Source organism: Dermacentor silvarum, chromosome 10 (assembly GCF_013339745.2).
Source record: "Dermacentor silvarum isolate Dsil-2018 chromosome 10, BIME_Dsil_1.4, whole genome shotgun sequence".
Classification (NCBI taxonomy): Eukaryota; Metazoa; Arthropoda; class Arachnida; order Ixodida; family Ixodidae; genus Dermacentor; species Dermacentor silvarum.
The window spans coordinates 127,230,468-127,302,556 of record NC_051163.1 but is presented as its reverse complement, the minus strand read 5'-3'; the positions used below and the strand labels follow the sequence as shown (position 1 = coordinate 127,302,556).

General features: G+C 49.1%; 1 protein-coding gene across 1 annotated transcript; it reads left to right on the top strand.

Annotated features, from left to right (window-relative positions):
* Positions 1–40,474: 40,474 nt before the first annotated feature.
* On the top strand, positions 40,475–41,515 carry LOC125940877 (uncharacterized). Its single transcript, XM_049657527.1, has 2 exons — positions 40,475–40,745; positions 40,971–41,515. The coding sequence occupies exons 1-2, from the start codon at positions 40,581–40,583 to the stop codon at positions 41,337–41,339; spliced, it is 534 nt and encodes a 177-aa protein (XP_049513484.1). The 5' UTR covers positions 40,475–40,580; the 3' UTR covers positions 41,340–41,515.
* Positions 41,516–72,089: the final 30,574 nt, after the last annotated feature.

The following is a 72,089-nucleotide window of genomic DNA, read 5'->3' as shown; positions in this document are numbered from 1 at the left end:
ATTTCAGCCTTAACTGGTGATACTGTGTCACCTGCCTCTGTTGGTTCGGGTCCTACAACCCGAGTCTTACAACCTTTCACGATAATGACCACTCCTGACCTTACGGCCCACCATAAGGACGCACTTCAATGCCTTCTGGCCTCGTGCCGGGACATTTTCGATCTCGATGACCGACCACTGGGTCAAACGTCAGTTGTGAAACATCGGATACTCTCTGGCGACGCTAGTCCAATTCATCGACGGCCCTACCGCGTCCCCCTACTGAGCGCCAAGTTATGCAGAAGGAAGTCGACAAGATGCTTGCTCAAAATGTCATTGAGCCTTCTTGCAGCCCGTGGCCTTTCCCGGTCGTGCTCGTCAGAAAGAAGGATGACAGCTGGCACTGTCAAGTGCCAGTTGTTCAAGTGCCAAGTGCTGTGTTTCGAGTGCCAGAGGTTCCGACATGCATCCCAATCATGCAGAAGTAAATCGACATGCGCAAAGTGTAGTGCCAATCACCTGTCAGACGACTGCAATGCTCCTGTTCACTGTACAAAGTGCAAAGGAGATCATCCAGCGTATTCACATCTTGCCCTTGCGGGAAGAAAAAAAATGAGATAATTGCACTCACGGTGAAAGAGAAGATACCTTTTTATGAAGCAAGAAAAAAGTTCTCACACTTCCCTCAAAGAACTTATGCAAGGGTGGCGGGAGAGGGGGAGCGGTACAATAGTCTCAGGGGTCTAAAGGGGTCTCAGTCAGTGGCCCAGTAGCAACTCCAACCCCCCCCCCCCTTAGTGGTAGCAGCCTGTGCTGTCCATCATCATCAACGACGGGCTTGCAGACGCCGGTTTCGCAGGGCCCTAAGGTAAATCAAATTACAAGGCCTGAGACGCGCGTCTCAGCGCCTGGTTCTCGTTCATCCAGTGCCTCGGAGAAGGCTGTGGATCTCGACGCAACAACTCTGACGTCATTGATGAAAAAAGATCAGCGCTCTCTGGAGAGCCCCAAGGACAAGCTGTTTGTAAGTGGGCCGCAAAAAAGACCGGTAACCTCAACGATTGTCGCCGTTGCAAATAATACGCCTTTAACGCATGTCACCTACAACCTTTGAGCTAATACACATAAAATAACATTCTCAATTCCATCACTACGGCTTTTAGCATACACTGGAATTTTACAGGCCTGATTCAAAATTTAGGTGACATTAAATACATTATAAATGAGTTCTTGCCAGTCGCATTTTGCCTACAGGAAACGAATTTAGGCCATTAAAACAGTAAACTGCTTAAAGGTTTTACCGTTGTGTGAACGGACAATGAACATTCCAGTCGTTTATAAGGAGGGGTTGCTGTAGTCGCGCAAGGTGGTATCCTACCAGCAACGTATAAATGAATAACACTTTTGAGGCTGTAGCCATCACTGTTCTGTCATATAAAACTGTTACTATCTGTTCACTTTAGCTTCCACCTCCTGCCCACGTTACAATGAGGGAACTCGAAAGTTTAATAGAACAGCGGTCTGAGCCTTTTCTTTTAGACGGATATTTTAATGCTTATTCTACTTTTTGGGGTAGTGATAAAACTTATCAAAGAGCGCTATTTATCGAAGATCTCATTTTAACTAATCACATTTGTATTTTGAATTCAGGTGCGCCAACATATTTTTCACCGAGCTCCGGTAATTTTAGTTGCCTACATTTCGCCTTTTGCTCACCGTCTCCCTTTACCGTTTTTAAATGGGATGCACTGGACACCTCTTATGGCAGTGATTATTTACCGGCTATCATCAAACTCGCATCATCACTGCCCATTATATATACATTAAGCCACATCACTGGAAAATACATTTTGCTGACTAGTGCTGACTAGCCGCCTATCATGAAACATAAAAACTCGAACTAGTATTTTCAAGTAAAGGTAAGCATAAGTAAGTGTAAACGAAATTATTGAAACATTTACTGCGACTTTAATTTCAGCGGCAGAAAAGGCAATACCCCAAACGTCTAGCCTTGTGCGCAGAAAACATAATGCTTGGTGGACTGCTCAGTGCACAAAAGCTAGAAAACATCAAAATATGGCCTGGGTATCTTAGGAAGATACCTGACCTATACTAACCGCCTACGCTTTAAACAGCCAAAGCCAAAGGGCGTATCATTCGAGGGCAGGCGGAAAAAACATCGCGGAAGAAATACATATCGCCAATAAACAGTTGAGTAACATCTAAACAAATGTGGGAAAAGGTGAGGAAGTTTCGGGGAGATTTCTTATCTTACCCAATCTCGTTACACACAAGATCAGGCACACAAGCAACACTTCAAGAACAGGCTGCCATATTTGGCTAACACTTCTGTAATCTCTCCAGCTCAGTGAATTATTCAAAAGGATTTTTAAGTTGAAATATTCTGTTGAAAAACGGAAGCACTATTAGCGCGTCAAATGAACTGTGGAATGCCCCCCTTACACAGCAGGAATTAAACAGAGCCCTTCCTGCAGGTAAAAAACAGCGGTAGGTCACGACCGTGTCCATTACTCCATGCTGACACATCTATCCCAAACATACGTAGAGACTCTACTTGAATTTTCCATCATAATCTGGGATAATGCCGGAAGAGTGGAAAAAAGGAATAGTACTCCCATTTCTAAAAGCTGGTAAATCCCCAACGTCCGCAAAGAGTTACAGACCCATTGCCATGACAAGCTGTTAGGCAAAAACACATGAAAGCATTTTTAATATAAGACTGTCATTTATTTTAGAATCACGAAACCTAATAGACCCTCACCAGCGTGTATTTAAAGAGGGTTGTGCAACCACTGGCCATCTAGTCCGACTAGAACATGAAATTCGATATGGATTTTTACAGAAGCAAAAGTGTCTTGCAGTTTTCTTTGATTTAGAAAAAGCCTAATGACACCACGTGGAGATAGGGAATGTTAAGAGACCTGGCTGATCTCGGCATTCGTTGTAAAATGCTAAAATGCGTAGCTGATTTTATGTCTAATTGAACATTTCAGGTACACCTCGTCCCCGTACTTTCTCATACATTTACACAGGAAAGTAGTGTTCCACAAGGCTTTGTTCTCATCACGACACTTTTCATAGTAAAAGGAACACAGTTATTAAACATTATACCGTCCTTTCTTATGCACTCTGGATACCTCGAAATTCAAGCTTTCCACGCTTGAATTTTCTCAACCTGTGAGAGGCAGCTTCTAATCACAATAAATAAACTTACAGAATAGGCTCACAAAAATGGCTTCCGCTTCTCCACCCAGAACACAGTGATTGTTTTGTTTTATCAAAAAAAAAAAACACCGCATATCCACGGGGTGAATGATGATGAGTGGGCGAAGCTCCGGAGGGAATCATCGGTAAACCGTGAATCTTCCGTGTAATTCGCCCAGTCTCGCCGCACTAAATCGAACGATTGACTTCCACCAATGACACGCGCCATATATGACGTCATTCCTATTTTATAACAGCGCCCTTCATTATAATTTCACCATCTCCCGCTTAAGGGGACGCTAGCACAAACGCGTCAGAAACGTGCAGTACTCTCTAGTAAGGGGGAGAGGCCACAGCGTCTTACGCAGCCGTTTACACATGCCGGAACGTGCACCGCGTTTGCCGACGCCATCACATGACTGCTGAGAGAGTATAACCCCCGTATTCATAAACGCTCCTCGACTTGAACTTGACTTGCCACCGCCTTCAACGCGTTTCGAACGCGCTGCCCAAGGCGGTGGCAAGTCAAGTTCAAGTCGAGGAGCGTTTATGAATACGGGGGTAAGGCGGAGAGGCCACAGCGTCTTACACCAGCTTCTTACACGGGCCGTAAGGCGCTAGCACAAACACGTTAGAAACGCGCAGTCTTTCGTTAATGTTGGGTATTGTCGTCGTGGTGCGTGTGTCCTTGTGCGCTTCGTGGCGTAGTGGTTAGCGCCGCGCGTTCGGAAGCGAGGGGTCCCTGGTTCGATTACGCGCTACGGACACAACTTTCGTTTTTTTTTTCATAAAAGTAGACGTGGATACCTACTACTACGACGACGACGACGACTACTACTACTACATACTACAGAGGAGGGACAGACCCACACCCTAAGGAGCTTCGCCCCTAAAAACGAGGGCTACACTGTGACCCAGTCCTGAAATTTAATGACGCCACACTGCCAGTAAAACAAGATTATAAAGATTTAGAAGTAACCTTTGACACCAAACTAAACTTCCTGGCCTACATGAACAGAATAACCTATAAGGCAAATAAAGCGTTGAATATCCTAAAAGTGTTGCCTCATAAGCTCTGGGGTTCCGACGAAATGTGTCTTACGTATTTACTGGTCTGTTTTGCGTGCCCTTCTAGACTCCGGTTGCGTAGTTTACGACTTCACCAGTCATACATTCGACGACTTCATCCAGTACATAATCTCGGACTGCGAGTGGCAAGTGGTGCTTACAGGATGTCACCTGTCCAATGTTTATACGTTGACTGTAATGAACCTTCCTTACAGAAACGCAGACAGTTAATTACTTTTATTGCGATAGCAATTATATGGACACTCCAGGTGCTTTTCTGTCGCGCATGTAATTCTTGTCACACGTGTAATCTGATTATACAAGGTTCGGCAAAAACAACCAACCAGATGGAATGAACGATCACAATCGAGTAAGTTCCAAATCTGCAGGCACGTCCTGCATGCGCTGAACGATAACGACAAGTCGTTAGCGGGGGAATGCAGTCCCCGAGAAAAAAAAAAGATAAATAAGTACACGTGTCAATATAGGTGACGGTGACTTGTAACTGAGGTCTATAGTCGGATTCTCTAAAATAAGTGCAAAAGTTTTCGTTTTTCGGCAGTTTTCCTGGACAGTAGATTCCCCTAACGAGAGAGGATGTGGAGCGAGAGAGGTAGTGAATGCTCCCTTAGTAAATGTCTAGCCCTAAAAAAGCACTTATCCTTGAAAGCAGCAGAAAATAACAAATTTTCAGCCTACAATGAAAGCGTTACAAAGGCCACAAGTACGAACGATATTACCGAAACTACAGCGTTTGAAGTGTGCTACTATAAATGCCACCCTTGTTGAAACATTAAAGAAAAAAATTATAGAGAATAGGCGCACTTTCTCCTCACTGGAATCAGTTGAGCCGTGTTCTTCACGGTATAGCCGGGTAAAAAAACTAACGTTATATTGTGAGAGCTGCAAGAACGATAGATTTGTTACTTCACTGCGCGCTTTTTCACATGCATAAACGTTGCCGTGGGTTTAGATGGCCGAGATGTCCTGGTAGGTTATTACTGCGATATATATTATACGGACAATTCAGGCAAATTTTTGCTGTCGATAGAATGCCGTTTAGCCGATAGAATGCTATTGCTCCCCGCACACCGTATGTTAGCTGTACGAGGGCGTGCCGAGGAGGATGAGGCCTTGATGCGAGGGGGCGATGTGAGGATGCGAGGGGGCCATTCGCGCCCGTCTCCTCTTCGTTAAGCCCCAACCACAGGCACGCTTTGCCACGCGTCGGCGCGCGCCGACAAGCGAACGCGTCGCTTCGTGTCGGCTGGAGGAAAAGGGCGCGCAGCCACAGGATACAAACTCTGACGCGCGCCGACGCTCGCTCCTCGGCTGCGGTGCACTGTTGCTTGACCATTCTGTCTTCAACCGACCAAGTGCGGCCTAAAACAGCCTGCTGTAAACTGAGCTTGAAACAATAAGTTAATGATATAGATGCTATTTTAGATATAAAAAACACGTTTGATTACTGAATGTACGCCTGCCGCAACGGTTTCCTTGAGGTAACGCAACTGCACAAGCTATTGACATCAGCGAATGCGTTCGCGTTGTCGTCTGCAAGATCGCTTTGCACGACCTGCACGAGCATGGCATGTCACATCAATAGCCCTCGTACGATCTCTTTTTTTTTGTAGTTCGTTGCACAGCCATCTACGTAAGAATTAGGTTTGCAAAGTATCACTGAAAAATATGTATTATAAATATAATTATTCTTGTTGGTGCATGAAAGAAACGCGTAAGTGGGTACTGAGAAAATCAGCAAAAACAAAAAAGAAGGAATTGAAACACTTGTGGCACTCACAAAGAGGCATTTGGAACAGCTAAAATTTACCAATTTCGTAGCTTGTCTCCTGATTCTTGTTTCTGTCTAATCCTTCCCATGGAACATTTAATTTTTCTAGGTTGTTTTGAAGCATCAACACCGCATCGGGAGGCCTTCACATTGAGTGTATTGCTAAAAATGTTTGCTGCAACTGGTTTGAACATGTGAAGTCTGTCTTTCTCGACATTCATGAAATAACATTCCCTCAAATACTAAAAATGGAGAATCGGAGGGTTCTAATACGCGTCTTTCATTGCCCTTTGGCAAGTTGTACTAGTGAAGCACTTATTCAAATGTATGGGGCAGCTCATTTGCAGAATATAAAAAAATATGTAAACAGGTTATTTTTAAAATTTATGCACTTCAAGTCACTACACAAAAAAGAAATACCAGTTTGTTTACTGTTTTCAGCCTACAATGATGTTTTGAGAAAGACATTCAATTTGTTCTGTGAGGCATGTAACAATTGCTGTGCCGTATTATTTTATTGCACAACACTGGACATGGTAGCCAACCGTTATTAAACCTCAGAAGAAATTAATGGCACAATGCATATCATCAAGCAAACAGCAATTCATTACACAGAATTGATGCTTTAAACAACTGTCACACTATAACAATATTGCACAAAAGCTACTGAACTAAACTAATATACTAGTACATATTTAAAAATCAATTTCATACTACAATAACAATAACCAATCAGTGAAGTGTTTATTATAGGGCCCAGGAACAGCTAGAGGGCCTTCATACTTGTGCACCTAAAAAGCAATATGTGAGACAAATTGTAAAGAGAACACAAATGTGGAAGACAAAACAATGTGAAATAGAGAAACACATAGGGAAAAAGAAAACGAGGAAGCGTAAACTGCACTTAATCATACAACATGACTATCTACATATATAGAATACATTGGAAATGAACTCTGACATATGTCAATGCAGGCACAATTCTTATTATGTTTTTTGGAGGCGAGCCATATATAGGACAGTCTTTAATGGAACAAGGCCAAGCAGAGAATGCGGAATGTCACCTGGTATACTGTTGCAGCACAAAAAATTGCGCAGCTTTGGGAATGTATAATGCCATGGACCACCTTATACAGGAACGAAAAGGCCTGATTTAATAAGTCTTGAATGAGTGAGTAACAACATTATTAATCGAAGGGGTGAGGTTTAGGAGAGTCTAAAGGTGTAAGTTGAGGTACATTTTAGAGAGCTGGACTATGGTCGCCAGAATGGCAAAATTGGTGCTTGAAGACAGATATCAATTTATTCTCGACGCGTTCGGTGAGGTCAGAATTAGATTTGCACGTTGCATAATCTACAGAGACATACGCTAGTAGTGCAAGGCACAGAGCAGCATACGATTTCAGAAACAGAACAGGTGAGTGGTCATCATGCAATATACGACATACAATTCCAAGAGCGTGAAGGGCATGTAGTGCATGTTTAATTTGTGAACAGAAGCTTAGTGTTTTGTCGAAGTACACACCAAGAACTTTGATTTCATCGACCCGGGGCAGTGGAGCATCCCGAAGGGCATATGAAAATTGTACATGGTGTGTTTTGCGCGTGTAACTTAACATCATAGTTTTCGAAGCATTTAAGAGCAGCATTAATGTTTCTGCACCAACTTGAGAGTGAGAAAATGTTTTTTGGAGGTCAATGCAGTCGTGAACACTGTTGACAGACTTAAGTATACTTAAGTCGTCCGCATACAAAGCCATGCTGTCCATGTATTAAAATGTTCTTAGCACTAACAGAAATCAAGGAGTGCAATACCGATTCAAACACTTTTGACTCAATGCAGCAGATAGATATAGGCCGGTAGGTAGTAACTGCACTCCTAGCGCCCGATTTGTGCATGGGCAATATCCATACTACCTTCCAAGTGCTAGAAAATATGCTAGACTTTATGGAACTATGGAAGACGCTTGAGACAACAGGGACGTTTCCATACGTCTTAAGCAGTGAGGGAGGAATACCATTAACACCACAAGAAAGGGAAGGTTTGAGGCACTTCATACACTTGAAAACAAGGTCTTCATTGACTGATAGCATAAACACTGTGCCAGGCTCTGGAGGAAAGTTACTTGAAGCATCCTTTACACCACGTATACAACAGAAATGTTCTGCAAAGGCATCAACAGTGTTCCAGACATCGCCATTTTCATCAAGAAGACACCTCTTTGGTGCTCTATTTAGAAGAATGACAGCGCACGAAGCTCCAGAAATATCTTGAATTATGTGTCATGTTGGCTTCAATACCATCATTGTGGTTGTAGGGATCATTATAATTATAATAATAATAATCTTAGCAGTAATATGGCACTCTAGACAGCTCGCCAGGCTAAAAAATAAGGCTCATGCCTGTACGCTACAGCGTCTGATATTCATCCATCTAGAGCAGGAATTTCCTCTAGATGACACGCTCGCTCACACACACACACACACAAACAAACACACAAGCACGCTTGCTCACTTCCAGATCACGTCACACGCACATACAGGGCAACAACTGGGAAGTCGACGTTGCACAATGCACAGGAGTGCCGGTTCAGTACGGTCGTAAGGAAGGGGAGTCCTAATGGCCAAGGGGGTGGAGAGAAAGCTCTCTATAAGCATAGAGTTGTGGTGTTGGACCATACAGATGTGATGGGGATCAGGCTGTCCTGATGTTCAGACGGACAGAAGAAGAAATATAAGTGTTTCCAGAGAGCCGCACAGCACCCTGCAGAGTAGACGGACAAGTGCAATGTTGCGCTGGTATTGCAGGGTGCGCCACTTAAGGGCTTTGAGGGGATCCTTGTAGGCAGGCATGAGCTTGCGATGACCGAAAAGATGGGAGCAGAGGGTGGGCGTTGCCCGGCGCTGAACAAGCTCAAGTTTGTCAGCAAGGTGAGTTTGGTACGGGGACTATACTGATGAGCAGTACTCACGCTGTGGCGGCATAAGAGAAGTATAGAGTATGAAAACCTCAGGTCCCCAGGGAACAAAGAGACAGGTCACAAATCGCAGAATACGACGAGCCTAGTGACTTGTGCAGAAAAGTTGAGAGAAGGGCTAAATATTACACCCAGGTTGGGAAGGGCCCGAACGGTCGTCATGGGGGTGCCACCGAGGAAGTAGATTGGGTGCATAGTGGTTTTGGTGTGGCTGATATGCATGGCAGCACTTTTTTCGGTGCTAACACAAAGTTTGTTACTGTAGGCCCAGTCGTCCACCTTTACAAAATGTATTTATTTCAAGCGCATATGCTGCACTGCGTATTGGCATAATGTTGCAGTGCAAGTGTCAACTAGTTAATTAAACACATTCTGCAAAGATGCACTAGGAACTTGGCTTTGAGTTAATCTTTTTTCTGACTACAGTTTATAGTATCACATCGAGATGCATTTTAGTGCAAGCTGAAGTGATTTGGGCAGCTTAAGCATACCGACTGCGCAAAGCACTGATGACACCTTTACCCCTTCCCTGCAGGGCACTCACACCATCTGCTCTTTTCATAAACTTAACAAAAAAATATCAAAAGCCAATTACAGTTTCACTGACTCAGTACATGCTACTTGTCGAGCAGGCATCGAAGCAATCCTGGCAGCAGCATGCATTAATCTTGTATGATGCAGGTCCTCCTATGCATTGCACACGGTGCACATATTGCAAACAGATGATTCTTTTTTGAAGTGCTGAAGTACAAGAACAGAAAGACTCAAACATGACAGTGCTTTGTCACGTTTCCTTCAGTCTGTCAGCGTTCTTGAGCGCTGCACGAGCGATTTAACCCCAATAGCCCATACGACACCTGCACTTGAAAGAAGTGAGTGAAGGAGTACTGTGAACTTGTACTGGGGTGCTATGCAGGATGCGCTGAGTTTGGCGAAACTCGGGATCTTCACGAGCTCTGGCGACACCCCAAGATGAAAGAACTAATGGTAACAAGACAAAGTTTGTCCGTCGGCACGCCTTCAGTTTCATTGGTTTATCTAGATTCCCTCTGGGTGGCTATCATCCCTTGGGTGTTGCCATATGGGCGGTCGACAAACTGGGGCTCACGTGATGATACGGACGGTGCATGGTCGTGCCTTCTTTCACTTGTTTGTCGTTCCACCGAGTGCATTACAGGCACAAGCAAGTTATGAAATAAATGCATTCAGTACAATAATATTAGTCACAATAACGTGGGTTATAAGCATTTTAAAGATTACAAGGTGTACACTGAATGTGTATTAGACTAATTCGTAGTGTAATACGTTTCGTGTTATACCACGAGGGGACGCTCGCCCTCTTTTTTCCCCCTCTGGAATGGATTGGCGCGGCTCGCTACGTGCTTGCGCTAGCATTTCCGAGCACAGATTGGTGTGCGCCTGGTTTTCACACTAGGCTTTAAACAGATCGCTCGTCGCTCGCGCCAAAGTAAGGCTGCGAGACGAAGTGAGTGTCGGTTAGTGCAGAAGTGGTTTGCCGCGCGCTTACCGTGTAAACACTCAGGAATGCCGGAAAGCACTCATACAAGGGTCAGAAAGATACCATTATTTTCTTTTACTTTATGATGCACCTTCATACTAGATAGCGCCGAGCGATGGCTTCTAACAACCGCAGGAAAGAAAGAATTTTTATACTGGGTAGCGCGAGCGATCCGTGGCTTCTAACAAACGCAAGAAAGGGTCTCTGCAGCGCACCTGGCCGTTGAGTGCCACCACATCCATCTCAGGTGGGACTCCAGCATCGGTGCAGTTGCCGTGTACCCACAGCTGACGAGGTGGCGCTTCCCTTTTAAAGACGATAGTCTTTCTTGGGGAACTTAAACGCTGAGTATTTGGTCTGTCTGTCTGTCTGTCTGTCTGTCTGTCTGTCTGTCTGTCTGTCTGTCTGTCTGTCACCCGATTCAGCCACCCGGCCAAAATTTGACCACTTGCTTACCGCCCACACTACTTAAACTGGTACGGCTGTTCATACTTGTGAACGTAATCGATCACAAAGTAAATATTACGCATATCTGAGGCGCCACATCACTAGGTAAGTATTAGGAGGTGTGTTCCTTTAATAGAAAATACATAGATACGTAACTCTAAAGACCCTAGTTTCTTAAGCTGCGCTGAAAATTCCATCCTATGCGCGTTTTATTTGCAGCCCGTCGCTGCAGCCTCACGTGCAAGCTCGCGCGAGCAAACGCCGCTCGCGCGCAGCGAAGCATAGACCGCTGCATAGACGGAACGCGCGGAGTAATACATTTTAATGGCCGTACTTCTTGCGCAGCTTTTACAGCGTTGCACCTGGCTGATGTATGAAACGGAGTATAGGATGGCTAATTTAGCAGTACAGAGTTTTGAGGCACATAACCGTAATCCGTAGCGTTCATTTAATTAGGAATACATATTGTACTGGTTTTTGCGTTAGTAAATGAAAAATCAATGCGTTAGAAATGGCGTCGAATGCGTTAGAAATGGTGTAGGAAACGCTACGCGTTAAAAGAAGCCGACTGAAGCCGCGGCTCTGCAGCCGGCTTTAAGTCAACGGTAATAAAAGGTCCCAACAGATGGCGCGAGAGCAGGGCGAACGCGGTAAATTTGATTTGAATTCAGCAAAATCTCCATTGCATCCATCATGGGAGGAGTGAGAGGGGAGGGGAAGACCGTGAGGGGAGGGAGGGTGGACAAGAGAGGGTGTTACTTATCAGGGGTGGCAGAAGACTATCGTCTTTCGATGTCATTTGCAGCGAAGCAAGCAGATATGCGGCCAACTTTTTTTTTACAATAACTTTCTATTCTTTGCGTGTGAACGCCCGTGATGGAGTCCACAAAGTTCACGCTGTGGTTGACTGTCTCCTAATGTAGATTGGTGCATAGCCCCATTAGCATCCACTAAATTTGGGATACAGTTGTATGTGGCCAATTCGTCTATAATAATGGTCCCCGGTTGAACATTGGCTGCAATAATGGCACCTAATGTCGCCGCCTTTCGTAGGTCGACCTTGAAAAGTCGCAGCACCCCTTTGGTCGGGCACAACATGCCGAAGAATTATGGGCCACCATCTTTAACACCACCGTAATTTTGGTGGTTTGGCGGAACGTTGTCGCCCGTCATTAGGCGGCCCCCATTGTACTTTTGCTCGCCGCGAAGAAGGCACTCGTAAATTTGCGCTATCTTCCCGAGGCCACTGAGTGGAGGTCGCGCCAACAGCTCGTCCCTCGGCACCTCCCGGGTGTAGTTCCCCCAGTCGGCGATGGCGTGTTCCTATAGAGGAAACAAGTCGCCGGTCATCTCCTTCAACAGCCATATGTCTATGCTTTTGCTCACGTAGTACGTGAGCCAAATAATTTGCTGCCTGGAGAGGTGGTCGTTCAGACGGCCGAGGCGGTCCATTTTGGCGAAGTAACTTCCTTAACCTCTCTGCCCGTGCCGTGCAGCGGTACCGTGTAACTGCAAAAACTGCTTTCGGCACCTGTTTCACCGGAAAGCAGGCCGGCGTGGATTCTGAGTCTTCCTATATAATGTGACCACTTCGCCTTCGCAGGTTGGTTGGTCCGGGTTGAACCCCAGGGGCTCGCAGGTGCCCCAATACTCCGATGACCCCGCCGGACCTGGCCTGGGGCTGGGGCGCGGTGGACGAACAGCACTTGAAGCCGGAGAGAGCCGAAGCGATCGCACGAACTTTTCCTCCGCAGCCTAGTCACAGCAGTCTGTGCTCAGAAAGCATAGGCGAAGACGAGGGCCTTCGCCTAACTCGTAACACAGCCGGCGCACTGACCGTTTTGGAAAGGCAGACAGACAAAGAACTTTATTTGTGGTCCTGAGGAACCGCTTTAGGGTACCTCCCTTTTCAGGGAGTTCCCGTAGCCGTCGCGGGCCGCACCCACGTCGGGGTCGGAAGATCGTGGTCCTCCGCCCTGTCGCAGGCCCTCTGGACAGCCCGTAGTTGCTCTGAGAGGTCGCCGCTCTTAAGGGCTGCCTCCCAGTCCGTTAGAGTGGTAAGCGATGAGCTGCGTAACGCAGGGCATTGCCAGAGCATATGAGATAAAGAGCAGTACGCCTCCCCACAGTCTGGACAGTGGGGATCTACATTAGGCGCGAAGTGACTGAATCGGCCCCTGGAGGGGAACGACCCCGTTTGGAGCATGCGAAAGGCCGATGATTGTGGTCTAGTGAGTTTAGGATGTGGTAGCGGAAAGGCCCGCCGAGCAAGTTGATAATGTGCCAAGATTTCATGGAAGGTGAGGAGCGAATCCCTGTACAGTCCTAAGTCGCCGCCCGTGAGTCTACCGGAACCACCGCGGTGTGTTATACCTCGCGCGCAGTCATGGGCTAACTCATTGGCGTTAACAACCTCAGAGTGCACATTGATTCCCATATGGGCCGGGAACCATTTTATGATATGAAAACCAGCAGCCCCCTCGGTGCCGAGGATGGCCGCCGCCTCCTTTGATATCGAGCCGGAGGCGAACGCTCGGGCTGCAGACCTAGAGTCTGTGAAGATATGGGTACGTAGAGGGTCCTTCAGTGCTATAGCTACAGCAACCTGCTCGGCTACTGTTGCAGAAACCTTCCGCACGGATGCTGAGTTAATGAGAGAGCCATTGGAATCAACCGAAACTGCGACATAGTGATCAGAACGCCCGTACTGGGCGGCGTCAACGAAACATGCAAGATTCGGAGTGGCCGCAGCCACTTTTAATAGGGAACGAGCCCGGGCTACCCGGCGCCCTACATTGTATTGAGGGTGGACGTTACGTGGCAGGGGATCTACCTTGAACGTATCTCTGACCATTGGTGATAGGGTCGCGTTGCGCTCCATGATTTCCTGGTGACCGCATCCAACGGATTCTAGGATACGTCTCCCCGCTCGCGATGATGAGAGTCGTATTATTTGGGCCACTCGTTGGGCCTCGATCACCTCTGACAGGGTGTTGTGCATGCCTAGTTGCATGAGACGCTCGGTGCTGGTAGTGAGTGGTAAACCCAGCACGCGCTTGATGCTTTTGCGCATGAGGGCGTCGATTTTGGCCTCTTCCCGTTTAGACCAGCGCAAAGCGGAAGCTACATAGTTAACGTGGCTCATAAGAAACGCGTGGTAGAGCCTGAGGAGATTGCTTTCACTTAAACCCCCCCGGCGGTTCGAGACCCTGAGGATAAGCCTAAGCATATTCTCCGTCTTGGTGGTGATGCGGGCTATAGTCTGTGAGTTGCCCCCGAGTGATTCCAGCAAGAGTCCGAGGACCCGGATGGTATCCACTCTGGGGATTTGTTCTCCGTTCCTCGTATAGACGGCTATGGGAACTTGATCTAAGGGTGTGGAGCACCTAACCCCCGTCTGGTGGGCCTATACAATAGAAGTTCGGACTTGGTTGGTGACAGACTCAGGCCCGTGTCTAGTAGGAAGTGTTCTGTGATGTCGAGCGCCTCTTGGAGCGCACTCTCAACTGCAGCGTCAGACCCTCCCATGCACCACACGGTAATATCATCCGCGTAGAGGGCGTGACCAGTTCCTGTTACTGTGGCCAGTCTTTCCGAGAGGCCCTTCATGGCGATGTTAAACAGTAGGGGAGAGATGACCGCCCCTTGCGGAGTGCCTCTCGCTCCCAATGTAAATTCCTTGGATTTGACCTGCCCTATTTTGACAGTGGCCTTGCGATCCCTGAGGAAGGAGCTAACATACGCATGGAATCGTGACCCCAGGCCCAGGTCCGAGATCGCGTCTAGCACGAACCGGTGCGAGATGTTATCAAAAGCCTTGGACAAGTCTAGAGCCAGGATGCCCCTAGTGTCTCTAGTGTCATCATCAAGGATTTGCCTCTTTATAAGCAGCATGACGTCCTGTGTGGAGAGTGCCGGCCGAAAGCCGACCATGTTGTGAGGGAATAACTCATTAGTTTCTATGTGCTTAGATATACGGTTATGAATGGCATGTTCGGCCACCTTGCCTACGCAGGACGTAAGTGAGATGGGCCGCATGTTCTCCGGCGCAAGAGGTTTGCCTGGCTTCGGGATGAGCACCACTGAGGCTGTCTTCCAGGAGTCGGGGACGAGGCCCGTTTCCCAGATTTTATTGACTTCCTCGGTGAGCAACGCTACTGAATGTCCGTCCAAGTTTCGGAGGAGCTTATTGGAGATTCCATCCGGGCCCGGTGCAGAGCGACCGTTGAGCGTTTGGAGCACCTCCCAGATTTCGGATTCTGTGAAGGAGGCGTCGAGCTCCCCCACTGCGCCCCCCCGGTAACGAGGATAATCCCCGTCACAGGAGGGGCCCAGCGGGAGATACTTTTCGGCCAACTCTTGCAGGAGGACGTGTTCAAATACGCCCGCCGCCTTTTGATTGTGAACTATGCGATCAATGGCTAGTCTTTGATTGCTTTTGCTTTGCGAATCGTCGAGTAAGTGCTTGAGGAGGTTCCATTTTCCCCCGGTTCTCATCTGCCCATCAACCGAGGAACACACTTCGTTCCATTGTTGTTTGGACAGTTCGATTGAATGAGCTTCGATTGCACGATTGAGCTCCGCAATTTTCTTGCGCAGTCGGCGATGGAGTCTGTGCGTTCTCCAGCGGGCCAGGATGGAGTTTTTGGCTTCTAGGAGGTGCGCAAGGCGCGCGTCCATCCGATCAACTTTTAGGTCGGTCATAACCACCTTGGTCGCAGCTTGTACGTCCTTCTGTAGTCTTGTGAACAGACTATCGAGATTATCGTAGTCGGTCTGGTCCGCTTCCCGCAATTTCCGGAAGGCATCCCAGTCCGTCACTTTAAATTCCCTGGTAGGGGCTGCGCTAATTGTTAGGGTAATCTCCACAATGAAGTGGTCACTACCCAGATTCTCTTGCAATTTCGCCATCCTGCTCCGGGGGCGTTCTTGACGAACGCCAGGTCCGGAGTGGTATCTCGGACTACCGACGTGCCGATTCGCGTCGGATATTGAGGATCCGTAATCAATTCCAGTGAGCAGTCAGAAACTGCCTGGACTAGGAGATTGCCCTTAGTGGAGTTGCGGGGATATCCCCAGGAATCGTGGGGTGCATTGAAGTCACCCGCTATCACTATGGGGGCCCCCTTGGTAAGGGCCACCGCCTTTGTCATGATCGTGGCGAATGCCTGCCGTTGATCCGACGGCGAGCTGTATATGTTTAAAAGGAAAACACTGCTCTTAAGCCAATTGTTAGGGATAATTTCGACCATAATGATCTCCACCCTGGTTTTGCCAAGTGGTAATTTGTGTACTTGGAAGGAGCACTTCCGTGCGACCAAGGTTGCTAAGCCCCGCTTTCCCTCCTCCCGTATCGATACGACCCGGTATCCCGGCAAAGTAGGCGTGTCATCGAGAGTTTCTTGTAAAAGAATTACGTGCGGTTTGACCGCCTGTGCCGAAACGAATTGCTGCGTGTCTGCAGTTGTCGCCAGACGACTGCTTGGCGACGTTTCAGTTTGGGGTGAGGTGGGGGCAATATCCTCCTACCTAACTGGTAGTGCTGGTGATGTCGTTATATCGGACTAAGCGTTCTCGCGTGTTTCGCACCAGGAGGTCCGAACTCGAAGTCTTGAAGGAGATGGCAAGAGACCGTTCATCTCATCGGGAAGCTGTTGCGGCCATTAGAAAGCGACGTTCCCGACGCCGTCGGACTTCAAAGAACGAAGATTCCTCTATGAAGAGCGCGGCACATCCGACAACTCCTCTTCCTCTGCCCCTAGGCCTGGTGGAGTCGAGTATAACTCTGACAAGGTCGTGCCGGCGAACAACAATACTGAACCCTGGCCCGCGCTACCAAAGCTACAGCCGCCGCCACAGCAGAAGCCGCAACCGAAGCCACAGCGAATACCCCAGCTGAAGCCACAGCCGAAGCCACAGCCATGGCCACATCCGACGTCACAGTCGATGCCACAGCCGACGCCACAGTTGAAGCCACAGCCGAGGCCACAGCCGGAGCCACAACCGGTGACACAGCTGGCACCACAGTCACATCAAAGGATACAGTGCACCGCGGTAGAGTCACAATGCCGACTCCCGATAAATTGTCTGTAGAAGACCGGCAAGTGGTTGTGATGCTTCGGTCCCTTATAAACACCCTTCGTATACTCTTAAGCAAGCTGCATACTCCGTCAGCGCGAAGTGCAGTGCAAGTACGGGATGCTCTCAATCCAGTGCTTGCAAGTCTCGAGTAAGCCCCATGGCTCACCGCAGCCTCCTATTCACGCAACGACCACTGGCCCTTGGTTCATGTCAGATGTCTTCAACGCACGTAACCAGTAGGGACTTGGTGTCATGGTGCTTCGCTGCACACACAATGCTCACTCTCTTCCTCTTTTCCTCTTTTTATTCCCCATTTCCCTTACCCCTTGTGTAGGGTAGCAAACCGGACGTTCTTCTGGTTGACTTCCCTGCCTTTCCTCTCTTCGCTTTCTCTCTCTCTATGGCAAAAAAGAGCTGTCGTGCCTTCAAGATAGGCGCGCATCCGCATTGCTTCTAGTGTAGTGCCAAATTAGAGTATGGAGCCCCTCTTAAAGAGCTAGGATACTTTCGAAGCCGGATGTTCAAACACTTGCCAGCTCGCCTGTGTACAATTTTCCGCAACCGGTCCGTATCTGGTAGAAAATCTCTTGAACACAGGACGCAAACCGAAGGCCGTGTTTGATCTTGGAGCCCGCATGCACCGACTCTTTCCGTTTCTTACGTCTGTGCGCAAGTGGGAAATACGCTGAGCTTGTTCTTGGCCTAAAAGATCACATTTACTTCAACACTCTTTTGAACTGCTGGGACACGCCATGCATATATGGAATCCGCCAAATGACTTTTTATTTTTGTTGCTTTGTCCTGTAGACTGTATTTGCGCCCGCTTTTACAACTTTCACAATCCTGTCCCAGGCTCTTGCAATCACTGAGCTGGGATAACCGTACTCTTGCTGTTTGGACGGATTGTTTCTTTAGTCTACGCTACACCAAATGCGTGCATGACTTTCTAACGGCAGATCGATTACATGGCTGGCGCTATGCCGTTCTTGACAAGTTTTCAGTGGCCTGATAACCGAGTAAGGCTATTGCCGATCTGGGTTTGTACTGCCAGCATGCACTACGGAGTGTAACACTATTTGTACGTCAAGGTACTAGATGGAACACTTTCGGCGCTGTCTTACAATCAGCATAAAAAGTGCATAATAGCTTATTAGTTAAAGAAACGTCCATATCTTGCCAAAACGTTTAAAAGCATGTATTTATTTATTTATTTTTTATTTATTTATTCAAATACCCCCAAAGGCCCTCATTATGAGGGTATTACATGGGGGGGGGGGGTCACAGGCGCACAGGCACTGGTTATAGAGGATACATCATATTAAAAACAAGACAATATAACAAAAGTAATAATAGAGTGAAACATAGGTAATACACAAAATAAGTCACAATTATTTCGGAGAAACATTAGAAATATTAGGAGAAACATGCGGCAACCGCAATGAAAAGCAATACAGCAAACAACATCGAAACACTGCAAAAGTCCCAAGATAATAATAATAATAATAATAATTATAAGATTAGTTGACAAGTCATGAGCGAATTAAATCTTGAAACTTTGTCAAGTCAGGTTCAGTGGCAATGTCTGGTGGTAAGGCATTCTACTCAGTTATTGTGCACGGTAAGAATGAACCTGCATAATGGGATGACTGGCAGTTAACGCGTTTGACCTTGTATGGATGGTCACGACGTGGAAAGATAACTGCTGGTGACTCAAAGAAATCATCATGACGTGATGGATGGTGATAAAGCTTATGGAAAAGTGATAGGCGAGAAATTTTACGGCGAAGTCCTAAGTAGTCCAACTCAGCTTTATATTTAACGAGGGTGACGCTGGTGTAACGTGAATAATCTGAAAAAATGAATCGTGCAGCGGCGGTTTTGCAAGGCTTCGATGTTACTGATGATATAAGTCGTTGGAGATCCCAAATGGCAGACGCGTATTCTAATTTAGGACGGATTAGTGTTGTGTACGCTAGTTTTTACCATGCATTGGGCTTTTTTAAGTTATGTTTAATAAGTCCGAGAGTACGGTTAGAAGAGGCAAGGGTAAGATTAATATGATTATTCCATGATAAGTTTGGCTTAAGATGATGCCAAGGTACTTGTAAGTTGTGGCGAGTTCCACAGCGTTGTTATCAAGGGAGTAGGTGGTTGGATTTCGTGGTCTATTGGGAAAGACAAGAGTTTAGTTTTGGAAATATTAATGGCATTAACCAATTAGAACACCATGCACTTATGCCTCCAGGTCAGTTTGTAGTAAGTGATTATCAGTGTTACTTGTTACACATCGATAAAGTACACAATCTTCTGCAAATCGTCTGATTTTGCATAACACGCAACTGGGTAAATCATTAATATAGATTAGAAAGAGTAAAGGCCCAAGTACGCTGCTTGTGGAACTCCAGACGTAACATCAGCATAAGATGAGTTAGAATTGTTAACTGATGTAAACTGAATTCTAGATGAGAGAAAATCGGTGATCCATGCAATCATAGTAGGGTGAATGTTAAGCTGTGAAAGTTTAAGTAACAACCTATGGTGTGGAACACGATCAAATGCCTTGTAAAAATTTAAAAATATTGCGTCAACTTGAAACTCAGCGTCTATCAGTGCGTGTATGTCGTTAATAAATCCGGCTAGTTGGGTGTCGCATGAGTAGCCCCTGCGAAAACCGTTGCTGATACTTGAAAATAATGTTATGGTCTTCAAGGAAGTTGATGACTGAGTGTGTATTATATGTCCAAGTAATTTACAAATAGTACTGGTTAAGGAAATGGGACGATAATTGAGCGGACAAGCACGATCACCTGATTTGAAAATGGGTATTATTTTAGCAATGCGCCAGTCATTAGGAATACAGCCAGTTGATAGTGACTGGGAAAATAGAGCGGTTAACATAGAGCAAATACTATGCGATGTATTCTTAAAAAAATTATTATTGAAGCCTAGATGGTCGGCGCTAGATGACGTTTTAAGATTGCTTAGTAGAGCTAAAACACCAGACTCACTGATGACTACCTCGCGCATTGTGATCCTACTAATGCCTTTAAAGTTGGCAATGAGTTAACGTTTTCATGAGTGAAAATTGTTACAAACGTATCATTAAGAAGTTGAGCACAATCTGAATCGGGGATAGGAACTCCATGAGAATCAGTAAGACTGATGTCAGCGCGAGTTACAGGATTCACAACACGCCAAAAGCGACGAGTATTATTTTTTAGCATGGATGGTAAATCACGAGAAAAAAAGTTATGGCGAGTAGATTTTAGCAATGCTTTATAAGCCTTTTCGCACGCTTTGTGTTTGTCATGGGCACTCGCGAGACCAGTCAGTTTTGCCTGCCTATACAGTCTCTTCTTTTTGTTATTAAGCCGCCGAAGCTTGTTGGTAAACCAAGGAGAACTGTTTTTGCAGGAAATGGCTAACATATGTATGAAACGTGTCCTTGAGAGAACTGAGGTTGGCTTTAAAGAGGGCCCAGTTCTGTTCAATGGAGCGTGAATGATAATCATGCAGAAATTGATCAGAAAATGTGGTTAATTCATTGTTAATTGCGTCGAAATTGGCTTACCGTAACACATTATTTTTCTTTTTTGGTAATTGTTCTTTTGCTCATGCAAAAGTTAATACATCCAGTTATAACATCATGGTCTGCGATGCCTCCTTCATGAGTTATGTCGGCAATTATATCAGGATTGTTAGTTAAAACTAGGTCTAGTATACTGGCAGAAGTTTCAGTGGATCGTGTTGGCCTAATAAGTTGGGTTAATGAAAAGTCAAGACAAGTGCTCAGAAAATAATGTGCAGCCACATCCGTGGCCGATACAGAGAGTGACGACCAATTGATATTTGGAAAATCGAAATCACCAAATATGATAATTATCGACCTCAGAAAAAGTGCGAACACCTCGCTCAGCACCCGATGATACTCATCGGAAAACGCGCCAGAAATGTCGGGTGGACGGTAAAAAACGACAATGATCGCACTAATGCAGTACCCTACAAGGAAATCCAAGTAAATTCAAGAAAAGAATCGATAATGATGGGTGCGGCAATGAATTCTTCCTTTATCGCGATGAGCACACCGCCCCCTCTACGCTGTTGTCTATCACATCGAAAAAACTTGAAAGTGGATTCACTCGTAAAGATGCTGTTATCGTGAATGGTATCGTTAAGCCAGGTCTCGGTAAGTAACACTAATGAAGCGTGGAATGAATCGATGAGCGATGAGAGTGAAATACCATTAGCGACAACACTTCTAGCGTTAGTGTATCAAAATGGAAATTTTTTATCACTGCGACAATGCAATTTTACGGGTAAGCTGGTAGATGAACCTGAGCCTAAGGAAACTAAGGAGGAACATCATTTATCCCTGAGCCGGGAAACAAGAACAGCCTGGCCTTCATTGGTGTTCCACTCGTAAACGTCATTGTTCAAATGCAGTTCGTTGAAAAGAAGACGTACTCGATCCCCGTCTTTCTTCATAGTTCGCGAGAACTCGAGAAGCTTTCGTCGCTTTTCGCGAAACCGTTTCCGAGTAATCTCGCGAGATGCTCAAATTGGTGTTTTTCAACTTAAAGCCGCGGCTCAGAACCAGTTCGACTTCCTTCTCATTGAAGAATTGGCTATGATAGGCCGCTTCTTCTCCGACGAAAAGCGGCCCACACGATGTGCTCTCGAAATAGACGTCACGGTAAGCCCAAGTTTTTCGGTACAGAAATTATTTACGAGTCGTTCTGACTCTTCCCAAGTTTCAGACTTCGCCGAATCTGTTATGCCATAAAAGAGAACGTTAGACCGCCTAGAGCGATTTTCCAGGTCGTCAATTTTTTCTTGTACACCTACGAGACCGTTGTCGCTGCACGCGATGGACTGGGCACTCAGGGCTGCAGCAAATTTCTGCTCTAGGTCAAGGACACGCTTTGTCAGTTTTTCTAAATCATTCTTTAACTCTAAGTTAATTTGAAGTACATTGTTAACAGATTCTTGAAGTACTGAATTGCTAGCTTCAACACGCAAGATAGAGCCAGCCACAAGGTATAGATTTTCCTCTTGAGCCTTGGTCATGGGTCCCGGGTTAAGCTCGACATCGCCTCCCAGAACAAGCACGCACATCAGATACAATACAGAAGCGCGAACACTTTTCAAAACATGAGGTGGCCACGACACCGCTAAAGGACACACATCATCGTCACGATATGAATAAGCATCATAGTAGCTAACCTGTACAAACATTAGCGGTGAGCGTAGGATCACAGTGGCGGTGCTGTGGCCTAGGGTGGCGTCGGAATGCGCGCACTTTTGTACTGCCCGCTCAGCTGACTCGGTCCCACGTTGCCAGACGGAAAAAACTATGGCGTCCAGAGGTGGCGGAGCATCAAGGAGTGGCGAACTGGCCAAAAACGGTATTGATAGGCCACAGTCCGTTGACGAAAATGCGCCGAGCCAGGGGGAGCTTGTATCGTTGAGCCATTCACGCATGGGTGTCGTCGGGACCGTCCGCATCCAAGAAACGAACCATGGCCGGCCCAGGAAAATCAGCAACAGGACCTGTACAAACATCAGCGGTGAGCGTAGGATCACAGTGGCGGTGCCGTGGCCCGACGAAAGTACAGACGAAAGTACATTTGCATGTACTTTCGTCTGCTGTTATTACTTCCGTATACACTAAGAAAGGTTAGGATATGTTTCCGGTGTTTCCAACATTTCAAAAAAAGTTTTTCATGGTTTCATGCCACTCTGATTTCTTTTTGGTCATTTTCTCGCTTACGAAAGCTCATTTTTTTCTACCAATTACTAATTTATTGTTACCAAGCCGCTACCAGAGAACGGCCTCTCCAGAAGAGACCGCTTCATGCTACTGCGCTTACGGACTGGCTGCACCTGGACTGAGGCCCAGCTATACGCCAAGGGCCTCGCCACGTCGCCTGCCTGCAAGAAGTGCGGAGACCCCGAAACTCTGGAGCACCTTCTCTGTGCCTGCACACGCTTGGTGCAAAAACGCTACAAAGTCATCACCACTTACAGACGCTACGGCCTCCCAACGGCCGCAAAGACTGACCTGCTGTTTCCAGTGTGTCCTCAGTTTCCTGGGCTGCGATGCCTGCTGGAGTTTGTGAACTCAACAGGAATCGCCACCTTATGGGCGCCCGCTACAACGCTGGCCCCTTTGCTGAGGACCACCGCCTGTCGCGCGCAATGAAATCTATTGCCCTTCCACTTTTGTCATACCCTCTCCCTTGACGACGCTGCGCTGTGCTCCTTAAGGGGTTGCGGAATCAAACGTCATTTTCTTCTCTTGATCACTGTCGATCCCCTCACGAAACACCTGACGCGCTATCACTGCAGGTGTTTCCTTTCGCCCGCTCTTCTCTGTGGAGGTGTGATCGTGACGTGGCGTCGCAGCAAATGACAATGGCAGCTTCGGTGCCGTTTCGCTGCAATAGACGACGGACGCGAGGGTTTTTGGGTGAATGGACCATTTGACGCTTCCGCATTGAATAAGTATGTTGTCTCATAGTTTACTACTATAGGTACGTGTTCATGTGTTCAGATACAGGAACATGCCTGATTCGTCGAGCGCATGCATGTAGTTTCCTGTGTTTAGCAGTAACAGTAACAGTGGTTAGCAGTAGCAGTAACATTTTACTAGTGCAGCAAAACTACACTCTTAGCCAACTCCTGGCTAGAATCCACGCGTACAGGCAGGAAATCAGAACAAATTACGGCAGCTGATATACCGTTCGCTAAGTGGCTCCACAGGCGGCCCCCCAGAGACAGCGGCCCATTTTCAAGCGGCTCAAGTTTCAGGCGGCCCAATTCCAAGCGGCCGTCAGAATAGGCGTGAGCAAAGTTATGCAGGATTTTAAGTCAAACTTTTCCTGGCTATTTGCAGCCTACCATAGGCGTGACTGCTCTGAAGGCGGCCTTATGCGTATGCGTCCCGAACGCCACTTGCGGGGGGAAAAAAGCGAATTTACACTTCATCCGCAACTATCGTGGCAAGTTTCGCAATCAGGAGTAACATAGCGTAATTAGAAACACAATCATCAAGGCAAATTACACACTCATCACGATCACTAACAACACGTCACTAACAACTAAGCCAAGCCAATGGTTACCACATGTGTGTTTCCGCACCTGCGTCTCCTTTTACTTTTTGTCGCACTCGTACAGCTCCGCCACCAAAGCTTTAGTCATCTCCGACCGCGTGAGTGCTCCCAGCGTCTTGCTACAAATTTCTACGGAGCCCCGTTTCCGAGAGTGACCGGCGCTCAGCCGAGTGGTCGCTTAGCTGCTGTTAGGCTTACTCCCCCGCTGCCCCATGGCTACTTCCTCGCCCCATTGGCTTTTCCACATCGGCGCAACTCTCCCACAACTGCAGTCACCCGCATTGCCCAACGCCACTACCTCGCCATGTTCCTCCTCCTCACCGGTGACGTTTCTCCCAACCCGGGCGCGCCACAACCCACCTGTGCATCCTGCACTAAACGAATGCGAGACGATCAAGCTGCGCTATGTTGCGATTCCTATGACGGCTGGTTTCATCGTCGCTGCGTGCATCTATCTATGGCTCAGTATCGCAAACTGGGTCCCTGCAATGACCCTTGGATGTGCCCCGTTTGCTCCTTGTCTCAGTTCTGCGACTCCATCTTCACTGATCCGCAGTCGCAGCTCCCGCACTCACCGAGTCACTGTACTACATGCCCCCCCCCCCCCCCAAGCACGACTCCATGCCCCCCGGGAAGACCCGCATGGCACTGGAACTGTGGTACACCAACTGCCTTAGCGTTGATCTGCAATCCCCAATAGCTGCCCTTCCAGCCAACACAGTTATCCTACTCACCGAGACCTGCTTGGACCCCGGAGTGCTCGACGGTGAGCTCATGGATATCTCTTCCCACACCATCTTCCGTAGGGATCGCCGTGGTCGAGGCGGGGTTGCCCTTGTTGCTACCCCTGTAGGGATTGGCATGCACCGTACGCACGACCTTGAGCACGACGGCCTTGAGGCAATCTTTTTGGAGCTCTACTTTCCCCGAGACTCTTCTTGTTGGATGTGTATACTGCCCGCCCAATCTCCGAGATCGCTCCTACAGGCTGCTTGATGCTGCTCTGTCTACAGTAGCTACTAAGCCATACATTGACGCCCAATCTCCGAGATCGCTCCTACAGGCTGCTTGATGCTGCTCTGTCCACAGTAGCTACTAAGCCATACATTGATGTAGTGCTCATCGGCAACTTCAACGCTCACATTGACTGGTGGCAGCATGACGAGCCTCTCTCCAGTGATGCGGCCGATGACTCGCTCCGTGATACCGTCACCACCGCTGACCTACATCAAGTCTGTCAGCATCCTTCTTACTCATCGCAAGGCCGGGCCAGCTTCCTAGACCTCGTCTTTGTCCGCAACATCAGCCGGGTCACCTCCTGCGAGGTCCTTCCTGGTCTCACAGGGAGCGACCATTCTGCCATTGAGATCTCTTATGCGACGATCCTACCACGCAAAGGTTACTTTGCACGAACGTTGTGGCATTTCGGGAGGACAGACCTGGCCCATATGGCTCAGATAGCTCCTCTTGCTCCCTGGTGCTTAACCACTGGGAGTGACTGTTCCACGAACTTCGACCTGTGGTGCGATTTCATCCAAGAAATCCAAGTAGACTGTGTACCTCAATAAACCAGGAAAGCTCGTCGACGAAGGACGCCTTGGATCTCTAGCGACGAAAGAAAGCCAAGGATCTCTAGCGCTCATTGAAGGCTACCATCTAAGTGGCCCATGATGATTACGCATGAAAAATCGCTCTCAAGGCTAAGGAGGACCCCAAGCTCTTTTCGTCGTATATTAAATGCTTTCAGTCCACTTCCCACAAACCTTGCTTTATGGACAACGCCGTACCTGTAACCGAACCCTCATCTATAGCACAGTCATTTGCTTCGCAGTTTTCATCCACATATAGCTCTACCACTTCTCTTGACCCTGATATCCTCACCCAAGAGGTAGAAACTAGAGTCACTACTCCTGCAGCCTCCATCAGTAACATCTCCTTCTCACATGATGACCTGCACGAGGCCGTGCGTTTCATTAAGCCGTCCCAAAATCCAGGCCCTAATTATGCTGCTCCTTCCTTCCTGAAACTCATCTACCCACACGTAACCTCGTCCCTCCTACTCATGTTTCAGTCTTTTGTGGACAACGCCTTTGCTCCCCAGAAATGGAAGGAATCCTTTGTCACCCCTGTCCACAAGGGCCGAGGGAAGCCCACATGTGAGGTGTCCAGCTATCGCCCAGTCTTAATCACCTCCATCCTTTGCAGGACCTTCAAGCGTCTCGTCAATCGCTCCATTATAGACTTCCGTGAACAGAACAGCATTCTTGCTTCCTCTCCGCACGGATTCCGTCCCAATCGCAGTTGTGAGACAGCCTTAGCCACGGTCGCACATTATGTCAGTTCCAACATGGATAGCGGCACGCCAACACACCTGATCCAATTGGATCTGACTAACGCATTCGACACACTCGACCACGCCATTCTGGTGACAAAAGCAGCCCAAGCTGGTCTTCAAGGCACATTGCTCCTCTGGTTAGCACGCTTCGTGGTGGGACGCTCACAGCGAGTCAATTACCACGGATCGCACTCCGAGAGCTACCTTGCCCTCTCTGGGGTCCCCCAGGGTTCTGTGCTAGGACCGACTCTCTTTCCCCTTTATGTTAACGACATGCCGCAGTCGAACGAAGTTCTACTGGTGCAGTATGTGGATGACACATCTATCTTGGCCCCTGTCTCACCGTCTGATAACTCCTGTGTCGACCTGCAATACTACCTCACCCATGTTTCCCAGTGGGCATCAGTCAGCCATCTCTCCATCAGTGAAACTAAGAGTGTCGTTCTCCGTTTTCACAACAGCAAGAGAGCTACCTCGCCCGTTTATACGCTTGAGGGCTCTGTCCTGTGTAATGTTTCCTCAGCTGCAATTCTAGGAGCCACGTTCACCCCAACTCTTGATTTTTCACTGCACGTCTCCAATGCAGTGGCCAAAACGCGTCGCACTCTCGGTTTCGTGGTACGCACGTCGAAACCCTGCGGCCCGGATGCTTTCCGTGCACTTTATACTGCTCTTGATAACGGCCTTCCGTGCACGCAATGTGCACGGAATTGCGATAGTTTTCTTTACTTTAGACCGGAATCACACTATTCATACGACTGGAGTGCTGCTCTTCCGTGTGGAACCCCTCTCAGGTTCACCTAACCAATATGCTGGTGAGCGTCCAGCACCGCGCCACCCGGACACTGTTCACCGGCCTCGGCTGCAGCCGCGAAGTACTTCCACGGTATGAGGCACGACTCCAACGCCTTGAATGGCAGACGCTCAAACACCGCTGTCGCCCGGATACGCCTTCTCTCCCGCTGCCTCGATGGATCCCTTGACGACTCCTACATCAGCTCAGTCGTCCGCTACAGCAAGCGAACGGGCCAGCCCGAACCAATGTACGCGAGGAAAGTCCGCCACCAGAATTCACTTATTCCGGCTGCAGTGCGAGACTTTCTTTCTGCTCCATGACATGTGCGAACACCCCTCCCTTCGGACCGTGCGTCATCTAGGGAGCTGTGCAGAACACTGGCGAGAAGCCTCCATGAGTGGACTTAGTTCATGAATTAGCAGGTCAATTGCCTTTTGTCTACCATCCTCCAAGGTGTTTCCATCCTCCTCCCCCACTCCCCCTGGGTGGATGCCTGGCAGGCGCTCCGCGTAAGGGTCTGTACCTATCTGCCACGCCTAGCACGCCACCCAGGACGATCTCTCTCTTTCTCTTTGCTCCTCTACCCCCCCTCTTTTTTTCAAGTGCAAATAAAGGATTACTATTATTAACACTTTATAGTACATCACGTGGAATCGAACCCGCGTACACTCGTATTTATACAGTCCCTAAGCACACATTCTAATGATTACACCACAGCGCCACTACGCTGGGAGGTGTTCTTTTACGGAGGTATATAGCTACCAAATGTACTTGAGGAATCGGCGGCGGTGGGTGGCGTTTCTCTGCAGTGCTGTGCTGTTGAGTATCTGCTCAACAGCACAGCACATGTTTATATATCTTTCACCGGTGACCGTTTCCACCGAGTACCAAATGTTAAACGTTATCGCAAGGCACAGGACGCGCCTGCATGTATCGTGTTTCTTGAACGCTATCGATGCTTCTATCCGTTGTCTGTTGTCACCGACGCTTATGTAATCTGATTCTATGAGCGAGGCGAATTGTCTAGTACTTTCTGGAAGACACGCGGGCACCAGGGATTACTCTGGGACGTTCGACGAGTCATGTATAAAAGCCGACGCATTTCGCCGCTGATCAGATTTCGACCATCGCCGACTGTGTTCGCCGCTTTCGTTGTGCTTCGAGTGTAGCTTGCTTTTGTGGGCACAGGTTACCTCAATAAAGAATCAGTTTCGTAATACACAGTTTTACGACTGTTTTCTTCACCTCCACTATACTACGTGACACGACTAACGAAGGAAGACAACTTCGACTACTTAGACGACAACGTGAGAACTATTCTTCACGGCTTGTCGTCAACGCTGGAAAATAATGTTAGTACTGTCGGAAAAAAGTTGTCGCAGTTTCACCTGAAAGGCGAAGCATCAATTGCGATAGCAAATTTGTAGAGAGCTATACGGAGTAATGATATTAGCTTTATCAGCTGTATAAATTTGGACATGCAGCAGCACCGGCAACGCGCAGAACTGTTGTCGACGCCGTCGGCGTTTTTCCCGCGTTCGCTCAAAATGCCTGCGGCGTTGGTGACTGTTGCCGGAGCCTCTGATATAAATAGGCATTTGGTGCCGCAGCTAAACGTCGTCTCCCTTCCCTTCCCCTCCTCCACGGCTTCTCGCGCATCGGAAGAAGGCGCGTTTGCTCTACCTAAATGGTGATTGTAAAGGAGGAAAGAGACGCCTACTTCTGCAGCCCTTAAGGGAGCACGGCGCAGAACGCGCGTTTGTTCTCCGCCGTGCGTTCACTCCCCGTGAAAGCGCGCGTCCCTCGCGCCCTTTCACTCGCAGATACAGCGTTCGGCGCGCGGCGACGATTTCATCTCCATTGACGTCATACGGAACCTCACGGCGACGACGACGGCGACGCCGACGGCAGAAATCTGCTTTTGAATGTCCATATAATTGCTATCGCAATAAAATGTCGCAGTTTCACCTGAAAGGCGAAGCATCAATTGCAATAGCAAATTGGTAGAGAGCTATACGGAGTAATGATAGTAGCTTTATCAGCTGTATAAACTTGGACATGCAGCAGCACCGGCAACACGCAGATCTGTTGTCGACGCCGTAGGCGTTTTGCCCACGTTCGCACAAGATGCGTGCGGCGTTGGTGACGGTTGCCGGAGCCTCTGATATAAATAGGCACTTGGTGCCGCAGCTAAACGTCGCCTCCCATCCCCCCCCCCCCCCCCCCCACGGCCTTTCACGCGTCGGAAGAAGGCGCGTTTGCTCTACACGCGTTTGCACGTTTGATTGTAAAGGAGGAAAGAGACGCCTACTTCTGCAGCCCTTAAGGGAGCACGGCGCAGAACGCGCGTTTGTTCTCCTCCGTGTGTTCACTCCCCGTGAAAGCGCGCGTCCCTCACGCCCTTTGACTCGCACATACAGCGTTCGGCGGTGCGCGGCGACGATTTCATCTTTATTGACGTCATACGGAACCTCACGGCGAGGGCGACGACGACGCCGACGGCAGAAATCTGCTTAGGAGTGTTCATATAATTGCTATCGCAATAATAACAGATGTGCCGTTCTGCTGACGATCGAGTGCTTCTCCAGCCCATGCATTATATATTCTCCGCAAATAAGCGGATATGAAGTATCGCGCCAACCATACACGTACGTGAATTTAATTCGAGTGTGTACTTGTCAGCATTTAAAAAAATGTGGTTGATCCCTCTTATATAGGAATCGGTATAGAACACGAAAGTGAAACGTGTCTTCACAGAAGTAGTGTAATGTTTATTGCACATTGATATATAATGTCTATTGGTGTTTTGTGGCTAAAGCGCCCTTAGGCGTTGATGCACCCACGCTGACGCCTGGTGGCACGTCTCCTCCATCACGACTACCAACGTCGATGACCATAAGCAACCGTCGTGCATATGGAAGCTGCACTACGCTGCACACGCTAGCACAACGCGAAAGACGAAGCACGTAACTGACACACTAATACAACGCGCAAGACAAAGCACGTAACTGAATCGTCACCGAGTCAAATCAGCGCGTACAGCGCGTCGTAATTGCAGCCTCCGCGATCAACTTCAGAAACATTTTCAGAGCTAATTGCGGAGGCCACGCTCCGCTGTGCTGAGTACGGTGAACGCCACCTAGGTGGCGTTGGTAGTGCTTCTTGATGCCAGCGTTCCTTCGAATGCTGGCATCGAGGCGTCGTAGTGCTGAGACCACCGAAGCGTTCACTGTCGGTGCGCGTTAGTGTCATAATGCAGTACTTCTCTTTTCTGCTCGTAGGCGGCGGCACCGCCCCGAGCAAGAGCGCGGGTACACGGAGGAGTGTTAGATATATAAGGCGCGTCTGTGTAGCTCTCTGCAAATGCGTTTGTGGCGCAATGGGTTAAACGCTCGGCGACCTATCGTCGCGGACCGAGAGGTCGTGGGTTCGATTTCCAAATTTTGCATGTTTGTGGAACTTTTTCTTCTGGTTTCTTTCTTTGTATTATGTTCGTGTACATTGTAAGAACGTCATTCCGTATTTCCGTATGACGTATTTCCGTGACGGAAATACGTCAGTGAAGTCTTGGTGGACCCCGGCATAAAACACTTTCGTGTTCAAAATTCCGCAAGTTCCATTCGTATATGGTCGACTGCGACGCCAGTACCAGTGTCACGAAGGCATTTCGACGTGCCTACATGCATTCTTTTCAATTGCATTGGTTTACAGTTTGATTCATTCCGCTGTAAGCTGTTGTCCTGAGTTAGCAGCGGGTCGTTAGCGTTTTGGAGCGCATGCATTCCAGCAATTGGATACTGCGTATGCCGATAGCCGCGTCACATGCATCGGCACGCATGTTTAAATTTCTAATGTGTGCACTTGTTGCGCGTGCACTGCTCGTTTACTGTGGCAGCGCTCGTTCTGAAAGCTTCGAAGACCATCTACACTCATGCGTCTGTTCAACATACATGCACAGGATGGACTTGCCGGCCAGTTGAATGAGCATTGTGGAAGAAGAAACAGCGCAAAACAAGGACGACAAAAAAACGTGGACCACACCACGAAGCGCTGGTGTGCTTCATGCTTTTTCGTCGTCCTTGTGTTCACGCTGTTTCTTCTTCCACGATGCATGCACGCCACAGCTAGGTGCACGAACGTTTCGGGGCAAGGGGGGGGGGGGGTAACTTTCTTTTCCCGGTTTCCTCTCAGTGTCAATGGCACAGTGCGTTGCACCGAATTGTGCACGTTTACTCATCTGCTTCTCACAGAAAATGTCGAAGAAACGCCCACCAAAACCAGGTACATTTGTAAACTTAACTAGGCAAGACGAAGCTCCATAGAAAAACAAAAGAAAGAGTGGTATTGAAGGTTTTCAGTATTTTTCTTTACTGCAAAATGGTAGCGCTCTCCTAGCTTCAATGTACAGAGATGGTGCAGTGTTAGTTAAAAAGCATGAATTTGTGAATTCCTGGCCAAAGTAAGCTTGTGAAATTATTTAGGTGCTAGAATGCGGCGTTTGCAGTGATCTTTGAAAACCCTTTATTTCTAAAATGCCATTTTCAAGGCATTGAAAGCCCTTGAATTTTTGCAGTAATGGAAAGTCCTTAAATTTGTACACTTGGCTAGACTTAGACATTACCAAGCATTTTCCCCCTCTGTGACACAGAGAATTGTCTGTGGAGCTAATAGAAGGTGAAATCCTTAAAGCTGAAATTGCAAAGCAGCTGCGGATACAAGTTTTAGGCACATGGAACCAGTACCAAGTGTACTTGGAGGAACAGAAGAAGCAAAAAGCACAACAGTTAAGTCATTCGAAGAGAAGCCGCGTAGAAGAGTAAATCGAGAGCTACAGACACAATAAAAAGAAACTAGAAATGACTATTGCTTACTTGATGGTGAAAAGCTTTGCCAACAAATGACATCACATACACTATGCAATCAAACAGTATTCAAAAACTGCAAATGTTGCAGTTCCAAGCAGTTCATTTTGGTATTTCAGAAAAACTTCCACCACTTTCTTGAAATGCCTCCTTGTGTGAGCGTTAAGGCACTGTGTGCGTTAAGGACGGGCGGTGAAAGGCTAATTAACAGTGTCACTGCTGCAGCTTCGTCGAAGCCGTCGACTTACAACATGGTTTGGGCTTCTCCTGGGACACCCACACAGAACAAAACACACAAGACCAGAGAGCAGTGGGAGGCCGCGCTGCTCATCTCTTCACCGGAAGACCAACTTAAGGCAATCCAGCAGGCCGAAGATGCCGCCAGAGCCCAAGGGCTTGAGGCCGTCATCTAGGTAGAGAGGCCTAGGCCTCAGAAATATGTTGTACAAAAATAAAGTTTATTCCTCCTCCTCCTAAACAGACACTGTCGCAACGGGCGCAGCTGCCAGGTGAGACATGCACCACATATATCGAAGAAGTGTTAAAGCTATGCAAGGTGGTCAGTGCTCGCATGTCGGAAGAAGATAAATTCGGACATTTGCTCAAAGGAGTGGCTGAGGATGTGTATGATTTTCTAATTGGAAAGGAAAGCCTCAGTTCTGTGTCCGACGTCATTCGGCATTGCAGAAAATTTGAAACGCTCAAGATGTGGCGGATTACGCCAAAGTTTGGTCGGTTGGCAAACGTTACGACCGTTGCCAGTGTGGACATGAGCCCTTGCCTCGATTTTTCTTCGACCATCCGGCAGATTGTCCGCGAGGAACTTTCCCGCCGCGAAGAGATGTCGCGTTCAACTGCTGACCACCATGGCGTGTTCACGTCACGTGAGGCTACGACTGCGCCACATCTGGCCCCTTGGCAACTGATGGTGAGCGCAGCGGCTGTAGAATACAGCGCAGCCCCACAGTCGATGATGACAACACGCCCTCCGACTCCGCGCTATGACCAACGCGCTCAGCGCAGGCCTTCTCGACGCCCGATGTATCGTCGTGACACACGCCCTGAACCAGCCAACTACACAAGGGAAAATGATAATATCCGGTTCATCGACGAACAATCAAGGTTTTTACATCTCCCGGTCTGTTACTGTTGTGGTGTCCCACGTCATATATCACGGTTTTGCAACGAGCGTATGACCACGTGGTAAGGCCAGCCCTCAGAGTTTTCACGGCCCTGCGAACCACCCCACGGTGTCCCGTGGCCAGCACACGTATCATCTGGCGACAAGTATTGGCCGAGCAGCTCCAGGAATCGCTCCCCGCCATCTGACAGGAGTTTGACACCACCACCGCAACGTCGTGCTCACCGTTCTCCCTCACCGCTGCGTCGCACCACGTCCCCTTCGTCACCGGAAAACTAGCTAGCGCGGCCGATGGACGTGAGGTCGCTGGAGACATGCTACTGACAGAAATGCCTCCTGTGTTGATGCTTAAAAACAAAGTGTGCGTTTTTGTAGATAATGTGCCTGTGATGGCTCTGGTGGACACAGGCGCAACAATTTCGGTCATGAGTGTCTCTTTTAAAGACGTGTTAGGGCGAAAGGTGTTGTTTAAATGAGACGAATATTTAAAGTTCTGTGGAGTGAGTGGCAAGCCGTTGCGACCTATTGGTGTGTGCAGACGTGTCTTTGGCAGGCCATGTTATTCCCACAGAGTTTGTAATTATTCCTCGGTCGACCCATGATGTTATTCTCGGCATGGATTTCTTGCGGGAGTTTGGTGCCACTGTCGTCTGCCGCACAGGGAAGGTATTCGTAAGTGGTAAGATTCCGTCAGGACTCCTTGAGAACCTTGTAGATCGCGATATTACACTGCGTGTTTGTGGTGATACGGTTGTACCTACTAGAGCACTGCACGGGCCGATTTTTGCAGCCCGGGCCCATTTTTACATCGGGCGGCCCGCCCGAGCCCGATCAAAACTTTTATGGCGAGACCCGGGCCCGGCCCGGGCCCGGAAATAATCTACGTTACCCGCCCGGCCCGGCCCGCCACCCCTTTACCTTAGGCTCGAGCCCGGCCCGAACCCGGCTCAAAACCGGCCCGAACCCGGCTCAAAACCGGCCCGAACCCGGTCCGAGACCGAAAAATACATGTTTTTCAGAGTTGAGACGCCGGCGAATAACTCGCTGCACGTTACATGCGCACCACCAGAAAGCCCGAGCCCGGCCTGGGCCTGCGTCAAAAACCCGAGCCCGGCCCGGGCCCGGGTCAAAAAGCACACGCCGTGCCCGAGCCCGGCCCGAGCCCGTAAAAAAACTGCTCTACCCGGCCCGGCCCAGGCTTTCGGGTAAGCCCGAGCCCGTGCAGCGCTCTAGTACCTACATCATCTACCGTTTGTGTTTCCGTTGTCTGTTGCGGCGCCAATGCCGATAGTTTCGATACTACCGTAGAACCAATGCACATTACCGTAGAACCAATGCATATTAAGAAGAATGTGTTGGTACCACATTGTGTGGTGTCCATAAAAGGTGGATGCCCTGGCTTATGGACCGTAAACTGTTCTCAGGAGCCCGTTATACTACCAAACGGCTTGAAATTAGCCTTCGTCAGGGAACACGCATCCTTATCAGTGGCTGAACTTACAGATGTGCCAGAAGAACCTGATGGCCACCGCTCGGAAACAGCCCTTTTGTCAATGGTGAATAAATCACTCAGCACAAGTGAACGCCGAACGTTAGTAGGTGTGCTTTCGAAGCACGTTTGGGTATTCGACTTTGCGCAGAAGGACAAAATGCCTGCCATCCCCGCGTCTCGAACACGCCATACTATCAACACGGGTTCGGCAAATCCGATTAGACAAAAGCCATATCGCGTTTCACCATCAGAGCACCAGATTATCAACAAACAAGTGCACGAAATGATGAAAAAGGGAGTCATACAAGAGTCAGCGAGTCCATCGGCAGCTCCAGTGATTCTTGTGAAAAAGAAAGATGGATCTTGGAGAGTTTGCGTCGACTATCGCCGGCTGAATGTTGTAACAAAAAAGGACGTGTACCCACTCCCACGTATTGATGACGCAATAGACTGCCTTCATTCCGCCATTTACTTTTCTTCAGTAGACTTACGATCTGGCTACTGGCAAATTCCGATGCATCCTGAGGACAAGGAAAAGACTGCTTTCGTAACCTCTGACGGGCTGACTGTGTAACACTTCGGCAACATTCGAGAGATTTATGGACACTATTCTGCGCGGCTTAAAGTGGAGCATCTGCATGTGTTACCTCGACGACGTCGTCATCTTTGGCCACACCTTCAGCGAACACAACTCGTGTCTGGATATTGTCCTGAACTGCATCAGGAACGCTGGCCTTGTTTTAATTTCCAAGAAATGCCACTTCGGAGACCGCCAAACCTTTGTGCTTGGACATCTCGTCGATAAGGATGGTGTCCGCCTTGATGCCCAGAAAACAGCAGCCGTTGAAGCGTTCAGTGCACCGTGCTCTGTCAAGGAGTTTCGTAGTTTTCTGGGGCTTTGTTCCTATTTCCGCCGCTTTATTCCTAAATTCGCCGACTTCGCGTATCCGCTGACATGCCTGCTACGAAAGGATATCTCCTTTGAGTGGACTGCAGAGTGCGACTCTTCTTTTCGTCAGTTGAAGTTTCTGATGACGTCGTGACCTGTTCTTCAACACTTCAGTCCTTCAGCTCCGACAGAACTACATACGGATGCCAGTGGCACTGGTATTGGCGCTGTCCTAGTTCAACACTAGGGTGAACACGTGATCGCATATGCAAGTCGCTCATTAAGTAGGCCCGAGCAGAATTACACTGTCACGGAACAAGAATGCCTCGCGGTAATATTTGCAGTTCAACGGTTTCGTTCCTACCTGTATGGGCGCCCCTTTACAGTTGTCACCGACCACCACTCATTGTGTTGGCTTGTAAACTTCCGTGACCCTTGCGGCCGCCTTGCGCGCTGGGCGCTCCGACTGCAAGAACACCGCTTCACCGTTTCTTATAAGAGCGGTCGACGACACGCTGATGCGGACTGCCTCTCCCGTATGCCACTTAGCGCTACGGACTGTGACGCCGACGACTTCGATCACCTTGTGGCTCCTGTTTCACCGAGTTTTCCAGACTTCGACTGTTTCAAATCCGAACAGCGATAATACGTTAAATTAACACCGCTCTTCACCGCTACTACCACCTCGACAACACCAAACCATTTCTGTGTACGTGATGGGCTCCTGTACAAGAAGAACCTTTCCAGCACTGGCACACGTTTTCTGCTAGTTGTGCCGGAGAACCTTCGCATAGCGATTCTGAGTGTTATGCATGACGACCCTATACGTCTGGCCATTTAGGTTCGGCGAGGACGCTGTACCGTATTCAGGAACGCTTTTATTGGCCTGGAATGCGACAATCTGTTGAGACGTATGTGGCTAGCTGGATACAATGTCAGCGCCACAAACGGCCATTTACTGCTCCAGCTCGTCTCCTGCAGCCGATCCCGCCTCCAAGCACACCTTTCCAACAAGTGGGCATTGACTTCGTGGGCCCTTTTACAAAATCAGCCAAGGGAAATCGGTGGATAGTTGTTTGCGTCGACTACATCGCACGCTACTGTGATACGGCGGCCGTGCCCTCCGCAACTGCCAATGACGTTTCAACATTCCTGCTAGAATATGTCCTCCTGCGACATGGTCCGCCTCGCGTGATCATCAGTGACCGTGGACGACAATTCACAGCGTATGTCGTGGAGGAGCTGCTTCGTTTGTGTGAATCCCACTTGCGTCACTCGACACCATACCATCCACAAAAGAATGGGCTTAGGGAGCGCACCAACCGAACAATTGTAAACATGCTATCTATGTATGTTTCATCCGACCAGAAGAACTGGGATGACGTACTGCCTTTTATCACGTACGCGTTTAACACCGCCAAGCATGAGACTACCGGGTATAGCCCTTTCTTCCTGCTCTACGCACGGCCACCCGGTACACAATCGACACTGTCTTCCCTTTCTGCAGTCACGAAAATCCCACTGTCACCGAGACTCTCTGCCTTGCCGAAGAAGCTCGTCGTATTGCTCGTTTGCGCACTTTGGCATCGCAGGACAGATCAAAAGCACGCTACGACATTCGCCACCGTCCGGTAATCTATCACCCTGGTGATTTAGTCTGACTGTGGACTCGAGTACGGAAACGCGGGTTATGCCAAAAGCTTTTGTCCACCTACGATGGCCCGATTGTGATTATTAACAGACTCACGGAAGTCACCAACAACATAGCTTGCCTCATGGCGAGTGGTAGAAGAGCTGCTAAGACCCAAGTGGTCCTTGTCGCCTGCATGAAACTCTTCACTTCAAGACAAATGGATTGACTCGCCCGGCGGGCTTCGTCTGCAACGAGAGGAATGTTACGCGTGAGGAAAACTGAGACCGGTGAACGTGCTTGCGGTCCCGTGTTGGAAAAGCGGAAGAGGACGACGTTGAGTGCATCAACCAGCCAGCCGCTCTTGCGCTCACCTTCGCAACCTAAATTAAACGGCCCCCTTCATCTCTGAGGTTTACAAACGGTCTCCTTTGTGCGTAACGATATATATATATATATATATATATATATATATATATATATATATAGAAATATGTCTCTCTGACATTTGGAATATAGTACATTCAGGAGTGCCTGCATGCTCTCTTCCCCTGCTCAAGTGACGAAAAGGAGAGCCTTTCTATGTACCATAGTAGAAGAACATTCAAAGGTTTTCACTGTACTCATTACATCAATTGTCATGTGGCTCTGCCACAATAGAAAATAGCAGTGGGCCATAATATTACCCCATCCTAACATAACTGTAAATTAGCACATACCAAGATGCTGTGAAACGGCAGTGACAAAGCAGCTGGTGCTGGAAATTTCAGCAGCAGTGCAGTGGTACAGTTGAGTGCCACCTGCATAGAGATAAATGCATATGCATGTTAACAACTCAGTAGTTGCTGACATTTTCGTAAGCTGTACACTGCACAATAAAGTAATCTAGGCAACTTTGTTGGAACAAATGCACATAATTAAAACACCATTTAAACACTAACATGATTAACGGCCGCTCACCTCTCACGCACTAAGGGATAATACTACTGAAGCATCAGTGGAGGGTTCACAGATTACCACAGCCCATAAAGGACAAGCTTTCTTTGAGGAAAACAGCTTTAACGGCTGTTAGTTTTCTTGATGATTTTATGTGGTAGCTTTGCTTTAAATGTCATGCAGTACTAAAAAATAGGAAGTGCAGCATTTCTAGCAGCAGAAGTCGTCGTCAGCCTCATGGTACAACTGATTTTTGCCCTGTTTATGTCAGTGAGACAACACATACAAAGAAATCTGAGTTCACACATATACAGTGCCATGTGCACTTCTCCTTCACAAAACACAGCCACCAGTTCGAATGCTGCTGACAGGAAAGGTTATATAGAGTGCGACACTGCATGGAACTACCACTTATGACTGTATATGTATGATCTGCTGATTGGAGAGGTAGTCACATGCCATTTCTAGTCTCTCTTAGAAGCATTACTAAAGGCAGAATTAAAATTATTCGTATGTCACAAATTTCACACACCCACAGTTTGGTTAAATAACTTGTGAGAAAAAGACACGTTAAACTGGAATAGCAACTCTTGTTTCCTGCTGCAAAACTTTCCTTTAAATAATGACATAACTTCACAGCGTCATAAAATATCGTGTTTCTCGCAACTACTTACCGGAACTTGCGAGTTAAGAGTGTTGATACGCGACTCATTGGGCGACAATACTGCCTAATACAAATGCTTCACGAACACGAGCACACGTCCCTCGCAGATAATGGCAGCCATATATACCTCTGTACGACATGATCGCACCTTTCTGGTCAAAATGCACGTTAGTAAGACATCACCACCTCATTAAAAATAATAACTCAGTACAAGGCAGCAGCCGACTGCATAATGTGAAATTGCAATTGATGTCCACTTACTGGTGGCCTGTGGTTGAGTCACTTCTGGTAGTTTGACTGGGTGCTGAGAAACAGGTCCTGGGTTGACCCTACAAAACATACAGGGTTATGTCAAATGTTGAAAATGTACCACGCCGGCATTTCATAATTAAGTCGCAAAGCAAACGAGTAAACTAAAGACAAATGTGATGTAAACAGAGTATGCATATGATAGGCTGACAACTCGTAATGCATTCCGCGAAAAACCTAATGCAAAGGAAAAACTACATACAAAGTTGACACACAATTTAACTCGCTCTAGGTTTCTTCCTGCCAAATATAGTCAAATGATTATGTGTCTCGTGGTTGGCACGTAATTAGTGTAAATTACACAATAAATAATTTAAGTATAAACCGTATGCACGCGATCTTGCGCGCGACTGCGACAAGCGACGCGATGGAGATGGCTGTCGCGCTCGCTTGTCGTCTACAATACGTACCGCATGCGAGCGACGACTTTGAGCAACGTCTCCCCGGTGTTGCCGGAATGAGGGCAGCAAATACGCGCCGAAACTGGCGTGACGCGTGCTTTATTATTTAAGTTGTGTTTTACTGTAAAGAGCAGCATAAATATTTCTAAAGGTCTTGCACTTCGTTTTTATCCTTGCACGTATCAAAAAGTCGTTTGCTCGTTCCGTGCGACAATTCGTAGCACTCGATTGATGTTCTGTACATCCTGCTTCGGCTTCGCGCTATTGGCTAGTCGCTGATAGCACTTTCGGGCGACGAGCAACGAATTCTAGATTTCCAGAACGCAGTGCCTATTCTGTGGTCCAGACCACAGGACTCTCATTTTATTGTGTCGACCAGACCACAAAATACACTTCTTTCTTTATTTTCTGGGGGAGTGGATCTGTCCTCAGCTGTGACAGCGGTTTCCCCCTGTCGGCCGGTTGCGCATTGATCGATTGAAATCTGCGCTATATAGTCTAGTTGTCCGGCACCTGAACGTCGAAAGTCAGCACGTGTTTGTGCTGTGCGGTTTATGCCATGAAAGCGGGACAAAAGTTCTCCTCGTTTGAGGAACTCCAATCGGCAATAGCCGACTATGAGCGCATGGTTTACGCCGAATTTTGGATTCGTCAGTTGCGAACCGTCCATGCTGCAAGAAAGAAAGGCATCAGACACCCCATTGACGAGAACCTTACCTACTACAGCCTGACGTATAGCTGCAAGCTCGGCGGAAGAACGCACAAATCCGTGTCAACAGGTGCTCGTACTAAAGAAACGTAAGGGATTGACTCCTCACCATATTTAATTCACTTTATTAACCTTTTACGAATCGTGAAATAATGGCGTTGGAAGGGTATATAGCATGGTACAGGAATGGCATACACCACGTGGGAAAGCCGTGAATGTATGTGGCAGCAGGAATGCAACTTCACTGCTCCTATGTATCAATTTTATACAGGACATACAATATCAACTGCCCGGCCCACATTTCCTTCCTTGCCACCAAATATGGGAAATGCTTGGAAGTCATTGAAGTGGTTGACGAACACACTCACACGTTGAGTGAGGTATGTTTATTACACTGCCAGTCAGTCAAGAAATTAGTTTCCCTTTTTCCCATAACTGCACTTTAATTGAAAACTATAAATACGCTGTGCTTTCCTTGATATCTGTTGGCTTCATACGGTTGTGTCTAACAAGAACGCTGGGGCCCTTCATCAATTCTTTGATACAAATTAAGTAAATACACGCAGCAGTAGATGTGTTCCTGAATTCGTTCATCTTCCTTGCAGAAGTGTTGCCAGCACCTGCCACGCCAGAGAAGGCTCAATGAAGAGGAAACAGGTGAAGTGAAGAAACTTCTAGCACTTAAAGCTATTAAGAAATGCCTACAAGGGCACTTCTTCAACCGTTGGAAGAGAATACTCCTGCGTGGCCTTCACAACCTAACAACAAAGATGCAGGCGGAGAAAGTGAAAGGGTCAACGCTCAACTTCATTGCCTCACGTGTGCAGGAATCTGGCGGAACTATGGACATTCTTGTGGATAGTGATAGTGTGCTGACTGGCCTTTCCTACCAGGATAGTGACATGAAAAAGGCATATGAGAACTTTCCAGATATTTTTTTGTTGATGCCATTCATAAGACCAATGATAAACTGATGCCATTGTACGTTGTCCTTGTGAAGAATTCCAATGGTGAGAGTGAAATAGTGGCATTGATATTGTGTGCAGGTGAGGACGAGGCAACATTACAAGCATTGTTTTCAAGGTTTAATGTGAACAACAGGTCAACCACGGACACTAAAGTTATTATGACTGACAAATATTTTGTAAAAAGAAAGACCTTGAAGACTGCGTTTCCCTGCGCAGCGAGCACTGTATGCTTATTTCATGTCCTGAGAACATTTAGAAGGGAGGTGACCGTAGAGGAGACGGGTGTCACTAGTCAGATGAGGATGCACATTCTGGAATTATTGCAGAAATTGTGCTACTCCCAAACTGAAGAAGAATACCAAGAGACCTATAAAAGCTTGCAGAACACTGGTTGTGCCAAGGTTCTTCAATATTTCAATAAAAATTGGCACCCGATAGGCAATGAATGGGTGAAAGGCTTGAAACATCAAGCCACAACATTTGGAAATTCTACAAATAACCGTGTTGAAGCCATCAATCAGAAGATAATGCAAGCTGTCAAGCGGTATGCGCCTCTCCACGAGATGTTTTCTGACCTGCTTACTGTCGTGAACAGTCTGCATCTTCAACGGGATCAGACAGCAATGGAAGCCTTGCTGAAAGCCCCAGTGGTGAGAAATTTAACGTGCTGTGAACAAGAATACTGTAACATCTTGACACCATATGCATTTGCAATAGTCTCCAAGGAACTGAAAAAAGCAAATGAAATGGATTCCTTAGAACAGTATGCTCATCTCGAAGTGTCCGAGGAAAGCTGCTCTTGTTGTCTATCCAAAGCAATGCGCCTTCCATGTAGACACACATTCTTTTACCGTAAAGAGCTTGGTCTACCCACGTTCTTTGACAACGCAACACCAACAAGATGGAAAAGAAGCTTTTACAGTCAGTCTTGTCGACTCTTCACCACAGATCCAACTGTTGCTGGCCAAGCTAACGTGCTTTCTCATCTATCTGCAAGAAAGGTCATGTCAGAGTGTCAGAAGCATAGACAAGCTACGGCAATTCTCCTAAATATTGCGACACTTGTTGTAGAACTGCCAATGCGAAAGTATCAACAAGCAATGGAACTGTTGAAGGCATTAAAGAAAAGCATCGAAGAAAGTAAAGAGGTGTACCTTGTTGAAATAGCAACACATGACGCTTCAGACAACATCGTGCAAATCATAGACAGCACAAGTGAGTGTTTTGTTTCTTGCATTTATGCCTCGGTACTAGTTTCGCATTTTGTGGCGACACACATTGCACCTGTGAAAATGAACTGTACATTTTTATGGCAGGCCAGCCCGTGGACATACCGGCATCCAGCGAAGGCACAAAAGGGCCCGTGTAACTACCCACTCGGGAAGGAGCACCTGCAGCAATATTGCAGCAAGCATGCAGTGCAAGTGGTAAGCTGCCTTGCATTTCCGTTCAGTGATGCATTTCCATGGTTCTCAAGTGATGTCAGTTCTGCATTGTTATGAAGTGTTTAATAAACTGCCTTGCAGCAGCAGGCCAGCCCATGGCCCTACCAGCACCCGGCGAAGGCACAAAAGGGCCCGTGTCACTACCCACTCGGGAAGGAGCACCTGCAGCAATATTGCAGCAAGCATGCAGTGCAAGTGGTAAGCTGCATTGCATTTCCTTTCAGTGATGCATTTCCATGGTTCTCAAGTGATGTCAGTTCTGCATTGTTATGAAGTGTTTAATAAACTGCCTTGCAGCAGCAGGCCAGCCCATGGCCCTACCAGCACCCGGCGAAGGCACAAAAGGGCCCGTGTAACTACCCACTCGGGAAGGAGCACCTGCAGCAATATTGCAGCAAGCATGCAGTGCAAGTGGTAAGCTGCCTTGCATTTCCGTTCAGTGATGCATTTCCATGGTTCTCAAGTGATGTCAGTTCTGCATTGTTATGAAGTGTTTAATAAACTGCCTTGCAGCAGCAGGCCAGCCCATGGCCCTACCAGCACCCGGCGAAGGCACAAAAGGGCCCGTGTAACTACCCACTCGGGAAGGAGCACCTGCAGCAATATTGCAGCAAGCATGCAGTGCAAGTGGTAAGCTGCCTTGCATTTCCGTTCAGTGATGCATTTCCATGGTTCTCAAGTGATGTCAGTTCTGCATTGTTATGAAGTGTTTAATAAACTGCCTTGCAGCAGCAGGCCAGCCCATGGCCCTACCAGCACCCGGCGAAGGCACAACAGGGCCCGTGTCACTACCCACTCGGGAAGGAGCACCTGCAGCAATATTGCAGAAAGCATGCAGTGCAAGTGGTAAGCTGCATTGCATTTCCTTTCAGTGATGCATTTCCATGGTTCTCAAGTGATGTCAGTTCTGCATTGTTATGAAGTGTTTAATAAACTGCCTTGCAGCAGCAGGCCAGCCCATGGCCCTACCAGCACCCGGCGAAGGCACAAAAGGGCCCGTGTAACTACCCACTCGGGAAGGAGCACCTGCAGCAATATTGCAGCAAGCATGCAGTGCAAGTAGTAAGCTGCCTTGCATTTCCGTTCAGTGATGCATTTCCATGGTTCTCAAGTGATGTCAGTTCTGCATTGTTATGAAGTGTTTAATAAACTGCCTTGCAGCAGCAGGCCAGCCCATGGCCATACCAGCACCCGGCGAAGGCACAACAGGGCCCGTGTCACTACCCACTCGGGAAGGAGCACCTGCAGCAATATTGCAGAAAGCATGCAGTGCAAGTGGTAAGCTGCATTGCATTTCCTTTCAGTGATGCATTTCCATGGTTCTCAAGTGATGTCAGTTCTGCATTGTTATGAAGTGTTTAATAAACTGCCTTGCAGCAGCAGGCCAGCCCATGGCCCTACCAGCACCCGGCGAAGGCACAAAAGGGCCCGTGTAACTACCCACTCGGGAAGGAGCACCTGCAGCAATATTGCAGCAAGCATGCAGTGCAAGTGGTAAGCTGCCTTGCATTTCCGTTCAGTGATGCATTTCCATGGTTCTCAAGTGATGTCAGTTCTGCATTGTTATGAAGTGTTTAATAAACTGCCTTGCAGCAGCAGGCCAGCCCATGGCCCTACCAGCACCCGGCGAAGGCACAACAGGGCCCGTGTCACTACCCACTCGGGAAGGAGCACCTGCAGCAATATTGCAGAAAGCATGCAGTGCAAGTGGTAAGCTGCATTGCATTTCCTTTCAGTGATGCATTTCCATGGTTCTCAAGTGATGTCGGTTCTGCATTGTTATGAAGTGTTTAATAAACGATGGCTACCTTATTTGGGTGGTCAACACGTAATGAAACGTAAGCAGGTTCTGCTACTATTACTTTAAAAGGATGTGAGTAAGTTAGGTTTCCTTGCTTGAAAGTATTTCACAGTTATTAAGCTTTTTATTTATATTGATGAACTGTTATATGGTTCTAGTTCTCTGGGCCACCTTGACTACATCAAGTTACCAGCAACATTGAAGCATAGTGGAAGATCAAAAAGAAGGGGGCAGACTGTTATCAGTCTTCCCACAAAACAGAGGTGCATACGTCCAGTTCCGTTCACTAAGTGAACTCTTAGTGAGCACATGCAAAACTCGTGCTTGGATGGCTTGTGGATAGTTGCAGTTTGGAAGCTGCAATGAATGGCACAAATATTTCAGAACACATGTTGGAAGTATTGCCAAAAAAGGTGTCGTCGGCAATTTTAGACGATACCTGCAGTTTGCAGAGATAAAGAAATACTTTGAAGATGATGTCTGGCTCTCCCTAATGTCATTATTAGAAATTAAGAAGAAAAAACTGGCATGGTTCGGTTCTGTGCGACGTGCAAAAAACTTATTGGCAAGGCGGATTCAGTCTGTTGTGACTCCTGTCTGGAATGGAGACATTTGAAATGTGCATGTCTTGATTGTTTGCCTAAATCAAGTACATGGTTTTTCAGAGACTGCTATCAATAATGCATGACGCCCTCACTTGTGTTATTCTTGCCACCATTGTCACCACCTCATTTTTGTATTTCTGATGCAATAAAACTATCCACAGTGTTACGGAAAAAATAGTTCTAATTTTGGCCTTCAAAACCTGTAGGAAGCATGGTACTTGCAAAACCACTGATATTGCTACCATCTTGGTCCCTTTGTCAGAATCACTCTTTTGCCAAAAATACATTGTAGTAATAAATATTCATTTCATCTGCGTTAACATGGCTATTTGTGTGCTTTGATAACCATTCTGTACATGCACAGCAGGCAAACATTTATGAACAGCAATAGTTAAAAAGATGCATCACTGTAGAAACATAATGGATGCCGAGATGGCACACGTAGTTCCGTCTGTTTAGCAACAGATCGAGGATCTCTACAAAAAACGACGGGATGGATGGATGGATGGATGGATGGATGGATGGATGGATGAGGCTGAACCCTTTAAATCGGGCGGTGGCATACGCCCCTAGCCGTGACTATAACATATTTTCTACCCTTGAGATGGGTGAAATTTCACCCCTGCCTTGATTTTAGCCATCAATCAGATCACCTCCGTTTGGTTATTTCTACCCGCTTAAAGCCTATTTTGCCTCCACTGTCCCTAAACATCAATGCTTTGAAAAAAATCAGCCCCTTGTTTTGCACTGTAGGGTTAAGCCCTTTAAAGAAAAGTATGAGGTGTTCAGCGGTTTCCTCTTCCTCTCCACATGCACCACACAATGTGTCTGTACCTTATTGGTACTTGACTCGGTACATCTTAGTACGCAATACTCCCATCCTGGCTTCAAACAACAAAGAGCTTCCCCTAGAATTATCATAGATATTTTCTTTGGCAATTTCGTGCTTGAAAGTTCTGTATGTTTCCAGTGCTGATTTCGTCTGCATCCCTGTTTTCCATAGACCCCTCTCTGTTTCTTTAACCTTTCTCTTAACCGCTGTTTCCTGGTTTGCACCCCTCCTGCAGTCCAAATATTTGATTCACAATTTTCTGGTCCGCTTTCTCCATTTTGTGCTAACATTCCTCATGTACAAATAACTGAAAACTCTCCTTGCCCACCGCTTTTCTGCCATTTCTCTCAATCGCTCCTCAAATTCTATCTTGCTGCTAACTTCCCTGCCCTCGAAAAACGTCCATCCCATGTCACCCTGTACCCCCTGATTTGGTGTATTTCCGTGTGCTCCCAAAGCAAGCCTGCCTACACCTCGCTGCTTAACTTCCAACCTTGCTCAAACCTCTGATCTCACGCACAGGACCGCATTACCGAAAGTCAAACTAGGGACCATCTTACCTTTCCAAATCCCTCTCACCACTTCGTACCTATTGTAATTCCACAGTGCCATATTTCTCATCACAGCTGCATTCCTGCTACCTTTAGTCGTTACATATTTTTCATGTTCCGTTAGGTACTCAGCCCCATTGTTTATCCACACTCCAAGATAGCTTGATGATTAAGGCCGCCCCCCTCCCCCATCTCTTTTTTTTTCAGCAGCGGGTGTACGGAGACACTGTCTTACAAAAAATAATGTAAAATAAGTGCAAGTAGGCTAGACATACGCAAATGGTGTTAAAATCGGCTTGTATAACGTTACACAAGAGAGAACACGTAATGCAGAAGGCGCAATGTTATACACACCAGTGGCATACCACCAGGCAACCCGAGCAGAAATTTTAGCATGTTACTTGTGAAGCTAATATCCCCAGAATCTAAATACGTTTATGACAGGAAAGTTCGAAGTAAAGTGGGTTTCGCACTATAAACCCATCAGGCATATGCACTAAGATATCTCTGCGCGTTTCACGGCTCCATTTCGCGGCTTCCACTTTCTAATATGAAAAACCACATCAGTCAGGTGAGAAAAACCGTCAAGAAAAGTTGGTTACTTGGGGGCTATGGGCTACAGCGCTTAGCACACGATAGCCGCAGTGTGGTGGGTCTGGCTCTGGTCCACAACGTAAAGCCAAAGCGCTGAAGGAAGATGAAAAGTCTGCTCTCTCCGCTCGCTCAAAAGTGGTACTCATACCCAAACCAGGCAAACCCCCACATATAAACCACCTGCGGCCAATCTCCCTTACATCTTGCATCGCCAAGGTTGCGGAGCACGCGATACACAATAGGATCACTGAGCATATTGAGAACAAGGAGCTCTTTAGACACAACCTAATTGGCTTTAGACAGGCGTTGTCCACACAGGACGCTATGTTTTTGCTTAAGAGAGCAATATTTGATAACAGGACTGAGAGGGATCCTGGCACTAGACCTCTCCAAGGCCTTCGACAGGGTCGGGCATAGACACATCCTAACAGAGATTTCTTCTCTTAACCTTGGTCAGCGTTTTCATGACTACACCAAATCTTTCCACGCGGATCGCAAGGCACACCTCCGTCTAGGCACAGTCTCGGGAGGCCCTCAACAGGCTCACTGGACAGGCTAGTAATCTCCTAAGACTTTTAGCCCGAATCTCAAATCGGAGAGGTGGTCTCAAAGAGGACAATCTGCTCAGAGCTTACCAGGCATTCTTCTTAAGTCATGTTACCTACATCGCGCTGTACCTTAATTGGGGTAAGGCGGAAAATGCCAAACTCGACTTTCTAATCATAACCGGTATCAAGCGCGTGCTCGGCCTTCCGCAGTCCACGAACACCGAGAAGCTGCTGGAGCTAGGACTCCACAACACTATCGATGAGCTAATAGAAGCTCACACAGTGGCTCAAATAACGAGACTGTCATTCTCTATGCCCGGGATCAAGATTTTAGAAGCGGGTATCCAACCCAGACATGAACCGGGGACCAAAATTAGCCTGACCCAGCAAGCCAGAACTCGCATCTTGGTTGACCCCGTCCCGCGAAACATCTATGATGTTATTGGGTGCAGGATCACTCCAGAAAGAGATAGCAGCAGCACGCAGAAGCAGAAACAGACATCAGACTTATATTGGACACACGTAATACATTAAAACAGCACATATACAACAGTTCCCCAAAATATGTTCTAGAAGATATACAGCTAATATAGATTAGTCAAAAGGTAGTCGGCCTACAGTTCATGTAGAAGTAGTTGCCGCCATGTCGGAGACGTCGGGGAATCGGTGTCGGACAGCAGTGTCGGACAGCTGGTTGGACAGCAGGGTCTAACTACAGGGTCAGATCGCCTCGTGGAGCTCAGGTGGCCCTGCGCCACAGTGGATGTACGGGAGCCTCCGCGTGCCCGGTTACCCGATGGCGGGGTTTGTGTTCCGGAGAACACTGCGGCAGCCCACCAGGTCACGTCCACAGCTGGCGAGGTAGCCTCGTGGCCGCTCACCCGAACGCTCGGTCAGCCAGGCTCAGGACCACCAGCCCTCCTGGACCAGTTGCCCAGCGGAAGACCATGACGAGGTGGCCTCTCAGCTGTTGCTAGCTTTGATTGGAGTGCAGACGTAGTGACGCGGGTGGCGACAGCTCCTATGGGCCGGACGCCCACGAGGAAGCCCTGTGCCGTCGAACGCCGAACCTCGCGCACTGTTCACGCCACGGGCCACGCTCCCTCGAGCCACGCTTTTTGAGGCGCCACTGTCGACGTTCACCAATCGGTGTCGATGATGATGACGACCTTAAAGTACATACCCACTCATGGGTATTGGCCAAGAGTCGTTGTCCTCTTCACCGCCGCACGGCACACTGTCTTCATATGTTTGTGTTTGCCACTCCCGCGTGCAATATATTATGACAATACCCCCGTTTTCGAGAAAGTTGTTCACAACTATTCTAACACAAGGACGCGGGATGAAAACAAAAAAAGGCTAGTGTCCTGTACGTTTGCCCGATTACTCATATGAGCACAAGGCTCAAACTGTTCATAGGTCATTGCGCACAGTTAAAATAAGCATTAAAACACAAAGTGCAGTTCGGTCACCAAAGCGTCTCACAGGTGAGTACGATTGGTTTGCACAGCTCACTATCAATGGGACGCCGGCTCCGTAGCTGCAGCAGTTCGGCGAGAAATCCACCACTTGGCGACTACTTCAGACGCTAACTTTCCCAAACCCCGTGCTATACCACCGAATTTATCCCGATGCATACTCCCCACTCTGCAAAGCCTGCGAGGCCCGCGCTGACCTCGATCACATCATCTGGGCATGCCCGAAAGCTACACCCACCAACACTCACCGCACTAACACGACACACATCATAACTACGGCCGAGCAGTGGGAGACTTTGCTGCTCAGCTTGGACCCAGAAGAGCCGCTCTGGGCCGTCCGGATGGCCGAAGACGCTGCCAGAAAGCAAGGGCTGGCCGCCGTCTGAGGAAGGGGAGGCCTGGGGGTTAGTCTCCCAACCCCCGCCGCCCCCAGACCCCATCATGGAAACAATAAAGTCTTATCTCTCTCTCTCGGCGAGAAATGGTTAGGCTCTGGAACGATGTTGCTTCGGTGTCAGTTAAAGAAGGTAGACGCGGGGCTTGGGGTCACGCGAAGCCTTACGCTCCGACACGTGGCTCTCACCAGGTATGTTAGCACTTGGGCCTACACCCGACCATGTCGCTGGTTCCCACGATCCTTCCTGGCTTCTTTGGAGGACCACGCTGAGGTTTGAAACCACGGGAAGCCTTGCAATTTGACTTGTGGCTCTCCTCAGGCAGGCGAACAATCGTTTGTGTAGATTTACGCTCTTCGTACTTCTTTAGCATATTTATATGAAAGATATTGTTCTTTCCAGAGACTTCAATAACGCAATCAACGTCATTTTTTCGTTCAATGACTTGGAATGGCCCTTTCCATTGCAATAGAAGGTTGTTTGCGGCAGTTGGAAACAAAATGAGTACTTTGTCGCCTGGATGTAATTTCCTAGGGCGATTTTTCCGGTCATAGTTGGTTTTTTGTTTGCCATGCGCTTTCTCCAGCTGTGCATGTGCGATCTTGCATGTCTCCTCTAGGCAATTGCGCAAATCAAAGACATAATCCGCCTTTTTCATTTTCCTGTGCTGCCCTCTGCCGCGCGCCACTGGAAACGTTTTGGTAGGGGGCTGGGGCTTTCGCCGGTTGATTTGTGAACCTGCGCCCGTGTTAAGTGCGCATCGGTTGTGCGTTTCCTGAATTGCGAATAATTATTAATGGCTTCTGGGGGGGGGGGGGGCAGCATGTCGTTCCTGGCAGCTATGAGCAGGCCTGAGTGTGCTGTTTTGTTTACAGTGCGGCCGATAAAGGCACGCTGAGTTCCCTCTACCGTAGCGGCTGCTTTGGAGTTTGTTGGCGCTAACTCCTGCACTTGCACCTCGCTTTTTTTGTAATTCTTTTTACACATTCTTTAGACATTTCGCATAAATAAGATGTTTTCGAGTGCGCAGCCTTCCGCGTCGGATTTAGCAAAGCGATGCACTTGTTTACATCGGCATCTACAGCCACAGATCGTTGTTAGCCTCAAAAAATAGGGGAAAGGTGCATATATGAAAATGCGCTGATATGAAAGAATGTCGAAACGTAGAATAAAACACACATATCTGCTCATATGAGCCGCGTTGTTCCATCGTGAGACGAGTCAGTATGAGCGGCTGAGCCACTTAAACAATAGCGGCTGTGATCCAGTTACAAATATTGGGCTGTTAACTTATTACTGATTCTCGCTTTTCTTTAACTTCGCGATAGTTAGTTTGCACGTGTGATAAAACATTATTAGAGCAAACTGTGCTCGCATAAGCGCTCATTTAAAGGCCGTGTTGTTCTCCTGCAATAACGCGGATGCCGTTGCTGACACCGTTGGTATATAACTGAGCGAGGCGGCTGTTTATGCTGCTGTACCGAATGTACCGTCTCTTGTTTCGGGTTTGACGCAGAGATAAAGAGTACGTCTCAGGAATTAAGAAATGTGTCAGCGTGCCAACACGTAAAAACCCACCCATCTACGTTGCGAATACGACCGGCAGCCTACGGGAACGGTGACGTACAGATGTTGGCACAGGCGTTGGGCACAGCGTTGTGTCCCCGCTTGCAGCTTATTGTGTACGCGGCGATCGACGCGAAGAGTAGTTTATTTCAAATCGCTAAAGCTAGAACTGGACTATAAAAGCACTTTCCTTCATCCTAACTTGCTTACTTTTCAGTACAGGTCCGCCGGTAGCGGGTGCGCGAAGTCGACGGCGCCAGGCCTAACCTCCGCTGAACAGGATCAACATTGGCTCAAACTTATGTGCACGGATTGAGAGGGTCCAATCTTGTGCATTTCAACTTCGTAGGCATGTATTGACTCATTTTGAGCACGATTATTTATATATACCAACGAAGGCGTTGCGGCTATCGCGTTATCGGTTCGACGGCCGATCGCGCGGGGTTCGGTCGAATGATGGTCGGCACGCTGATTTTATCGGTGCCGTTGACAAGAAAGCCCGTCGCAGTACAACTCGCGCTCGTCGGTTACGTCTTGTAGGCCTGGATTGATAAAATGGTCCCCGCGACACAGTGCTGCATGGTCGGCCAATCGTAAGCGTCCGCGTCTTGTCGGTCTCGTATCGACCCAGTGTTACCGCGTCTTGAACGAGTACGTGAAGTCGGGCACACGCTGCCACTACCAGCAAGCGAGGACCGACGCTGCAAGATGTCTTCGTCAGCAACGTGTTTTTAAGTGTGGTCGAAGTGTAACGCAGGGGTTTATCGATAAATTTGCTATTACAGCCATCAATGCAAGGCGGCAACTACGTGGTTCCCTGTGCAGTCTGGACGAAGCCTTCGCTGCTTTCTGTTAAAAGCGGATTTACAGTCACGCTACGCACGTTTTCGGTACCGCCCCGACGTCGAGCTACCAGTGAAGTTTCAACGAGGTACACAGCACGAGTTTGCACTTGCAGTAGCGCGCGTGCGAGCGCATTTTTTTTTTTTCGGGGGACGTTTTCCCGAGACGGGGCCGCACGGCCGCGCGCGCGACCCTTCCAAAACGTTTCGCGACTAATCCGCCAGGGCAGGGCGCATGCGCCGTAGCGCCGTGAAAAAGGCGGATTGTATGTCATTCGCGTTTCTGCATCTAGTTCCTCGTTCGTCCATAGTTCCCTTAATACTGACACGTACACATGTTTATCTTTCACTGGTGGCCGCTTTCAACATTGGCTGACAAATGTTACACGTTATCGCTCGGCGCAGGACGCGCCTGCATTGGAAGCTTCTCGGACGTTATCGATGCTTCTATCCGTCGTCTGTGGTCACCGACGCCCATGTAATCTGATTGTATGAGCGACGCGAATTGTCTAGAACTTTCTGGAAGACACGCGGGCATCAGGGATTAATCTGGAACCTTCGATGACTCAGGTATAAAAGCCGACGCGTTTCGCCGCTGATCAGATTTTCGACGATCGCCGACTGTGTTCGCCGCTATCGTTGTGCTTTGAGTGTACCTTGCTTTTGTGGGCACAGGTTCGCCCAATAAACAACCAGTTTCGTCGTACACAGTTTTACGACTGTTTTCTTCAGCGTCACTACTACGTGACATCTGGTGGAGGTGCTAGTGCGTTCATGCAGCGAACGCCCCCGCAAAGCCGCGATCCAAGCCCGAAACCGGAGGACAACGCCAACGTCACCAAGGACCAGCGAGCTAGCCGTAGGCAGCAAGGACTTCTGCCGGAGTACGGACTTCTTCCCGAGAAGACCACAGCGATCAAGGCCAAGTCAACGACCCCAATGGCAGCCCCAGCGTCCCCCATCCTGCTGCAACAACCTCGGGAGCCCCCGACCTTCCGTGGATCATCGGCTGAAGACCCTGAAACCTGGCTGGAGACATACGAGCGGATCGCGACGTTCAACAAATGGAGCGACGACGACAAGCTACGCCATGTCTATTTTTCGTTGGATGACGCTGCTCGGACCTGGTTTGAGAACAGAGAGACCACCCTGGTTACGTGGGACCTTTTTCGTGAAAACTTCGTGAGGACCTTCACGAGTGTCGTACGAAAGGAGAGGGCAGAGCTTCTCTTAGAAACCAGGGTGCAATTGCCGAACGAGAACATCGCGATCTTCACGGAGGAGATGTCTCGCCTCTTCCGCCACGCGGACCCCGACATGTCTGAAGAAAAGAAAGTTCGGTTCTTGATGCGGGGTGTCAAAGAGCAACTATTCACCGGATTGATGCGCAACCCGCCCAAGACTGTCGCCGAATTTCTTTCCGAGGCCACAACGATCGAGAAGACGCTTGAAATGCGCGCTAGGCAATACAACCGCCGTGCCCTGACCAACTACGCCGATGCTCAAGCTCTAGGCGCCGACGACCTGCGCGAGACCATCAGAGCAGTCGTTCGCGAGGAGCTGCAGAAGCTCTTACCCAGGTCGCAGCCTCAAGTGGCATCTATCGCCGCCGTCGTCAAAGAAGAAGTTCAGCGCTCACTTGGAGTTCCTGATGTGCAGCCGCAATCGCCGCAACCCCAGCCGGAAGCGCTGACTTACGCCGCCGTTGCCCGTCGTCAAGGCCCTCCTTCACGCTCGCACCAGGGCCAAGTAACGCCGCAGTTCCGTCGCCCACCGCCGCCGCCGCAGCCAGCACGCCCGCCCGTCACCCAGCGCAGCTACCCGAGAAAGACGGACATTTGGCGCGCCCCCGACCACCGCCCGCTCTGCTATCACTGCGGGGAAGCTGGTCATGTCTACCGCCGATGCCCATACCGCGAGATGGGCCTACGAGGGTTCGCCGTCAACGCGCCGCGTCCACAGCTTGGCGAGCGGCCACGTGACATCGCCGACTACCTCGCCGGAGCCCAGTGGCAACCACGACGACCCTCACGCTCGCCGTCACCAGGACGTTACCTGTCGCCGCAGCGCCGACCATACACTGGCCCAGCCCGGGGCCGGTCCGTGAGCCCCTATCCGGGAAACTAAAGGCAGCAACCGATGGAGGTGCGGTTGCTGTACGACGCAATGCCGAAGATCCTCCGACGCCGCCGACGACGACGATTCGCGATTCATCACGACGAGATATCAGCACGCCGCCTAGCAACAGCCTTGACAACACTTCGCCGCCGAAAGAAGACCTTCCGACGCGACGTAGCAGCAGCAGAGCAAGCCGACGCAGCCGTGATCCGACGCCACGAATTAACCGCAACGCCAGACGCCGGTCTACCGATCTAGACGTGCTCATCGATGGCCATAACGTCACCGCTCTCGTCGACACTGGAGCCGACTATTCCGTCTTCAGTGGCCCGTTCGCCGCCAAGTTGAAGAAGGTGAAAACAGCCTGGCAAGGACCCGATATCCGGACAGCGGGAGGCCACCTAATAACGCCGACTGGAATCTGCACAGCGCGAGTCACGGTAAACAACCGCACTTACCCGGCGAGCTTCGTAATCCTGCAGCACTGCTCCAGGGATGTCATCCTAGGCATGGACTTTCTAAATCAACACGGTGCAGTCATCGACTTAAGGTCCAAGTCGATAACGCTTTCAACGCACAACGCGATACCACCGCATACAAGCATAAGTTACCATGCCTTGAATGTGCTTGAAGAACAAGTCACCGTTCCGCCTCGCTCCAGCGTAATGATTTCCGTCGGCACCGAAGTGCCTGCAGACATGGAGGGCGTCATTGAGGGCGATCATCACTTACTGCTCGACCGTGAAATTTGCGTCGCTAGAGGCATAGCTGAGCTACGTGCAGGGAAAGCAACGGTGATGCTCACGAACTTCAGCCCCGAATACAAGCACATTAACAAAGGCACCACGGTCGCCTACATCGACGAAATAGTACAAGCCAGCAGTGCTTTCGCCTTCACGGATTCCAGTGCACCCGCAACGACGACTATAATACCTGAACCAACTTTCGACGTCAATCAGAACCTTCCCAGGCATAAGAAAGAACGACTAAAAGCTCTGCTCCTGCAATACAAGGATTGCTTCTCGTCGTCGTCAAAAGTTCGACAAACCCCTGTCGCCAAGCACCGCATCATAACCGACGAAAATGCCCGCCCATTGCGTCAGAGCCCGTACCGAGTTTCGGCGCGCGAACGCGAGGCCATAAGGCGACAAGTCGACGAAATGCTACGCGACGACATCATCCAGCCGTCCAAGAGTCCGTGGGCGTCCCCCGTGGTGTTAGTGAAGAAGAAGGATGGAACCCTACGTTTCTGCGTCGATTATCGTCGCCTCAACAAGGTCACGAAGAAGGACGTATACCCCCTCCCACGGATTGACGACGCCTTGGATCGACTGTACAATGCAAAGTATTTTTCGTCGATGGACCTCAAAACCGGCTACTGGCAAATCGAAGTCGACGAGAGGGATCGGGAGAAGACGGCCTTTATAACACCAGACGGACTGTTTGAGTTCAAGGTCATGCCGTTTGGTCTTTGCTCGGCACCTGCGACTTTCCAACGCGTCATGGATACAGTACTGGCAGGCTTGAAGTGGCAGACTTGCCTCGTCTATTTGGACGACGTCGTTGTGTTTGCCTCAAGCTTCGAAGAACACCTGCGGCGCCTTGAAACAGTTCTTCAAGCAATCAAAACCTCCGGACTCACGTTAAAGCCAGAAAAGTGCCGCTTCGCGTATGAGGAGCTCTTGTTTTTGGGCCACATCATCAACAAGTCTGGAGTGCGCCCCGACCCTAAGAAAACTGCGGCCATCTCCAAATTTCCTCTGCCCGCTGACAAGAAGGCAGTGCGTAGATTTCTTGGACTGTGCGCCTATTACAGGCGCTTCGTTAAGGATTTTTCACGGATCGCAGAGCCACTGACGTATCTCACGAAGGCCGACGTCGAGTTCAAGTGGGAGACGCCGCAACTCGAAGCATTTGAAGAACTGAAGCGACGCCTGCAATCGCCGCCAGTACTTGCGCATTTCGACGAAAACGCCGATACCGAAGTCCACACCGACGCAAGCAGCGTAGGACTCGGCGCCGTGCTTGTGCAGAGGACTGATGGACTAGAAAGGGTTGTAAGTTACGCTAGCCGGTCGCTATCGAAGGCGGAAGCAAATTACTCCACAACAGAAAAGGAGTGCCTCGCCATCATCTGGGCTACATCAAAGTTTCGTCCCTACCTCTATGGCAGGCCCTTTAAAGTTGTGAGCGACCACCACGCCTTGTGTTGGCTAGCTAACTTGAAGGATCCTTCAGGTCGCCTCGCACGATGGAGTCTGAGACTTCAAGAATTCGACATCACCGTCGTTTACAAGTCCGGGCGAAAGCACTCTGACGCCGACTGCTTGTCTCGCGCCCCCGTCGAACCGCCGCCACAGGACGACCAGGATGACGACACTTTCTTGGGACCAATCAGTGCCGACGAATTCGCCGAACAACAGCGAGCCGACCCGGAACTAAGGAGCCTTGTAGACTACCTGGAAGGCAAGACCGTCATTGTGCCGAAGGTGTTCAGGCGAGGATTGGCGTCGTTTTTCTTGCAAAACGACATTCTCCTAAAGAAGAACTTCTCGCCTCTCCGAGCCAACTACCTCCTCGTGGTACCCTCAGCATTGCGTCCAGAGGTTCTGCAAGCTCTCCATGACGACCCAACGGCTGGACATCTCGGTTTTTCACGCACTCTCGCGAGGATACAAGAAAAATACTACTGGCCTCGCCTCTCTGCCGACGTCGCCCATTACGTAAGGACATGCCGAGACTGTCAGCGACGCAAAACACCGCCGACAAGGCCAGCCGGACTTCTACAGCCAATCGAGCCACCTCGCCGACCGTTCCAGCAGATCGGGATGGACTTACTGGGGCCTTTTCCGACGTCGACGTCCGGAAATAAATGGATCGTCGTCGCTACGGACTACCTAACCCGCTACGCCGAAACAAAAGCCTTGCCCAAAGGCAGTGCCGCCGAGGTAGCCCGATTCTTCGTTGAGAACATCCTCCTGCGTCACGGTGCCCCAGAAGTCCTCATCACCGACAGAGGCACGGCCTTTACGGCAGAACTAACTCAAGCCATCCTGCGGTACAGCCAGACAAGCCATCGCCGCACCACCGCCTACCACCCGCAGACGAATGGCCTCACCGAGCGCCTAAATAAGACCATCGCCGACATGCTGGCAATGTACGTCGACGTCGAACACAAGACGTGGGATGCCATCCTTCCGTACGTGACCTTCGCATACAACACGGCCGTGCAAGAAACGACGCACATGGCGCCGTTCAACTTGGTCTACGGAAGGAACCGGCAACGACGCTTGACGCCATGCTACCAGACGTCGCTGACGAAGAAAATCTCGACGTTGCCACTTATTTGCAGCGTGCCGAAGAAGGTCGACAGCTCGCCCGACTGCGCATCAAGAACCAGCAGAGGACCGACAGCCGACACTACAACCTTCGACGACGCTACGTCGAGTACCAGCCCGGTGACCGTGTTTGGGTCTGGACTCCGATACGCCGACGAGGACTTAGCGAGAAGCTGTTACGTCGCTATTTCGGACCATATAAGATCACCCGACGTATTGGCGCACTGGACTATGAGGTCGTGCCAGACGGCATTTCGCAATCACAGCGGCGCCGGGCACGACCTGAAGTCATCCACGTGGTGCGTCTTAAGCCTTTCTACGCCCGCTGACAAACTTAGGTACTTTGTTATTTTGTTATTGTTTTTTGTTATTTTGTTTATTACGCATGGTTTTGTTTTCGCTTTTGTGTTTGTTTGTAGCATCGGGACGATGCCTTTTAAGGGGAGGGTATTGACACGTACACATGTTTATCTTTCACTGGTGGCCGCTTTCAACATTGGCTGACAAATGTTACACGTTATCGCTCGGCGCAGGACGCGCCTGCATTGGAAGCTTCTCGGACGTTATCGATGCTTCTATCCGTCGTCTGTGGTCACCGACGCCCATGTAATCTGATTGTATGAGCGACGCGAATTGTCTAGAACTTTCTGGAAGACACGCGGGCATCAGGGATTAATCTGGAACCTTCGATGACTCAGGTATAAAAGCCGACGCGTTTCGCCGCTGATCAGATTTTCGACGATCGCCGACTGTGTTCGCCGCTATCGTTGTGCTTTGAGTGTACCTTGCTTTTGTGGGCACAGGTTCGCCCAATAAACAACCAGTTTCGTCGTACACAGTTTTACGACTGTTTTCTTCAGCGTCACTACTACGTGACAATACAGTCAATGGTCCTCGGACGTGCCGGCCGTAAATGAGCTGAAAGGGAGAGAACCCGAGGCTTGCCCATTGGAACTTCTCTATATGCAAAAAGCAAAGGGGCAAGGTATCTGTCCCAAGATCGCGGTCTCTCTTGGCACATTCTCTTCAACATCATCTTCAGGGTGCCGTTAAACTTCTCGACGAGACCATTTGCCATCGCATGGTAGGGTGTCGTCTTGAGTAGCTTCACTGAGAGCAGTCGACTAACCTCTTTCATCAATTCTGAGGTAAAACTTGCTCCTTGGTCAGTGACTAGTTCTTTTGGCAAACCGACGCAAGAAAAAATCTCGATCAGTGCTTCTGCAACATGAACTGCGTCGATTGCGGGGAGTGCCACAGCATCCGGATAACGAGTGGCAAAGTCGATCAGCGTAAGAACATATCGGTTCCCACGGTCCGACTTTGGTGAAAAGGGCGCGATTAAATCGACAGCCACCCTTTCAAAAGGTGTGCGGATCACAGGCATGTTACCCAGTGGGGCGACTCCTGTGACCGCTCACCCGAACGCTCGAACAGCCAGGCTCAGGACCGCCAGCCCTCCTGGACCAGTTGCCCAGCGGAAGACCTTGACGAGGTGGCCTCTCAGCTGGTGCTAGCTTTGATTGGGGTGCAGACGTAGTGACGCGGGCGGCGATAGCTCCTATGGGCCGGACGCCCAGCGAGGAAGCCCTGTGCCGTCGAACGCCGAATTTCGCGCACTGCTCACGCCACGGGCCACGCTCCCTCGAGCCACGCTTTTTGAGGCGCCACTGTCGACGTTCACCAATCGGTGTCGATGATGATGATGACGACCTTAAAGTACATACCCACTCGTGGGTATTGGCCAAGAGTCGTTGTCCTCTTCGCCACCGCACGGCACAGTGTCTTCATATGTTTGTGTTTGCCACTCCCGCGTGCAATATATTATGACAACATCCACCCAGTGCATAACGAGGGTAGAAGATTCGCGAGAGCCAAGTCGATCCTTAAAAAGATCAATCAGCAGAAACTAGGGGCCCTTTTTGTCGATGCTGCCAGATACGACAGTGGGGATAAGTTCGCTGTCTCGGTTGTAGACGCGGAGGGCAACCTGCTTAATGCAGCTTCTGTCTATACTAAGTTTGCCCATGTGGCGGAGGAAGTGGCGATTGCTCTGCCTTTTCACAGCGCAAAAGTTCCCCCTATCATCTTCTCGGACTCACGCACAGCAGTTAGATCTTTCTCGGCCGCACTCGTGTCTGAAAAGGCGAACAATATTGTGAACAAGGCACTTCAAAGAACTCGGGAGAGCAGCGAAGAAGGATACCGCATCTTGTGGTTCCCAGCTCATATAGATACCTCAGTTAACGCGCTCGGATGCAATCCTAACGAGCAGGCCCACCGGATAGCGCGTGATTTCACGTACCGCGCTGTCGGGGGTATCCAGGCTCGGAACGAGGTCAACATCCAAAAAGATCCATTATGTACTTTCCACGAAATTGTTTCCCATTATCGTCTCGGCAGGAGGACATTTCCACGCCCCCCACCCCAAATTGAACAAACCTCAGGCTAGCACACTCAGACTTCTGCAAACCCGTTCGTACCCCACTCCCCGGTCCCTTAACAGGATAGACCCTGACCATTCACAGTCGTGCTCCAAATGTGGTCATGACTCATGCTCTTTTGATCACATGCTCTGGTTGTGCCCAGCCCTTAACGCCTTTCCACACATCACGAAAGAGCAATGGGAGGAATCCCTCAAGAGCAACAATCTTCAAATTCAACTCCAGGCTGTCCAGAGGGCCTACGACATCGCGACGGGACTTGGTCTCCCGGTCCCATCGTGGGCGGAGCCACCGACATAATCTGGGGGAGCCTTCGGCTCGCCTAGACCTAAGTTCCTCAGGACTGAAATAAAGTTCTTGTCATGTCATGTCTCTGCTCGCTCGTTGCTCTCTATCTTCATGTTTCGTTTTTCGTTCCATCGTTTTTCTACCTCCATTTTGCTCTCCCCTGGCGTCCCTCGGTCCGCAAAATAAACCTGAAGCCTATATTGTGGTCTGGTCCCCAAAATAAGGCTGAAGTCTATTTTGTGGTCTGGTCCACAGAATAAAGTAACAGTTTATCCTGTGGTCTGGTCCACAGAATAGGCACTGCGTTTCCCGAACCGAGCGATCTGTTCGAGCGACGGTCCGTTTCGTCGCTCGTCGTCGTCGCGCACAAATTAAATCGCTCTCATGCGGTTTGGGCTTTACCCTGCAAAACGTTTCTTAAAGGCGCACCTGTGCGCGCTTCGAATGAGTAGCGTTGTAAAATTTACTTCATCAATACTTCTTTTTGGGCGAGTTGGTACATCTTTAAACTTTGGGCAACAGCGCAAACAGACGACCACAAGAAGGGAGACACGTACACGACAGCGCTTGTGTGTACGTGTCTCCCTTCTTGTGGTCGTCTGTTTGCGCTGTTGCCCAAAGTTGTAAAATTTACGTACACGGCATTTAATATATTTGCTAAACATGGATTCCCTTTGCCCTGTGTCGTGTACAGTGAGCTACATATACCTGCCCTTTTTTGCATTAGCCATACTGTGTGGCACTGCAACTATACACGCGTCAGTAAACCTCACGACAAAGAAACAGAAAAAGACAGAAGTGCCACTCACCAATTCGAGCATGTTGTACTGGACTGTGCCCACAGTGTGAGCAACAGGTTCATTGTTCGCAGAACGGCAAAATCCGTCGCACTCACAATGCGGGGCAATGCATTGGACCCGCAACACACCTTTCATGTGCACTGGTGAAAACATATCGCCCTGCTGCACACGCGAAGGGCGCCGCCAACACAGTTCAAAACTTTGCAACCGGTTTGCACGAAAAATCCGCCGAACGGGAGCTACGACATGGCGCGTCCGCGCGGCTCGGCGGCTCCTCCGATGTCAATCCGAAACTTCTCTCTTGTATGTTTTTTTTCTTTTCTTTCGCGCGTGCGTGGTGAGTTTGTTTACGGCACCTCGGCAGCTTCGGCCGCTTCGGCTTCGGCGCATTCGGTCGCGTATCGCGCACGAACATTGGTGTGAGGGGCCGTATAGGGACATGGGCTGAGTAACGAGTGCATATAGGCAGTACTAGTTGTTTTGGAGGCCGCTTGAAGAGTGTCACGTATATCTCCTTTGGTCGGGCTGCCCATAGCCGTTATATTAAGCAGTACGTCGAAGGGTGCCGTTTCTAGCCAGGCTATTATCCAGCACCGGACTAAGAGTGTACCATTATGAAACATTGGTCCAGCGCACAAATAAACACGGATAAGAAGAGAAAGTCAACAAGAACGTCGGTTTCTTTTTTTTTTTTTGAAAGAAGAAGTTTCACATCACTCATGCAGATCTCCCGCCCTACTTAGCTGACGTGACACACAGGTTTGCCCTGAGGTCATCAAGTTCTTTTTTTCCCGAGCGCAACGGAAGGAGCACTGAAGCAGTGATCTTTTTCAGTAGAGATACAAAGAGCTTAAAAAATTTCCCGGTTTTTCTGACTGCTAAATTTGCGGAACACACGCGTTAGCTCGAAAAACGCCTTGCATTCTGGCTCATGCGAACAACGGCGAATGTGGTCGGCTAAATGACCAGCGCCACTTAATGAAGCAGCATTCCTGCGATGCTCTAGCAAGCGTTCATTAAGACAGCGCCCGGTTTGGCCAATGTAGCATTTCCCACAGGCGAGGGGAATGCTATACAGCGCAGCAACCTCACATTCAACGAAGGCTTCGGAGTGCCTTATTTTGCAGGCTGGCTTCTTGTTGGATTCGTTCACTAGGCGACACATTCGCCCCAGCTTTCCCAGTGCTGAAAACACAACACGTACCCCGAACCTCTCGCCCACCTTCTTGAGGCGGTGTGAAACCTGGTGCCAGTAGGGCATTACGACAGGTCGCTGTGTCAGGCGGGCGTTTTTATCCGGCCTACGCCTCCCACCAAATTTTACCCCGCGATTCAACAATCAGTGTTGTTGTTGTCTTTCTCTTCTCGTCCTTGTTCATTTGTGCACTAGAACGATGTTTCATAATGCTAATCACAAACCAATCAGCCCAACTGTCCACGCTTAGCAGCAAAACTAATTGCAGCTGGAGAGTTCTGTCACGGCCGCAAAAAAGCTGCGGCCTGCTGCGTCGCGTCGCTGTCAATGGGCGAGCGCGTCTCGGCTGAGTTGACAGTTGCGGCCGCTGTTTTTGGTGAGGACGCCACTGCTCCGGTACGCACGGCAGACGCCGGTTCGTGCTACAGTGTGGTTGCCTCAGGATTTATGCGTGTTCGTGTGCTTTTTTGTGCGCATTCTCATGTGCTTTTTTGTGTAATCATGTGTGAGCAGCATGCCTCATGTTTCCTGTGCTTGAGTACGGTTCTTTGGTATGCGCGTGTGTGGCAGATGGTTTTTTCTAGCGGTGTGATGCCACGAAGCTCTTGTGTCCGCTGTGCAACTCGAACGCGAGAAGAGACGCTACTGTGAAGTACCACGAATTCCCCTGCGATAGACTGCGTCGGGAAGCGTGGCTGAAGAATATCTCTCGCCAAGGGCCGTCAGGGAAAGGAAGCAAGTGGGAGAGAAGCGACAGGTCGCTGATATGTTCATTACATTTTACTGACAGTGACTATAAAAAGAACACGAAGATTAGGCTTTTGCTTCCGACTGCGGTCCCCACTGTGTTTCCCGGTTATCTGCAGTACATGCAAAAAAATATATCAGAAACACGGCAAGATGTAAGATGAGCAGCGCGTAAAAAAAAAAAAAAAAACGGAAGCAGAAGGAAGAAACGTACGCAGAACAAGCGCTTGTCCTTTATGCGTATCTTATTTTGCCACGGTTTCCTTACGCTCTACTGATTTCAAGTCATGCATCTTTACTAACGTGCCCAACCTGCCACCCTTGTCAGATTGCAGAGAAAAGAGAGAGGAAAAGTTATATTTCAGGAGAAAAGGCGCGTCAGAGCCCTTTGGCCACCCTCCTCAGTGCCTGCATCACTCACTGCTTCGTCTTGAAGAAACACGTAAATCCACTCCCGATTATTCCTAATAGCGCACTTCTTTTCATGTCAGGTGAGTCGAGCGGGCAGCCTTCATGGGGAGCATTCATGCCCACTCTACAAAAGATTGGCACTTCTAGGGCAGACGTTTCACATAGGTAGGGTAGTCGGCACTTTTAATAACGACTTCAATATTCAACCAGTTATGTGAAACTATAAAACGCGTTATTTACGGCCTGCTTAGAGTCACTATCGCGCGTACCAACGCGACTGTGGAAGCGCTTCTCCGTGAACGGCTGCACCAGAGTAGTGGCGCCAGAGCGGGCGCGAGAACTAGGCGCAAGACGCCGTTTCGGCGCCACGCCGCAGGCCGCGCCTTTTTTTTTTATGTAGCGGCTGTGGTCTTGTGTAATTTTAGGCTATTGTAATTTGTCTTGTTCCAAAGAGCTCAACCGGATGTCTATTGGGACCTGTGAGTCAAAACAGAGAAAGAGTGAATAGAAATGCATCACAGCGTTGTTGAAACCGGAGTTCTCATTGCTAATTGACGCACATACTACGCTAAGCAACCTCCATAAATGCCATAGCTGTGCATGTCTTTCCTCGCGAATTTTTTCCCGATGCTCAGGATACATGAGATACACAATAACCTCCTGGTATACCTTAGCCTGCAGTATCTCTCTTTTAGCTAACCGTCTTCCTCTTAAACAAAAAAGACAAAATGTCAGCATTATGTTCACGTTCTTAAGAATATTCCTTTGTTTTCTTTTTTTGTCGTGGGAGAGACTCCTTTTGCGGGCTCGAAAAAGGAAGCGGTCAGCCAAATACAAAAAAATATCAGCCCTTCCATTGAGGTGGAGATGGAAGACCAGCGAAGCTGTACCATAGTGGGAATTATGTATTTCCAATTATGACTATTAAGATGTGATGGTGTAATTGGTGTTTTGAACTATTAAAGAATGAGAAATATTATGATCCCGTGGTTTTCATTTATTGAGTTACCACAGGGACCATGGCGTTATGGTCGCTATGGTACACCGCCATAGGGTGCACTGCAAAGGTTGGCACGTTCTTCATAAACACGTCACCAACTACGCGCGCGTTCGGTGCGAATGCCGGCAAAACGTCACCGCCGTCGACAACAGTTGTGCGCGTTGTTTGTGTGACCACGCACAACCGCTGCCAAAAGGATGGCTATGTGACGGAACGGCTAAACGCCGTTGTCGACGCCGGCAGCAAAACGCAGCAGCGGCAGGGCGACCACACCAACCGCCGGTGCGCCGCTGCGGCAATCATGTGACAGACTAGACTCCTCTCCCCTTCTCGAACTATCCTTCAGCTCCGTTAGCTCCGCGCGCGTAGAGTGTACTAGAATACGGCCCATTGTCTAGTACACTTTAGTCCGGGAGCTGAAGCGTGCAGACGATAGTGCGAAACTAGTTCCCGGCTAAAACCGGACGCGAGTACGAAACGAGCGGTCGGGCGGGTCCCCATGACACCAGTTTCCCGCGCGCATGTCACGGAAGCGGGCCGCTGTCATTGGTCTCCTTCATCCGCGGCACGCGGCAAACAGCAAAAAAATTGGTCCAGGAGCGATCCCTCCCATGGCAAGAAAAACATATTTCGCGGCTGCTTTTACGGCGCGCGTCTTGCCGCCGACGGCACGCCGCGCGCGTTTTGCCGCTAGGTTGTACGTGCCATTAGGGGAGAGGCGGGCAAGAGCCCATAAAGAGTCGGCGACAAAGGCGGCAGAGGCCGGCAGGGCTGCGCCCATGCGCCGCAGTGGGAGAGCGGGCACGCACACGCCGCTAATAGAGTGTTTTAGTTGAGCGTCTTTACGGTCCGCTCCGCTCAGAGTTGCCCCGCTAAGCCACAGCGGAGCGGCGGGCGATTTTCACGTTTTAGTTATGCGTGTAGCGTAGCGGAACGGACCTTTCGTAGTTGCAGCGCCCTCTGGCCAAATTCAGCGTAGTGAAACAAAATTAAAAAAAAATCGTTTTGTCACTTTTACAAACTACAATGAATATATATAACTTATTTGTTCATGAAGTATCTAGACGGGTGCTTGTAATGCGTTACCGGTTCATATTATCGAGTGGAAAATGAAGCTTCGACTTGGTGAACGCCACGGCATAGCCAGCGAGGTTGCATTTCGAATCCAACCCAATCCTTTGTGACGCCAATGTGCAGGCGACGTTTTTGTTAGCTGTGCGGTTCACTTTATTTCCTTAAAGAACAAGTTGGAGGTGTATTACACAAGTTATTCGCGCTCGCACGACTGGTGCCTCGATGCAAGTTGCTTCGACGCACGCGCGAGAGAGGGCGCGTGCATCGCCCATCCTCGCTGGCGAAAGACGGCAGCAACGCTCCCCGCTCCGCTTAGGCAGCTTGTAAGCGGACCGTGATTCCCGCTCCGCTAGCCCGCTTGCGGCTAAGCGGAGAGCGCATGCGCATTCGTGCTCCCGCTCCGCTCAGCAGCTAAGCGGAGCGTAAAAACGCTAAACTAAAACTATCTAATACCCGTGCCCACGGGCAAAGTAAAGTGCACTTTGAGCGAGTGCACTTCGCGGCTAGTGTCATTCGCAGGCTGCCACACGGAAACGCTTAGTGACACTCACTGCAGAGTGCACTCGCCGGCGAGTGTGTTCGGCGAACTCACTTCGCGGCGGCAAAGTGTGTAGCCTCGTTAGCAATGCTTAGAAGATGCATAAAGTGATATTGAAAGAATAGTCAGGAGTAATTTTTAAGAAAATTTTGTTTTAAATAAAATTGAATGTTCCATGCTTCGATTACTTCCCGAGTCGTCTTATCATGATAAGACAACTCGGGAAGTAATCGAAGCATGGAACATTCAAAATAAAAAACAGTCTTGTATCAGCTGTCCCTCTATTGCGCTACAGGATAAAGAAATCTTCTTCTTCTTCTTTCTGGGGTTTTACGTGCCAAAACCAGTTCTGATTATGAGGCACGCCGTAGTGGAGGGCTCCGGGTTAGTTTTGACCACCTGGGGTTCTTTAACGTGCACTACAACGCAAGCACACGGGCGTTTTTGCATTTCGCCTCCACCGAAATGCGGCCGCCGGGGCCGGGATTCGATCCCGCAACCTTGTGCTCAGCAGCGCAACGCCTTAGCTGACTGAGCCACCCCGGCGGGTCAGGATAAAGAAATCCTGTACCTGAATGGTTAACGTGTTCTGGTTTTTTGGTTCTTTTTGCGTTGTGTGTGGCCACGTGTGTGTATAAATCTGCTCTGTGATGTGGAATAAACCTTAGTTGGGGGTGAGTCGGCGCTTCTGTTCGTGTGTTCTTTCGTCTGTCGTCTTCCTTGTTGCGCCGTTCTGAAACGATGTCTCGTATAGAACACAGTCTCCCACTTGAAACTCTGAGGGAAGAAATTTCTTGTCATATATGAGCTTGTTCTTCTCGTGATATGCCAGGGAATTGCGGACCGCGTTTGCGCGAGCTTCCTGCAAGTTCTCGGTAACGTTGGAGAGGAGCTGAGGGTAGGATGGTGTGCCATACATAAGAAATCAAGGTGGGTAGCCCGTGGCCTCGTGGGGTGTCTGGTTGTACTCGTCGACAACGTCAGAGAGGAGACGCGTCCATGGTTTTCGGGGTTCGTCGTTGATCTTGCAGCGAAGGCGAGTGACGATGGACTGATTAGTGCGCTCATTTAAGCCATTACACTGTGGGCGTTGTGAGCTTGTATACAGCTGATGAATGTTGTTATGTTTGAGGAATTGCTTGAATTTGGCAGCGGTGAATCTTGTGCCGCGGTCGGAAAGGAACTTTCGAGGCTTTCCAGCAATGAAAATACTCTTCAGGCAGGTAATGTAGGCGTCGCAGGTCTCATCTCAATGTGCAAAAGCCCACACATAACGGGTGGCGTGGTGAACGGCCAAGTGAATGAATCTTTTGGAGGACCCGTAGTTGGCAAAACCTCCGATAGTGTCCATGGCCAGAAGATCAAATGGTTGCTCCGCGGGTGGTAATGACTCTAAGGAACCAAAACGTTTGGTTTTCGTCTTCTTGCAGCGCTGGCAAATATCGCAGTGTCGAACGTATTCGGAAATGTCGGTGACGATGTCAGGTCAATATTATTGTGGAGAGAGAAGTCGCAATGTCTTCTTTACTCCGACATGACCGAAAGCGTCATGAGCCTTCCGAAGAAGAGAAGACCGGAGAGCAAAAGGAACGTAGACTTTTCGTATCCCTCTGCGTGTCACTATGGTCATTACATTCTCAATGGTATGCTTGCAAGGCGGTTTGTCGTGGTGATGCTCTCGCAGTTGTTCAGCAGATAGGAGCTGAATAATAGGGATTCTAGACAGTGCATCGGCTTCGATGTTGTTGATGCCCTTTTGATGCTTGGTGTTTACGTCGTACATGGAGAGCTTTAAGGACCATCGGAACAGACGGCCTCGAGAATTTTGATGTTCTTAAGCCATTGCAACGCTGCGTGATCGGTGATCACAGTGAAAGGTTTTCCATGTAGATAACAATGCCATTTATCTATGGCACCAATAATTGCTAAACATTCAAGTTCTGTGATGGCGTAATTGATTTCATGCTTGAGCAGCTTGCGAGAATGGTATCCAACTGGATGCTCTCGACCTTCATCATCAGCCTGCTTCAAGACGGCGCCGATACCTTTGTTGGATGCATCGCAGTAGAGCACACATGGTTTGGTGGCATCGTAGATGGCAAGGATGGGTTCTTCTGTTACACATTTTTTAAGCTGAGTGAAAGCCAGTTCACAGTCAGGGTCCCAGTTCCAGGTGGCGTCTTTTCTGAGCAGGCGTGTCAATGGATGAGCGATTTCACTGAAGCCGGCGATGTACCGACGGTAAACATTGACGGTGCCGAGAAAACGCTGTAACTCTTTAGGGCGTGTTGGCGTGGGAAACCGCAGGATTGCCTCCACGTTGCTTTGTTTCGTAGTGACTGTGCCATTTGAAACTCTGTGTCCGAGGTACTCAATGGAAGTTTGTGCGAACTGACATTTCTTCAATTTCAGTTTAACGCATTCGCTTCTAAAAGCGTTTAGTACCGCATCTAGATGCTTCAAATGGTCTGGGAACGTGTCAGAATAGACGACAATGTCATCGAAGTAGTTCGTGACGTGCGCCAAATGGTGTTTAGTCAAGATGGACTTGATAGCCCGTTCAAAAGTAGCTGGAGCGTTCCGGAGACCAAAAGGTATGACAAGCCATTCGTAGTGACCGGTACGTGTGAAAAAGGCCGTTTTCGGGATGTCTCCCAGATGCATCCTCACGTGCCAGTAACCTGACGTTATGTCCAATGTCGAGAAGTACGTCGATTTCCGGAGAGAGTCAAGAATGTCGTCGATGCGAGGGATGGGTTGATAGTCGGGGACCGTCAATGCGTTTAGCTTGTGGTAATCTATGCAGAAACGCGTGCATCCTTCTTTTTTCTCGGCCAGAAGTTCCGGCGCAGCGTACGGTGACGTAGACAGTCTTATAACGCCTTGCGTGAGAAGGTCGTTGATTTGTCTGTCCATTTCGACGCTATCGGCTTCTGAGCATCGATAGGGAGCCCTGCGGATGGGAGCATTGTTGGTGAGAGGAATGTGATGCGTTTGTCCTCGTACTTATGGACAAGCTGCTTCAATGCCATCCGCTGAGTTTCATTTAGATGCACAAAATCACGAACTTCAATTTCCTGTAAACAAGCGTCCATGTTAGCCGTGGAATGGTTTTGTGGGCGAGGGTGGAGGATGTCATTCCCTTGGCGTAAAGTCAGGGTATCAAGATCCAGAGATAAGTTAAAGAGGCAGGCACTGTCCAAGCCAAGAAGTAGGTTGCTCTTCATGCCTTCTAGAACATGTGCCTGAATTTCCCTTGTGATTTTTCCGATCTGTATCTTTAGATTGACGCGACCCATAGTTTTGGTAGATGATGTAACTTGTTGAACATTGATGCGTGAATCTCTCATTATTTGTAGGTGAAGAGCCGCCAACACTGCTTCGCTGATACAGGTAATCGTGGCTCCCGTATCAAGAGTAGCGCTGACAGGGTACCCGTTAATGATAACATCAAATTGAATTAACAAAGCTTTGGGTCGCCCTCCTCGTTTCCCTGGTTGGTAGCGAGGGCGGAAATGCGTGCGCGTCGTGGGCATTCATTATGCCAGTGCATCGGTCGGGGCAAACCATGCATTGCGCAGTGTCTGCATTCGGACGCGGGTGCTCGTATCCGCGTATTAGGTGGACGCTGAGGGGCGCTGCCGCTTGCTGCGTTGATCTACGTGTTTCGCCCTGGTAGAACGCGCTGTGATTTAACTCGCTGCATAGTTGACTCTACTCGTTGCGCAGCTGAAAGCCACGTCGCTGGTGTAGACTGGTTAAGCCCAGCAAGAGCCATCTCCATATCGGCGGGAAGGCCGTCGATGAGCCCTGATATAAGGTGCGCGTCCTTTAGGTCAGCAAGACGTCCCAGAGACATTTTTTTCATTGTAGTAGTCCTTCAGGCTCTGGCCCGGTTTTGGCTGACAATGAATGAACTGACGGAAAGGATCCGCGACGGTGTTTGTAAAGCGTTGCGTCATGCATTAAGTGAGGGTCTCCTAAGATGCGTTAGTGTCAAAAACCTCGGTAAGGTACCATCGGAAGGCCTCCCCTTCAAGGTAATCGGAGAAATCGCACAGCTTGTCTCGCTCTGTCCACGCAGCGGCCGCAGTCTTCACCTCGAAGAGCCGGAGCCACTTGTCAAAGGAGACGTCCTCGGGTGCTCCCGTGTACTTCGGAATGTTGTGGCTTTCTTGGATGTTGTCATGATGTAGGGCACGGTTAATCCTGTCGACTAGTGTAACGCAGGAGACATGGCAGTCGTGCGAAGCTCTCTTTATTCGGAACTTCTTCCTTCACCACACTGCACCGCACCGTCCTTGTGCGGCTCGTCATATATATATATATATATATATATATATATATATATATATATATATATAGAAATGAGAAGCGCAACTTCGTGGCCAGCTGAGGTTTATTTATCGAACAGGTTCGGCCGGTGGACCAACATTTTTCTAAGTATTATATATATATATATATATATATATATATATATATATATATATATATACATATATATATATATATATATTGCCGCGACAACTTGGCCACATTCAAGTTGCGCGCCCTTCGTATTGGACACTGTGCACGCCGTACCGTGGTGTTGTTCAGCAACAACAGGCAGCGTTCTTCGTGGCACGAGCACCCGGTTGGACCGGGCTCGCATGCGCCACGCGCACGAGGCAGGACTCGAGAACAAAGAAGAAGACGGTGGAACGCGAGTTTCAGAACGCGACTGTCGGGCATTCTTCTCGACCGCAGTGACTTTTGGTGGTGGGCACAGGTTCGCCCTTATTAAATATTGTTGTTTTCTTAACCTGTGTTCCTCAACATCGTTACATTTCTGGTGGAGGTGCCGGGGTATGAGTCGAAGCCCCACGAACGAAAGTCAGCGCAGCCCCGACCACCAGCGAGTCCATCCCGTGGAACTGACACCTGTGCACCAGCGGACCAGCCGCCGTCTTCGAGGTGACTCGCCCGAATTCGGCCCTCTTCTCTTCACGCCAAGGGAAACTCGGACAACGGACGCCGCCACAATGACTAGCCAGGTAACACCGGCACAGCTGGTCGTAAGCCAACCTCGCAAGCCGCCAACATTCCATGGCGACTTGTTCGAAGACGTGGAAGACTGGTTGGAACTGTTCGAGAGAGTGGCAAGCTTTAATGAATGGAATGAGAGACAGAAGCTCCGTAACGTATATTTCGCTTTGGAGGACTTCGCAAAAACGTGGTATGAGAACCACGAACCCTCTTTGTCCTCTTGGGAGGAATTTCGACGACAACTGCTAGCAACATACGCCAGCACGGATCGCAAAGAAAAGGCGGAAATTGCCCTTCAGGCTAGGAACCAGCTCACAAACGAGAACGTGGCGATGTACATCGAGGACATGTCCCGCCTGTTCAAGCGTGCTGATCCCACCATGAGTGAAGATAAGAAGCTCCGCCATCTCATGCGTGGGGTAAAGCAAGAACTCTTCGCAGTTCTCGTCCGCAACCCACCGCGGACCGTCGCAGAATTCAAAGCCGAAGCAACGACCATCGAAAAGACGCTGGAACAGCGGGCTCGGCAATACAGCCGGGAGGCAAGCTGTGCACCTGCCCATGTCTTCTCTGGAGGAGTGCCGAATGACCTTGAAGCCCTGCGGGAGCTCATCCGGTCAGTGATCAGAGAAGAGCTCAACAAGTTAAAAACACCTCAGACACCAACTGCACTATCTATCGTCGACGTTGTCAGGGACGAACTGAGGCAGGTCATACGGAGTCCAGAACGTGAGCCACAGCCGATGCGGCGCACCCCAACGTACGCCGACGTACTCAGGCAACCTGCGGTACACAGTAGTGGAGTAGTTGCCACGACCATTCCCTACCCGCCGACAGTATGCAGTGCACCTCGTCTGCTGGAACCACCGGCTGCCTATCCGCCTCCAGCACGTAGTGCACCTCGTTTTGTGGAACAAAGGCCCCGGAAAAGTGACGTCTGGCGTGACCAGGAGCGCAGGCCTCTATGTTTTCACTGCAGAGAAGCGGGTCACCTGTATAGGTTCTGCCCGTACCGTCAAGCTGGATTAAGAGGTTTTCCCTTAAGTGCACCATGCCCGCGAAACGGTGAACGGCCAGTAGAGATCGAAGAATACTTGTCCACACGCCAAAGCCCCGTTACT

What these genes read in the sequence shown, in the direction of transcription:
- LOC125940877 (XM_049657527.1), top strand. Translation starts at nt 40,581, where the DNA reads ATGTATGTGGCAGCAGGAATGCAACTTCACTGCTCCTATGTATCAATT. An exon ending in ACACTCACACGTTGAGTGAG is followed by an intron (nt 40,746 to 40,970) that starts GTATGTTTATTA and finishes TCTTCCTTGCAG; the next exon opens with AAGTGTTGCCAGCACCTGCC.